We start from the raw sequence: 72,089 nt of genomic DNA, 5'->3' as shown, positions 1-72,089 counted from the left end.
AATATAATTTTACCTCTCTGTTGAGAGCCAGGGGAATTATTTGATTATTTGTACTCCCCTGGCTCCCAACAGACAATACTAACTTAAATAAATAGCAGAAAATGTACATGACAACAATCAATGTCATATAACATATAAATATAACAAGTCACAGCAAAGATATAAAATCAATTATTCATCAATTGTTAAAAATTCCAGATAAAAACTGTTTATTTTGAGTAGCAGACATAAACTAAAAGTACATCATACTGGATGGCAAAGAGGAAAGACAAGAGAGAGAACGAGAGAGAGAGAGAGAAAGGGAGAGAGAAAGGGAGAAAGGGAAAGGGAAAGAGAGAGAGAGAGAGTAGAAGAGAGGAACAGTTCAGTGTGAGATGATGCATATACAATTTCATGCAAAACATTGCTTTGTAATAGACATTATTTATATTGCACATGTGCTTAGTACTGTTACATTTATGAAACACTGCTATGCATGCCAAGAAATACAAATACAACTGTATGCTAGTACATGTACAGTACATATAGATGGTAGTACAGTTGAAAGAAGAAAATTGATGCCAGATAGAAGAGGCTAGAAGAGAGACAAGAAGGAAAGAAGAAGAAGAAGAAGAAAGAAAAGTGGAGAAAAGGAAAGAGAGGGAAGAAAGGAAAAGGAGGAAAAGTGAAGTGTGAGATATTGAAAATATTGTTAAAATAAATTGAATTGAATTGATGAGTCCACATGTCACTTACACACTACCAACCACCCAACCATAACAGCAGGGAAGACCCCCTCCCCCTTGACCTTATACAAGCTGACCCATCTTCACCCCCTGTACTTCCAGGATATGAAGAGAGAGAGAGAGACAGACAGACAGAAAGAGAGAGAGAGAGAGAGAGAGAGAGCAGAAGAAGACAGTATAACTACACCCGGGTATGATGTATAAAGTAAAGGAAGCAGGCGAAATATCTGATAGCTTCCCTTTAAGTAACGGTGTAAGACAAGGATGTGTGTAATTGGCCCCTACGCTGTTTTCCATCTTCCTCTCAGCGATGCTGGAGGAGGCCTTTGCGCACTATGAGGAGGGTGTATCATCACGTCAAGGCGCCGACCTCTTCAATGACGCACTCTTCAAAGCTAAGACGAAGTGTACACATATTCTCGTGAGGAAACTCCTCTATGTAGATGACATTGCTCTTGCTGCTCATACGCAGATGCGCAGTTACATCATGGTATAGATGTATTTTCATCATCATTGTTTCAAGCTTAGTTCGATGGCATTTAATGTCAGACGACAAAGGATAGTACAGTCAGATTGGTATAGTAACGAGAGAGTGGCTTTTAATACTGATGGGGCCATCTGGCGCCCTCTTTTGATTGAAGCTTTACATGTGTTCTTCTAAAATCTCAGAAACAATATTGACACATCCTCCCCTCTTTGAGCTTTGTGCCGGAGAATGTCTCAATTTTGGAGGTCAATATCAACCTGGTACCAAAACAGATAAAAGATTAAAGAATATCAAAAGATTGGTTTATGAGATCTTTTACAATCATATAACTGCACAAAATAATATTTCAAAGCAAAAAATATCAGAGTCCTTTTGAGTTCTTGTGAGTCTTCATAGTGTCAGAAGATTTGGGATTGTGTTTAGAGTCCAGTTTCTTCAAATTTTAAAAAAAGTTCAAATGTCCAGAGTTAGATGAAGTGATGTCATTCACGTATCTCGCGAATGTTCTCTTTTTAAGTGTTCAAAATGTTACGAAATCTTTCATCTTATGCGGTTCTCGACGTTGTCTGTTTGAACGTCTCAGCGAGCTTGTGTTGTTCTCGTCAAGCGTCTCAGATGTACCATCACCGCGAAACTTCACAGGACTTGTAGTGGTAGATTGACGCTGCTCTGTAGTCCTCACCTTGGGTTGGTTGTTGTCCTGGCATTCCCAGTTAAACATGTTGGGAATAGGATCAAGTGTATCTGACGTGGATGAGGTCGCTCTGAGATGTTCTCTGTTTCTACGAAGTGTTTGACCATCACAGCGAACTTCATATGATCGATCGTCTATTTTCTTCAGGATCACCGCTTTCTTCCATTTCTTTCTATGGTTGAATGGTTTCACACGTACAGTTGCTCCAAGTGGAAGATCCTTGAGCTTCCTTGTATTTCTGTTGAAATACATCTCCTGTCGTCTCTGGTTTGAATTGAGTTTCTCGACATCAGGTCCTGAGTCACGATCAGGCATCAACAACTGAGTTGTGGTGGGTAGGAGTGTACGTGTTCGTCTACCCATGAACCTTTGCGCAGGACTGGTCTGGGTACCTTGAGTTGGTGTATTACGAACGTTGAGTAAGGCTAGATCAACGTTATCTCCAGTGTCCTTGCATTTGGTAAGCAGTCTTTTGGCAGTCTTAACAGCAGACTCTGCCTTGCCATTTGCCTTGCTGTTGTGAGGTGAGATGGTGTTATGCTTGATTCCCATCTCTTTGGCAAACTCAGCAAAGTCCCTTGAAGAGAAAGGAGGTCCATTGTCTGAGACAATGATCTCTGGCACTCCATAGCGTCCGATGTGACGTTTCAGTCGCTTGATAACTGCGGGGGCAGTCGTCCTCTGTAGCTTTTCTATCTCAAAGAAATTGGAGTAGTAACAGACCATAATGAGATAGTTCTCGTTATCATGATGGAAGAGATCGATTCCAATTCTTGACCATGGCCTGTCAGAGATAGGATGAGACATCAAAGGTTGGGCAGGTTGAGAGACTGAGTTTTCTTGACAGGTCTCGCATGTCTGGATCCACTCCTTTATCTCCTTGTTCATACCTGGCCAATAGACATATTCACGGGCTCTTCTCAAAGTTCCTTCGACTCCATTGTGGCCAATGTGTAACTCCTCCTTGATCTGTCGCCTCATCTGCTTAGGGATTACCAGCCGTTCTCCCTTGAAAATCAGATCATCAGTCACCGAAAGTTCATCTCTGAAACTGAAGTATGGAGTCAGTGACAAAGGAAGCTTTGTCTTGTTGTCTGGCCACCCATCAAGTATGGTGTCTTTGAGCTGGGAGAGAGTTGGATCTTGGGTAGTCTGTCTCTTTATCTCAGCTATCTTGTCATCAGGGAGAGACAAGAGTTTGACAGCATTCACCACCTCTAGATCATGCTGTCCGCTCTCATACGGAAGAGAAGCACGGCTTAGTGCATCAGCCAAGATGTTGTCCTTCCCTTGAAGGTATTTCACTTCAACATCATACGCCATGGCGCGTAGTAACATTCCTTGTAGGCGTTTGGGAGCTTTGTCCAGGGCCTTCTTCACAATGCACTCCAGTGGTTTGTGGTCACTATATACTGTTGTCTTACGACCAAAAGTGAACTGATTCCACTTTTCCAGTGCAAAGACTATTGCTAGCATCTCCTTCTCAATGACAGAGTATCTGGTCTCAGGATCACTCAGCATCCTACTGGCATATGCTATTGGTTGACCATCCTGTAGCATCACAGCACCTAACCCTGTAGCACTGGCATCAGTTTGGATTTGAAGTGGCTTGCTTTGGTTGTAGAACGCCAACACAGGAGCTTGTATCAGCATCTCTTTCAGCAACCTAAAGGCTTTGTCATGGTTGGAGTCCCAAGTCCACGCAGAGTTGTTGTGGGTTAAGTCATTGAGAGGCTTCATGACATCAGATAGTTTGGGCAGATACCTGGCCAAATAATTGACCATGCCACGTAAGCGATGGATGTCATCCTTGCAGGTTGGAGAACTCATGTTCAGGATTGCATCGATCTTGGATGGATCAGCTTTCAGTCCAGAGTTGGATACTATGTGGCCTAGGAACGAGATTTCCTTCAGTCGAAATTGGCATTTCTCCTTGTTCAACACTATGCCAACAGTTTGACATTTCTGTAGAAGACTCTGTAGTCGGGTATCATGCTCAGCATCACTGTTACCCCAGATTATGATGTCATCTGCCACACATCGTACCCCTTGAAGACCATCCAGTGCTAGATGAAGTCTCTTTTGGAAGATTTCGCTGCTAACCTTCAAGCCAAATGGTAGACGTTTCCATTTATACCTTCCCCATGGTGTTGCAAAGGTAGTTAGCAGACTTGAGTCGTCGTCAAGAACACAGTGCAAATATCCATCTTTGAGATCACAGATGGAGAAGACCGTTGCATTGGACAGTTGAGGCAGGATATCATCGAGAACAGGCAGAGGATAATGTTCTCTTTTCAGCACGAGATTGAGTGGTCTAGGGTCTAAGCACACACGCACTTTACCAGATTTCTTCTGTACAACAGCCATCTGGCTTACCCAGTCAGTTGGAGAACTTACTTCCTCAATCAGGTCTCTTGTCTGCAGTGCATCAAGTTCATCCTTCACAATACTTCTCAAGGATTCTGGTATCACTCTAGCAGGACGAACACTAGGGGTAGCATCATCCATAACAGTCAGATGAACATCGTTCCCCGGCAGAGTACCAGTCACAGAGGATGAGAAGACCACAGGATACTCTTTGTGAAGATTCTCAGGAGCTAGGTTGCAGACATTCTCAGGAAATATGTTGTGGACTATTTCCATAGATTCGTAGTGAACAGTGATAAGCTGCATCTTCTCAGAAGCTGTTTTGCTTAGCAGTGGAGTCAGATCCTCCTTAACTATGACATAGTCAATCCTGTACTTTTTTCCAGTAGCTGGATTCCTTGTCACGACTTTGCACTTTCCCACAGCACGTAGTAGCGGAGAGTGGTTCCACATCCGGAGATGGATGCATTCATTTCTCACTACATCTTCTTCAGACAGAAACTTCTGTGGGAGAACACTCACTGTTGCTCCAGAGTCCAACTGGAACTGTACTCTTCGACCATTTAGTAGCATGTTGCAAAAAATTGGTCCATCTTCAGGACTTACTGTATTTATCTGTACAACACTGATACTTTCAGTGGAGGAGTACTCATCATCTTCGAGTTGGTGAACACTCTTGGAAGTACACACTGCAGATCCCTTGAAGTGATTGGGCTTATGGCACACATTGCACTTTTGACCCCATGCAGGGCAGCATTCCTTTTTCATTTCGTGTGATTTATTACAGAACTTGCACTTTTTGAGCTCTTTCGGCTTCTGCTTTACAAACTTCTGCTTTCCACTTCCAGTTTTAGCATGTTTAGGGAAAGGTTTTCGATTCACCCTGTTGATTTCCTCACTTTTCAACGCCTTCATGTGAGTAGATGTCGCTTCAACTGCTTTACAAACATCAATGGCAGTAGAGAGGTCAAGATCAGATTTGGAGATGAGTAGTTCTCGCATACGATCATCACGTACTCCCAGTAGAACACGATCAACGAGCAATTTGTCATTCATGCAGTCACAGAATCCACACGTCTTACTCATTGTACGCAGAGCTGTCACATACTGTTCAATAGATTCACCATCTTCCTGACTGCGTTGATTGAACTTGAATCTTTCAAAGAATTCTCTGCTCTCACCAAGGAAATGTTTATCAAACTTATCCAGTATCACAGAGCATTTCACACTTTCAGCGGCATTAGCAAACTTCATGCCGTTGTAGACACGCAGACAATCTTGTCCCACACTGTGCAGTAGTAGTGCAGTTTGGTACCGATCTGGTTGTTTGGAGAGGTTTGTGAGAATAGTGTAGTTGTCCCATTGCTGTCTCCAGATTTTCCACCCTTCAACTAGACCTACATTTCCCGCAGCCGCATGGAAATGACCAGGGGGTTGGACAGAAGGCTTTACGAAATGGGCCCCTTGCAAATCACCCTCAGTACCCTCAGGAGACACAGTGTCAGGCATGTTGTACACCACAGCAAACAATGCCTTAAGCTGAGGCAAACCGAAATCAAGACTTGGACAACTGCTGCATGTCAGCGAGCTGAATGGAGAACAGCTGTAAAGAGAAAGTGAAGGTGGTCACTGTCGCTTCGCGACAGACAGCACTATTATGATGTGTGATATATATAAAATAAGGAATGAAATTAAATCTTTAAGGGAAATAACAGAGGATAATTAAGATATTTTTGAAATACATGATAAAATATTACATCTGGAATCTTCCGTTGATAATTATAGACACTGTTGGTCATAAAGGTGGAATAATTTTGTTAACCCCGATTTATGGAAAATTTTAACAATGATTTATTCCTACTAGATCTAGATAATAGTATACATTCTCAGATTTGATTGAATAATAATGTTTGAGTGTTTGTTTTGCGTGACTGCTAAAGCATGTGTATGTTACTATGCTAATCTATTTGTGGTCTGGCGATTTTTGGGTCTGGACACAGGATGGCGTTTTTCTATGCGTTTCACATTTTCACTTGACAGCCCAAGAGGGGGGGGGGGGGGGGTAACCCCCTAACCCCTGTTGATCCGCCACTGAGTAGGGAACCAAAATGAGCCTTTTGTCCTTGTCAAGAGTCAGAGTGGTCCTTAGAATTTGAAGTCCTGATCAAAATAAATAATAATAATAATAGGCATTTGTATAGCGCCGTCTATCTAGACAATATGCTATTCCGAGGCGCACAAGAAAAATAGAAAGAATGAGAAAGTTTGGACGAGAAAGTTCGGATGAGTGTCATAAACGTGAGCGAGGACTTCTTTTATCCTACCTGACACTTATTCATGAAAAGCTAATTACTCGATGACTGACATTGCATGGTCAGGGTTGGCTTAAAGTGATTCTATGTTGAATGCCTATATTTGCACTTGGCAATATTGTGGATTGCAATCTGATGAAAGGTTGAAAGACGTTAAAAGAATATTGCATTTTCCACTTTCCCTTCGTTATGAGGGCAGACAAGAATGTTATTAACAGTGACAGACAGGCGCAAACGCAGGGGGGGGGGGGGTCAAACCCCCCTCAATTTTGTAGGGTGTATTTTGGAGGATATCCCCCCTCCCTCAACTTTTTTAAAATTAAATAAAAAATAATCATAACTAAAACCCAATTGTGGTAATAGGTGATCTAAAAAAGTTGACCTTAATACCCCCCCCCCCAACCCCATTTTAAAACACCCCTTTCGAATAAATCCTGCATACGCGCCTGGTGACCGGTTTCCTGTTTGTACGGTCTGATCTTAATGAGGCAGAAAGTAATCATTCAATTTGATCGATCCAGAAGGACTATCAAGTTTGAGCTTTTTCATCATAGCGGTTGTACCGAAATTTTCAACGCTACTGACTTCAAAGCATTATGACACAGTGTTTAGATGGAGGCTTGCAGTCAGTACGCAATGTGTTTTAACCAATGTCGAGCAAACTGAGCATAGACAGAGTCAACTACGAGAGTCTATACATGCATGGAAGTAAATCCATTTAGTTCTTTCAGTAAGGTTTCTGTGGACCCACTGATGTCCATATTGATACTTTGGTAGATCTTGTCAAAAAGAAGCCTTATATCAACAATCAATCATGTCTGCGACAGAATCTGCAGCCGGTACTGAATCATGGGACCATATTCATCCGATCCCTGCAGCCTGGTTTCTTGTTGTATGCACAGTACTTTCTATTTCTTGCAACACCATCAACCTTACCGTTATACCTAGGCTGAATGATTTGGCAGATACTTCGAAAGTCTTTTATATCGCTCTCGCCATCTTTAATCTTATGGTCACGTTTATACATATCCTTATGATCAAACCTTCTATATCGGGTTACTGGATTTATGGTGAATTAGCTTGTAAAGCGATTGGAACCTGTGCGGGATTCGTGCTAGCCTTTTCATCAGCAACGGTGACACTGCTCAACATCGACAGGTTTATCTTAATAATCCGACCCCTTCGATATCCGTCAATTGTTACTCTACGACGTTGTGTTGCTGTCTTGGTAGCGACGTGTTGCAGCATGGTCATCATTGGCCTTCTCGAATTCGAATTCGCAGGACACTCCTTTGACATCGTTCGCTTTCGAGAATTTGGGGTGTGCATCATGGACTCAACCGATAAAGACTTCTTACCAATAGCCATTTTTAATTATACCATCTCGTTCTGGGCTCAAGCGGTTATCATCACGGTACTCTACTTGATCGTAATTCGAACTGCCTGGAAACACACCAACGATATGGCTCGACGTGAAGAAGCTGTATTCCAGATCCGAAAGTTCTACAATCGTATCAACCCGTCTGTATCTACGATTTCGTGTAAAGATCAGGTTATGGAAAACGATTACCAAATAGCAAAGCATACATTAGCAGCAAGGAAAAAGAAATTGAAATCGATAACTTTTGTAATTGCAATTACCGGTTCATATTTCATATGCTGGATTCCTTATACGATTTCGGAAATCGTGGAACCGATTTTCGGTCATCCAGTTTCACGTCAAGCTCAAGTGACTTTTGTATATATATTATCGTGTACAACCTGGTCCAACTCTGTGGTCTATTTCATCATCATTAAACAGTACAGACAAGAGGTTTTTAAAATGATGAACAGTTTGGTCATGAAATTAAGATAGAAGAGGAATTAAACCACTGAAAGGAAGAAACGCAATGTTCTAAAAACACCATTCGTATCATGGAGATTTTGCCAGCCTTCGGTAGTCTATATCACGATGTCAGGTTGTATCAATACCCAAGAGTGGACTTCACTTTACTGGAAGGCCTTACGTAATGTGCTTACCCTCCAGAAACATCTTCCACTCACTTCACAAGAACAACCCCAACCATCATCATGAATTCCGAATCAAAAAGACATGAGAAAGCTTTCCCAATCCCTTGCAGCAATTTCCCGATGGGACACCGACTCTCTCTGCGGCGAGATTTATGCTCAAACAACTAGTAGGCCTACTGCGTAGCAATTTAAAGAAGCCCTGTGAACTATGCGAACTATGACATGGAAACGGACGAGTATAAATTGTCTTTAAGGAACGCCTTCTGTGGATAATGGTTGGTCGATAATGATGATGTTCCTGGTGCGACGTTTATTCCTGTGACAATTGCTAGGGGAATTTTCGTCAAAGGTTTAATAGGATTAGGGTTAGGATTAAAATTCCATTTTAAAGAGCCATCTATTTCGTAATACATGTACAATTCTTCTCTTTGTGCTTTAGATGAGATGATGACTAGTAAATTAAACATTTTTGATTTAGTACTTATGAACTATTATATACCTCTCTTCAAAAATATAGCCATCTGAATAGTCGAAATTGGAGTCGTGAATTTAGCCATGCCCGCGTACCGGTCAATAGTTTTTTTAAAAGATACCCGTTGCCCCGGGTAAAGGCCGCATGAATAAATTTGGCTGAGAACCCCATTGGTTTACGTGTACAAAATTTCTTTGTGCGAGCGCGGAGACCACATACTGTGCAGTGTGTGTGCGATTCCCGAATGATCGTAACATTCAGCCTTTTTAAGGCAACTTTTCAGCGAAGATTTACAGACAGTGTCTCAGATTTTCTGTGATGTTTTAACCAGTCTTTACTCAAGAAAAGGATAAGGTAAGAATTCTTCGTAGATTTTGTTGTGAAGTCCGAATATAAAAGATATTCATCGATAGGGTGACAATACCTCGTATCTCAAAAATCAGGAATTTTCAGGAGAGCGAAAAAACATTTCATATGCAACAAAAGCATATAGGTGAAATAAAGACAAGGGGAAAGAGATGTCCGAACGGATGTGACAGACATAATATTGTGCCATTATTACACACCGTTGATTATTCCTTGGAAAAGAAAAATCCTCTATTGGAGGTATTATGATTCGAAACCTAAGACCTTTCGATTTTAAGTCGAACGCTCTACCAACTGAGCTATACCCCCTCGACATAATCATGAGGTTTATGAATCCATAATATTCCGAGGAGGATCGAAGGGTATTTTAAACGAGAACATTTTGCAATATCCTGTGTTTTTATGGTGACGCGATAGACAGTTCAGTAACAATTATCAGTTTGGGGGTTGAGGTTTACAAAGATGGCTAAGTCGGTTAGGGTGAGGACACTGGAGTGTGGCGATATGAGAAAAGGGAGATATTTATGACGTGTGGATTTATGATAGAGAGAGGGCGGAGAGAGAACGATAGGAGAGGAGAGAGAGGGAGAAGAAGGATAAGAGAGAGAGAGAGAGAGAGGAAGGGAGATAGAGAGGGAGATAGAGAGAGATGGATTTGGGGCGGTAGTGAAGGGATGGTGTAAAGGGGTTAGGAGGGTCATGGAGAAATATGGACGTTTGGAAAGGGAAATTTGCATTTCATTTTTCGAGAAATACTGGTGTCCCCACTCGTTTCAGTGCCGCCTCAAAGGTGAACACACGCCACGCCACAGCCTACCTAAATGAAACTTATCCTTACATCTACATTGAGTCAACGATAATACGGTTTTACTCTCTCTCTCTCTCCCCCTCTCTCTAATGAAAAAAGAAAGAAATATCCTTATATCCGGAGAAAGAAAAATGGACGAGATTGAAGAGGATTGACATGAAGAAAAAATCCCCTTGGAGGTACCGAGGATCGAACCCGGGACCAGTTCTGATTATAAGTCAGTTGCTCTGCCACTGAGCTACACCCCCATGAACATATTTTCGAAATCACTGAAGGGTTATACATGTTACAAACTACTCTACATATAGTGGTGGAATTTCTGATTATTATTGCAACCCCCCAAAAAAATATGCTAGGAAAATAAATTACGCATGCGTAAATAATTTTGGTTCTGCGGTGACACAATTTCTTATAATTTCACGGTTATGAATGTCTATAGCTTTAAAAAAAAACACCGAGCACGACATATATAATAGAATAAAACAAAGATTTGATTGAAAATGGTTCTTTTTTTGTTGTTTCCATTTAAATGTTCATCTAATTCCTAATGCATGTGTATAATACTTCTCTATATGCACTTTGATGAGACGATTTGACTGGTAAATTATAAATGTTTGAATTAGTACTTCTAAAATTATGAACTACCAATGGCCTGAGATACGACAAAGATTTATACGACAGGTAAGGGCAGTTCAAAGTGATAAACTAATGGAACTAATTTTAAAAGCAAAGGAACACAATAGACTGCATAGAAGAGAGAGAGAGAGAGAGAGAGAGATAGATAGAATTTGAATCCTTCCTTCCGATTTGGGTTTGAAGGCTCAAGCATCTAAGCTATACATCAAGTTTATCAATTCAAATTATTGCTATAGGAGAGACTAAGTTTATTCCATATACCAGAATATTTCGCAAGTTCCCGTTTTCCCATGTTCATCCGCTGATGTGGTAGTGCAATGTGGAAGTCGTCTGGCTTATGTAAGGCACATATTTGCGTCGTACAATTGAAATAAGAGGGACGATTGCAGTATGCAAGTATTTCAGTATCAACACTGGTACTTCTGGTAGCATATTAAAGAATATTAAAGACAACCTTCTTGTTTTGTAGCGTGGGGGGGGGGGGGGGGGGGGGAGGGTGTAGGATTACCTAAGCATTTGTATACATATATTTTCTTACTAAATTACAGAGCACTTGCAACTTTCTTTTATTATCAAGGGGTCTATAAAACATAAGCCATGCTTTTTTAATAGACTCCGCCACTATGTTTTACCATTGTGCCAATTAATTAAAACAATTGTATAATCATTTGTAAAATGTTTTGTCAATATTATGTTATCGAATTTGTATATATTTCATATTCATTTGATTGTGTTATATCATGTAGAAATAAAAAGAAATTTTGAAACCTTGAAACCTTGAATAAAAGGTAGCACGAAGATGATAACAACAAAAGGAACTGTGAACGGGTCGATCTTTTTATCCGAAAATATTGCTCTATTATTATGAATAAATGCAAAGATAACATCTCATTAGCTTAAAGATACTATGTCCCTTTTGCAGCCAACATCAAATTCTGTAGAACTTTGCAGGAATTATGAATATGTCATGTATGTCCTATCTGTGAAATTTAAACGTTAGCAGTGTCCTAATATTCAAATTATGCAAGGAAACGCGTTTACTTGCTAGACTTCACTGTCAACACTATTGAGTGAGTGACTGACTTGTTTTCATCTTTGGTAATAACATACATAAACTGAGCTGTAAAGGGTACATAAGCATTTGTCTACATCAATAACCCACTTCTTGTAATAACCGAAAATACACTGATGGAATCTTTGGGCAGCACCATTCGGTACAAACTTACTGGCTCTATAGCTCCTAAGTCGATTCGACAACTAAAAGTCGTTATTTTCCCACTTAAATTTTTTTTCAAGCCCCCCTTTTTTTATAGGGAAGTTCTAAATTAGTATTGTCTTTCAAATGCCGTTGGAATTTAACCTTTTTATTTTTTTGGCCTGCAAATGGGACATAGTACCTTTAATTGTAATACTCATGCCAAAAAAGTATAAGGAAATGAATAATCAAAAAGACTTTTTGAGTTCATGACTAGTCGAATAGTTGGATGTTAGTCTATTTTTATTTTACATCAGTGTGTGTGTGTGTGTGTGGGTTTGGATGTGCGCGTGTGAGTTGACGGGGTTTATGTGCGTGTGTGGAAGGGTGGAAGGGGCGGACGCGTGCTTGTGGATTATTCATACATCAAAGTGAAATATATAATTAATATTATGTAGAATGGAATGAAGATCAAGGAAAAAAAAGTGTGTATATTTTATCCCAGAGTAAAGGAAAGTGAATAAATATTCAAACCATGATTTGGAGAACGGTTCTTCAGGAATATAAATTGTTTGATTTATTAATTAAAAAAGAAATAGGCAATTGTAATTGCTAACCCAGAAAGATATAAAAACTATGATACCTTAACTTTTAAGGAACCTATAATCTATAAAATCTAAGCTTTATTGATATCACGTTCATTCCTACATTCAAAGTAGTATGATAATCTTTTAATAGGTCCAATATTGCTTAGCATGAACGTATTCGACAGGCTTAATATTTTATCTCATCACATTATGTTGTGTGACATATTAAATAAGGAATTAAATGAAAATTTTCAAGGAAAAAAAAAAGACGATAATTAAACTATTTTTGAAATTCATGATAAAACATTTTCTTGTCAAGAATCAGAGTGGTCCTTAGAATTCGAAGTCGTGTTCAAAAAAACATGCGAGCAAGGATTTCTTTTCTTCTACCTGACACCTATTCCTGAAAAGCTAATTAGTTTATAACTTTTAGGGGACTTACGAGGCGTGACTCGATAAGTGACATTGCATGATAAAGACCATCATCATTGGATTAAAGTGATTCTATGTTGATGCCTATATTTGCACTTGGCAATATTGTGGATTGCAATCTGATGGAAGGTTGAAAGACGTTAAAAGAATATTGCATGTTCCACTTTCCCTTTGTTATGAGGGCAGACAAGAATGCTATGAACAGTGACAGACAGGCGCGTACGCAGGGGGGGGGGGGGGAGGGGTCAACCCCCCTCAATTTTGTTGGGTGTATTTTTGGAGGATCCCCCCCCCCCTCAATTTTTTTTTAAATCAAATAAAAAAATTAATAAAAAAAAAACAATTGTGGTAATAGGTTATCTCAAAGAGTTGACCTTACCCCCCTTCCATTTTTAACCACCCCCCCCTTCGAATAAATCCTGCGTACGCGCCTGGTGACAGGTATCCCATTTTATACGCGGTCTGATATTTATGAGGCAGAAAGTAATCATTAAAACTGATCGATCCAGAATGACTATCATATTTGAGCTTTTTTTTATCATAGCGGTTGTACCGAAATTTTCACCGCTACTGACTTCAAAGCAATATGACACAGGGTCTAGATGGAGGCTTGCAGTCAGTACGCAATGTGTTTTAACCAATGTCGAGCAAACTGAGCATAGACAGAGTCAACTAAAAAATCCATTTAGTTCTTTAAGTAAGGTTTCTGTGGACCCTCTGATGTCCATATTGATGCATACTTTGGTAGATCTTGACAACAAGAAGACTTAAATAATCAACCAATCATGAACATGTCTGCGACAGAATCTGCAGCCGGTACCGAATCCTGGGAACATATTCATCCGATCCCAGCAGCTTGGTTTCTTGTTGTATGCACGGTACTTTCTATTTCTTGCAACACCATCAACCTTATCGTTATACCTAGGCTGAATGATTTGGCAGATACTTCGAAAGTCTTTTATATCGCTCTCGCCATCTTTGATCTTATGGGCACGTTTATGCTAATCTTTATGATCGAACCTTCTCTATCAGGGTACTGGTTTTATGGTGAAGTAGCTTGTAAAGCGATTGGATTCTTAGCGGTAATGGCGCAAGCCTTTTCATCAGCAACGGTGACACTGCTCAACATCGACAGGTTTATCCTAATTATCCGACCCCTTCGATATCCGTCCATTGTAACTCGACGACGTTGTGTTGCTGTGTTAGTATCGACGTGTTGCAGCTTCGTCATCATTGGTTTTTTCGAGTTCGAATTCGCAGGAGACTCCTTTGATATCGTCCGCTTTCAAGAATTCGGGATGTGCCTCATGGACTCAACTGATAAAGATTTCTTACCAATAACCATTTTTAATTATACCATCTCGTTCTGGGCTCAAGCGGTTATCATCACGGTACTCTACTTGATCGTAGTCCGAACTGCCTGGGGACACACGAAGGATATGGCTCGACGTGAAGAAGCTGTTTTCCGGATCCGAAAGTTCTCCAATCGTATCAACCCGTCTTTGCCTACAATTTCGCGTCAAGATCAAGTTAAGAAAAACGATTACCAAATAGCAATGCGGGCATTAGCAGCAAGGAAAAAGAAAATTCTCAAATCGATAACTTTTGTCATTGCAATTACCGGTTCATATTTCATTTGCTGGATTCCCTATACGATTTCGGAAATCGCAGAACCGATGTTTGGTCATCCGGTTTCACTTCAAGTTAAAGTGACTTTCTTATATATATTAGTGTGTACAACCTGGTCCAACTCTGTGGTCTATTTTATCATCATTAAACAGTACAGACAAGAGGTTTTTAAACTGCTGAAAAATTTGGTCTTGAAATTCAAATAAAAGAGGGGTTAAACCACTGAAAGGAAGAAACCTGATGTTCTTAAACATCATTCGTGGCATGGGAAATTTCACAGCCTTCGGCCGTCTATATTCAACGATGTCAGGTTTCTTGATACCCGAGAGTGGACGTCACTTTACTAGAAGGCTTTACGTAATGTGTGTACCCTCTAGCCACTTCACAAGAAGAAACCGTAACACAAACCTTCATCATGAATTCCGAATCCAAAAGACTAAGAAGTCCCGTGTATGCGAACTTATGACATAGAAACAGACGATTAATGGTGATGTTCCAGGGGAGACCCGACATTTGATCCTGTGACATAAAAAAATAAATGAAACCAAATCTTCAAGGGGAAAAACATACGAAATTTAGCTTTGTTTAAAAGTCATGACAAACGTGACATCTGGATTCTTCCATTGATAATTATTTAGGTCACAATCATGTGTAATACTACATCGAGCATTAGGATAGAAAGATGGACCTTTTTTTCTTGTCAAGAATCAGAGTGGTCTTTAGAATTTGAAGTCGTGATCAAAATATATGTGAGCAAGGACTTCTTTTCTTCTACCCGACACCTATTTCTGACAAGCTCATTAGGTTTTCAAATTTAGGTGACTCGATGAATGACATTGCGTGACAAAGACCATCATGGTTGGCTTAAAGAGTTTTTGTATTGACTGTATTTGCACTTGGCAGTTATGTGTGGATTGCAATCGGAGGGATGGTTGGAAAGGGTAAAAAGTATATTGCTTTTTACACTTTCCCTTCGATAAAAGGGCAAGCAGCAATGCAATTAACAGTGACAGGTAATCAAAAGTAGCCTGTCAGATTTGTGAGTTTACTATAAATATATTTCCCCCAAAATATCCCATTTCATTCACGGCCTGATCTTAATGAGACAGAAAGTAATCATCAAAACTGATCAATCCCGAATGACTTATCAAACTTGAGCTATGTAAAGCATAACCGTTATACCGATGTTTTCAACGCCTGGATTCAAAGCATTGTGCACAGGTCTAGATCAAGGCTTGTAGTAACTACGCAACGGGTCTTTACCAATCTCGAGCAAACTAAGCATAGAGATAAAACCCAGCAACGTGAGTCCATGCATGGAAGTCAATCCATTTAGTTCTTTAAGTGAGGTTTCCTCGTAGCCAAGTGCTGTCTGTCTGTGGACCCTCTGATATCCTGATTGATGTAGACTTTGGCAGATCTTGACAAAAAAGAAGCCTTATATCAACCATCAATCATGTCTGCGACAGAATCTGCAGCCGGTACCCAATCTTGGGAACATATTCATCCGATCCCTGCAGCCTGGTTTCTTGTTGTATGCACGGTACTTTCTATTTCTTGCAACACCATCAACCTTATCGTTATACCTAGGCTGAATGATTTGGCAGACACTTCGAAAGTCTTTTATATCGCCCTCGCCATCTTTGATCTGATTTTCACGTTCATACTAATCCTTATGATCAAACCTTCTCTATCGGGGTACTGGTTTTATGGCGAAGTAGCTTGTAAAGCGATTGGATCCCTTGTGGGAATCGTGCCGTCCTTTTCGGCAGCAACAGTGACACTACTCAACATCGACAGGTTTATCCTAATAATCCGACCCCTTCGATATCCGTCCATTGTAACTCGACGACGTTGTGTTGCAGTCGTTGTATCGATGTGTTGCAGTTTCGTTATTGTTGGCCTTCTCGAGATGGAATTCGCAGGAGGCTCTTTTGACATCGTCCGTTTTCGACAATTCGGGATATGCATCATGGACTCAACCGATAAAGACTTCTTACCAATAACCATTTTAAATTACACCATCTCGATCTGGGCTCAAGCGGTTATCATCACAGTACTCTACTTGATCGTAATCCGAACTGCCTGGAGACACACCAACGATATTGCTCGACAGGAAGAATCTGTATTCCGGATCCGAAAGTTCTACAATCGTATCAACCCGTCTTTGCCTACAATTTTGTGCAAAGATCAGGTTATGAAAACCGATTACCAAATAGCAATGCGGGCATTAGCAGCAAGGAAAAAGAAATTTCTCAAATCGGTAACTTTTGTCATTTCAATTACCGGTTCATATTTCATATGCTGGATTCCCTATACGATTTCGGAAATCGTGGAACCGATTTTCGGTCGTCCAGTTTCACGTCAAGCTCAAGTAACTATCTTATATATATTAGTGTGTACAACCTGGTCCAACTCTGTGGTCTATTTTACCGTCATTAAACAGTACAAACAAGAGGTATTTAAAATGATGAACAATTTGGTCATGAAAATCGCATGGAAGAGGGGTTAAACCACTGAAAGGAAGAAACTTATGTTCTAAAAAAATATAGTTCGTGGCATGGGGAATTTGACAGCCTTCGACAGTCTACATTTAACGATGTCAGGTTTTATCGATACCCGAGAGTGGACTTCACTTTACTGGAAGGCCTTACGTAATGTGCACACCGTCCAGAAACAACCCACAAGGAAAACCATCATCATGAATTCCGAATCCAAAAGACATAAGAAAGCTTTCCCAATCTCTCGCAGCAATTTCCCGATGGGACACCGACTATCTCTGAGGCGAGATTTATGCACATCACAACTAGTAGGCCTAGAAGTCCCGGCAACTTAAAGAAGTTTCGTGTACCCCAACTATACACGGAGACAGAAGAGTAGATATTAGGGACTTTTCGATGTGCACGACGAGAACGTGGACTGCAACGTGTGACATCCTTTGAAGGCACTGCCAGTGCCTTAAATGGACGTCACACATGACTGACAATGCCTTAAAAGGAAGTCACACGTCCACGTCCACGCAAATCGAAAAGTCCCTAATATCTTTAAGGAATGCCCTCTGTGGATAATGATTGGTGGTTTACAATGACGATGTTCCAGGAATTTCCATCAAAGGTTTAGGGTATCGGTTAAGATTGCAATTTTGTTTTAGGTTAGGGTTAGGATCAGTGTTAGGTATATTGTTACATGTAGGTCTAAGTTCAGAGATCGGTATGTGATCGGATGTGACGCGGAGCAATTGTCGTAGGACAAGTGTCTTCGGTTGTAACCGTTGTAGGTAAATTAAAAGAGGTGGATTTATTTATACACCCACAACAAAAAGTGAGTCATTTGACACATTTAAGCATAATTTTCGTGAGTCAGGTGTAAATTGACTCATTCGTAACAACCAATGAGTCTCTATTGTCTCATTTATATTTCACCAGTGTGTCAATCATGAGCTGACGCATTTGCAAAGTGCTTCGACTGACTCACATGGTGGTAAAAAATGAGTCAAGATCGAGATAAGAGCATTTTAGAAGAAAAAAGTGAGTCAACTTGAAAGTGAGGCTGTATGCATGCGCGCGCATGCTTTCGTGACGTCATCCAAAATGCGCATTCTCGAGCCATATTTGAATTCCCGATCGACGACGCGACGTCGCCATCTTATATTTTGGATTCAGAAGAGTTTTGACTGCAGCTAGTGAAAAATTGGTACGCATAATTATTCATATGGTTTTAAACGATGATTTTTATGACTGGATTCGTGGGCTGAATCTTCTGATTATTATACAAATGATGCATGCGTTCATTTTACGATATCCGCACTCGAGTTGATGAGGCTGTGTGTAACTTAACTATCACTATGAACATGACTGACAATGAGAGCGGACAAAATATACAGTTCCTCAGGTAGACAAAGGAACATCCCTTACTGCTGTAAAAATGTGTAGAACAGGTGTCACATGCATATTCACCTTTTTACATAATAGCTGTGAAGGGATGTTCCTTTGTCTACCTGAGGAACTGTATATTTTGTCCGCTCTCATTGTCAGTCATGTTCATAGTGTATAGATTCTACTGTATCGCACGAAGCCGTGTCGAATGAAAACATGCATGATCTTGCATCATTGTTTTATACAACGAAACTCCTAGATCCTTGTTATTTGATGTAAAACGAATTAATTCAAGATTGTTTCGTGACAGTATGGGTGACAAATAAATCTCAAGTTAAGGCTTAATTTAGTGCGTACAAAGTAGATTTTTCAGATTCGGGTAGCGGGACCACCGATTACATCGCTAAAATGTGATATTTTAGGATATATTTTCCATTGCAAATGTGGACAGTGACTCTGGCATGGTATGGTATGTGTGTGATAGGCCTAGGGAGTAGGGGGTCTATGTCATGATGCACCCACAACAAAAAGTGAGTCACCCTTACTCAAATTGATGAGTCACTGGTTTGTCCGTACAGCGAAACACTTGAAGGATCATGTGAGTCACTATGACTCGATACAAATGTGTCTCTTAGATAAATAAGACTCATTCGTATCGAGTCATAGTGACTCACATGATCCTTCAAGTGTTTCGCTGTACGGACAAACCAGTGACTCATCAATTTGAGTAAGAGTGACTCACTTTTTGTTGTGGGTGTACGTACCTGGGGAACCATCTTGAAGCTGCAAATTAATGATGATTCGTGATAGACAATCAGCAGTTTCGGAGAACTGTGTGTTGATTCATTCGTTGGACAAGTTCACTTTATCTACAGTTCTTTCTCTATACCTAGATGTAGAAGTACCTAGTTATGACGAAATTAATGGTATCAGTCATGAGCGCTTGTATACGGCATATCGGCTTTATTCATGCAGTTCAATATCAGCTAGGTTTGAGGAAGATATTATGTAGTAGTAGTAATGTTCAGATGTCGTTATTCATACGTATCTATTCTGTGTGTTAATAAAGTAAGATTGAAGAGAAGCTAAATTGAAATGGGCTGGACATAATGTAATAAATAATGCAATCATAAATCATGTCCATTGTGGTTCGACCTTTATGCGAATAGCAGTGTTGAATTTCATCTCTCTGCTCGGTATACAAATGAAGTAAAGATGAATAAAAATATTTTACATTATTGAAGCGATCCACGGCGAGACGGCCCGGTGGCCAAAACCGCCCCGCCTAGTACCGACTCAGAAAATGTTAAAGTATAGCTTTAGTTCTTGAAGTGTAGAAAACGAAGATAAATCAAAGTCACTGAAACAAATTCTTGATTGGAGTTGAAGATTTATTAAAATAAACGAAGAATTAATAAATCACGAAGTTCATGTTTTGGGGCTGGGCAACCCAATCGAAACAAATTAGCAACTCATGTCGATCGTAACGGAAAAGAGGTCCCGCTCTAGAGACGCAACTCGGTTTTTATACCCCCGAACTGACACGCCTCGCGCACCCAAAAATTGAGGCGTGTCACACAGACGCATTGCGTAATATCAATCCACCCATAATTAGTTTCCGTATTAAAAGGTCCTATATTTCTTGGCGAATTTACCCCCAGGATATAAGGCGCTCCGGATGATCCGCATCTCTATTCCTCACATACTTCTTTCACGCACCCACCTGTGTGTCTTACATTCTAATCTCTCAAACAAGAGATGCAAATCACCCGGAGACCCAACAACCCTGGAATATAACAAGGGATAAATGTTGCTATGTCCGTCCACACTAGCGAGCCCACATGCTTCTGGCTATTACACACCTGTAATCCTCACTTCCCCTCTCATACTATTTCGATAGTGTGAACAGACCCGGCAACAAGGAAAAACCCTTCCAATTGTAATACAAATCTATTTCCCAAATTTGCCTGATTAAATTTAAGTCAACTGTGGCGACACGCCCAGCGACACCTAATCCAATCGGCCAAGCCGAAAAAGTAGAGCCAAAATTAAGAGCGCAACGTCTCGGAACAGGTGTTAAAAATAGCATACAAGGAATTTGCCTTGTATATGTACGTCAATGAACCTTTGAGGAAAACGTAAACACGAGAATATCCATATCATTACATTATTAATCGAGGAAGTGATTGCTTTTATTATTGCAGAAATAAATAAAATTGAAAATCATTGCTTTTGATTCATTCTAATTTGAGACGTACAATATACACACATACATCACGAACATGATCGCAAACACTTTCAAACAACAGTGGCGTAGCTATGGGGGGCTCGGGATGCAGGTGCCCTACCCTAATCGAATGGCAAAAAAGGAAGAAGAAGAAGAAGAAGAAGAAGAAGAAGAAGAAGAAGAAGAAGAAGAAGAAAAAAGAGGTGAGAGCGAGGGGAGATTGCTAAAAAATGCACTTCAAAGACTAATCGGGATGACATTTAAAATCTTTGTTGTTAGGGGTGCATTAAATGACTATTTTCATTTCAAAGACTTTATTTTCTGCAATCAAACAAATCAGTTATACAACAAATATGGATAATTATATAAAACATAAGGTATGCAAACAATATACAAAATATAGAAACAAATGTATAATACATTAGTAAGAGTAAACTTATACGTTGGGCCATTGCGTGTATAAAGAAAGAAAGCAGAAGGTCGCCGTTATAAGCAAAAGCTTGAGTAGACGGTCAACCGAGCTAAAATAAAAATGAGATGTAAAATATTGGCAAATTAACAAGAAGAGGGGGCCATGATACTCAAATGATATATATTACAATTAAATGTGAATATAGACAGTTGTATTCAATATAAATAATTATAGAATTAGCATATGAATCTCATATTTATATATGGCTACTAATTATACGTTAATGACAGAGATAAGAGAGAAACTAAACGAAAACAAGGGTGCAAGTGGTGCGTGTGTGTGCAAGTGCAAGTGTCCTCAAGCGCCAAAATGTTGAATCATCGGTATTACTATGTAACGTCAGACCAAATTTTAATGTAGTTTCTAAAGTTTTAGAAAAAACGCTTTTTTAAATCGTTATACATTATATTGTGAAGTAATGTTTTTTTTTTTTAGTGTAGCTTTAAATGAATAGAGAGATGTACACTGTTTAATATGTCTAGGGAGTGCATTCCAAATGTCTGGACCGTGATATCTTATGTACTTATCCGCTAACAAAGTTTTAGGATTGTGTAAATGAAAATCAGTACAATTACGCGTCGGATATGAGTGAACATGGGAATTAGGAATAAATACGTCATGAAAAAGAGGAGGTGAGTTTTGTGTGTATTTAAACATACAGATTGCTGTTTGATATAAGTGCAAATCACTCACTTTTAAAATGTTTAATCTATAAAATAACGGATTTGTATGAGCTAAGTAATTAGAATGAGTACAAATCCTAAGTGCTCTTTTTTGCAAGAGAAAAATTATATTAATCTTAGTTATACTACAGTTCCCCCAAACTACATTACAGTATGTAAATTAAGGTAACACTAATGCATTATATAATGTATAAAGTATTTTCTCGGGTACAAGATCCCTCATTTTACCAATTACCCCAACTGCCCTTGAAATTGATGTTGTAAATATTATTTACATGATTATTCCAAGTAAGCTTTGAATCCAAAGTTATACCTAAAAATTGTGTCGATTTCCTTTGAACTATAGAAATATTATCAATAACAATGTTTATAACATGATCAAAGTGTGTTTGGGAAGCACAAAAATTTATAAAACATGTTTTATCTAAATTAAGGGACAATTTATTGCATTTAAACCATGTTGAGATTTTAACTAATTCATTATTGAGAGTATAAATTAGAGTATTCAAGCATTTATGAGAATAAAATATGTTGGTGTCATCTGCGAAAAGCAGATGACACTATCTAAAAATGTTGTGATCCGATCTGCGTCCTTGTTGTAGTGTAAAGGAGAAAAGTAGAAAAAACATTTGATAGGAGTGAAATATAGAAGACAAATATTTGTGCTCGCTTGCTTCGCTCACTCGCAATTTTTGGGATATGGATAAAACATCCTCACGACCCTCACACGAAATGTGCCCGTTCGTCTTTGTTTACGAAGGATGGAAAACAAATCCTCTTTGATGAATTTTGGATTTGGGTGATGCGGAACTTTTAAACTCCTATATATGGGTGCCGTGACTAAGAAAAAAGGAAAGAAAAGAAAAACGCTGATCTAAAGACCGCCCTCCCCCATGACCGTTTAAAGGATGTCTTATTAAGTATTCCTGAGCGTCGCCTCTTGAAATGTGAGAACTTGACAGCGACATCATTTTTTATAATATAAATATGAACAAGATATAAATCGGCATTACGTTAGTGAGATCACTTTTCCCGATCGTTTTTTTTTAAACATGTATTTTAAACATAGTCTATTTAATTCATATACTTTAATTTAATTTACTTATAATTATAATCTTTTTGAAGATTAGTTTTATGATATCAATACAAATCTTTACGGGATCTTTACAGGATCCTTATGTTCTGACACGTATTTCGGACGTCGGTGGGCGTACCGCGTACCAACTGGACCAAACTGGCTACGCGCATAAAATACAAAAATGCTTTGAAGATAAATTAACTTTACGGAGTCATTACTCCGTATTTGCTCGGGTGATGCATTTTTTAAAACAAATAACTTTCATTGGAGACATCAGCTAAACATATTGTTTCTTGAACACTGCCATGATAGCAATGGCGCAAATTTCATTCACATGCAGTAAAACCTGCTTTAGCGACCACCTGTATTGAACGATCACCTGTCTACAATGACAATCATTTCTCGTTGACACATGAAGTAAAGAAACTTGTACAGTTGTACTTAAAGACCACCTTCCTATAAAGACCAATTTTCTTGTCTCACTTCAGCGGTCTTTCCATACATGTTTCACCGAGTACATGTACTATATAACCATCTCCTCGACCACATAGATTTAACGAGTGTCTCAAGGCAATTTTTATCCTTACATTACATGACTTTAATTAGACATACTTCCTTTCATTTTATAATTTCTCTTGATACTTTGAATGTTTGCTGAAGAATAACATTAATAATAATTCCTTCATTAGTTTCCTGCAAAGTTCATCGCGTCACTAAATGATGACAAATTGGAATAATGCGAAGGAAAATATCAAGAAAGATATCAAGGAAAATATTTCTTATCACAATGATAAATATGTGTTGACGTACAACGAAGAGTCAAGACTAAATATAGCATTCAACAAAAACGATTATTAAAAGACTATTATCTTAGAGATCAGCAATTCAATATACATCGCCATTACACATTCATGTTAACTCAATCTTTATCGCAATAGTTTGTTGTACTTTGATCATAAACTTATCAGGAATGACATACACCTTTTAAATATCATAAATAACGACTCAAATACATCTTGGTAGCGATAATATAAAATGTTGTCAATCATTGATAGGCTTGGTCGAATCAGGGAAGCTGTGTTGGTGAATACTTAAACACTTCGACAACCAGGGTGCTTTCAGTTGATATAAATGCCACGGAAGGGCACAATGGCGTCAATCGCAAGTTCACTATTGCTTTGCTGTATTTTAGTCATCCTTTATGTAGCAGATGTTCAGTCTGGTAAGTCATTTCACTCCTTTGAATATCTAAGATTCATTAACATTACCTCTAGATTGTTTTGTTTATATATCAAAGATATTGTCACATATTTCTAGACTTCTATTGAAGATAACAATGAGCAGTTGGGAAACGTAGACGGTGTTGTCCATACAAATTGATTGCCTATCCCTTTCTTGCTTTCTTCTATTTATAATGTATATTATGTATTTGTGTATTCGGGCGTACCCATTACAAGCCCTGCTTATCGGGTTTCGCGCCTTCTTCCTTGTAATACAAGTTCCTTAATTATATTACTGTTCCTGCGTATAAATTGTATTGTTTGACAAGATGTTAAATATGTTGTCGAATTGAATGGAAGAAAATAAATGTTCATTTGAATTGAATTGAATTGAATAATGTCACGTTTTGGAATTATCAAAATGTAAATAAATTGTCTCGGTCGTACTGAAAATTTCATGTACATATGGGTTTATTATGGGTACACATAAACGTTTTACTTGGAAATTTGGTCCAAATTCTTAGCTCTTTCTCGTCATATCCCGGATGTGAGGCCAGTTAAAGAGCATTTCCCTTTCAAAGGAAATTTCTACTATGATATTCTTCCAAAATAAAATAAACAGTGTGAGAATGTTCATGATTTTTCCGACTGTATCAAAACTCAATCTTCACTTGAATAGTTTCATTCAGCTTATTACATAGTGGCGTATCTGGAATTTATCCATATATTATCCACTTCTATAATTATCGGGGAGAAAAATTAATGAAATCCACGAATTATATTCGAGAAATTTAGTAATGCAATAGAAGTCAGAATTTCGTTTGTATATTGAACCTTTTAAAGCATTTTATCTTTTACTTTTCTCAACAATTGAACCGAATCATGGTGAAATTGATATGCGAGGCAGCAATGCATCAAGCGTAAGATTTAAAGACCGTCAATACTACTCTGCCATAAGGGACCACACAGCGAGGTCACTGACAGGTGGCTATCTCATTAACTCAGCTCTCAACTAACATGAGAAAAAGAGGATCATGGGGTATCAACACGCACCGATGGGGATGTTTTCTATATAGAGGGAGCAAGTAGCTACAAGTAGAACAGGGGGCTTTAAAAACGTTCTAATGAGGCAATGTTTTAGATGATTTTTTTTTTGTTTAAGTTCCAAATCAGTACAAATTATGTAATCATGATCTTGTCGGTCATGTGGAAGTGCAATTAATATAAATAAGAGCCCTTTATCAAGAGCATGCTTTTTAGCTATACAAAATTCGAATGATTCCATTGTTTGACGATCCTTGCTGAATGCCGCAGATTTACATCTTGAAAGTTAGTGGACTTCATTCATTGGTATTTATGTGTATGTCACTAACTTTTCAAGACGTTTCATTAAAAAAGCTTTTCTGTGGTACGAAGAAATAACATTCAATGTCCAGTATAAGGTTAACGCATCAAATACTTTAACAGGCAAATATTGCTATTCTATTCTGTTTTTTAGTATTGAAAATTGGGATGCGGTATATCACTATGCCCCTCGAAATCACGTTATAGTTTCAACCGTGCCCCTCGAATCAGTCAATATTTATTTACTAGTATCAATAGTAAACATTACCTTTAGCTCGAAATTAGTATAAATTGATAACGCTATGATCAAAGGAAGGTCTTTAGAAAATGGTCAATTGAAATTAGGAAACTCAATATTCTTAGTTCTTTCTATATGCGAGATGCAGTTGAAATTATTTGTTTATTTCATGTATTGTCATGTTTGTAGTCCCAGGGCCCCGTTTCATGAAACTTCTTATCACTAACTAGTTACAGTAATTGTTATAAGCTACTGAAATCGTGGCATTTGATTGGCTGAAAGGTACTTTGTCGTAGTTCACTAACTGACACTATTTTGGTTCTCAAATGCATAGAAAATTTATTTTGAAATACAACAATTAATAAATCCCTCGGACCAAATTTACTCCGTTTGATGAACAGTTTTTTTCTTCCTCCTAGCGATGTATCGAAGGTAAGCTTACAGCCATTGGGGGGATACTGGAGTTAATGAGTGGAACCTGCTTTATCAGATGGAAAAATTGCGAACGAACTGGGTTAATGACTCAGGGAGGAAGGAGAAGGGGTCGTGTGGGCCGGGGTCGTATCGTGTTATTCTAATGTTCCTCCCCTCCCTTGTTTCTATTCCCTGTCTCTCTTTTCCTCTTTCTTTACATGGAGGGTGAGGGGAGGGGGAGAGGGGAGCATAGTGGTAACGACGGCTAATTCCACCTTTCTGACCGTATTCATGATTTTAGAAGGACGAACAAACACAGGTGCCTTGGTGTTAAGTATGTTTGAAAGACACTGTTGTCCGTAAACTTGGATTAAATTATTTTTCTTACCTATTTACATGAAATCTTAGTGACAATATGATTTATTCTTGATAGTTCAAGTTTATATTTTCTCAGAGCTTTATAGATCAATTTCTATGACTCCTTAGATTGATCAATAAAGTTCAGAGAAGATAATTATACACTTTATTTATATCAAAAATAAATCATGTCACAAGCATGATGATAATTTCATGAACAGAAGTAAGACATATTTATTCCAACTTTAGGGACAGCAGTGTGTTTAAATATGCGTTGGTGTGTTGTGTATGAGTGTGTGTGTGGGGGGGGGGAGGGGGTTGAAGCGGATTGGTTTATATGAGGTTTACTTCGCCTACTATGTTGAATTTTCGATATATTTCCAAATTTCTCAAATGTGGAACAGCTGGAGAGGGCTTCGTTCGTCTCCAAGATGGAATGTCAAATGCCGAGGGACGAGTTGAAATCTACCACGACGGCGAGTGGGGAACAATCTGTGACGACTTTTGGGACGTCGCGGACGCAACTGTGGTCTGCAGATGGTTAGGCTACGTGCGAGCCAGCAAGGCCAAATCAGCAGCCTTCTTTGGCCCTGGTCAAAGCTCTGAGCCAATCTGGTTGAGTAACGTCAATTGCACGGGGGAGGAAGATGAATTATCTGCGTGTGCCAGCAGTGATTGGGGAGACACCCAATGCTCTCACCAAGAGGATGCATCAGTCTTATGTACTAATCTTTCAGGTACTTTCTATTTGTTTTTGTCTTTTCAAAAATGTTAACACTAAAGCCCCTTTCACAACGGATCTGGGTATAGTTGCGTAGTGTCGCGTACCGACTACGCCGAAGTTAGGCTGCGTATTCATGAAAAAAATGATGCTTCGGTGTAGTCCCTGCGTAGATTATGCGTAGGCTGGCGTACGGTGGCGTATGGTTACGTACCCTGTGTGTAGGCACCGCGTACCTACGGCGTATGCAATTGGCATAGGGTTACGAAAGCTTAAGGGGCTTCCACACCGGGCATACTATTGCGTAGGCATGGCGTACAGTAGCGTAGTGTTGCGTAGACCTGTGTACTTTCTGCGTATAGTGTCTACGCCGAAGGTACGCGAAAGCGTCCATCTCGCGTACCCAATTGCACCCCTCAGCGTTACGTAGGCCGGCGTAGGGTTGCGTACGCTCGGCGTAGTCGGTACGCAACACTACGCAACTCTACACAAGGCCCGGTGTGAAAGCCCCTTAAGGCCCGGTGCTTAAGAGGCGTTATTTAAATTGGCACCATTCAAAGGATTTAGTTAGGCATAGGCCTATATAAATACACAGAACCGATCCAGGCGCAATCTATATCTAGCCACATACCCAACCCTTGGTGTAGGGGCCGATGGCCAATAGTGCACGGTTTCGGATTCGTCTGAAAATCCAAACATCGAAAATGGGCGTAACTATAATTTATGATATGATTTTCCTTCAGCGTAGTGAGATCATCTAAAGGTTTTGTTTAAATACCATATGAACGCACCTTCCCGAGTTTCGAACCCGGGGGGGGGGGGGGGTGTTTTATAAAGCTGTTCGTAAAGTTACGCATGACTTTACAAACGACTTGTATATGAAAAGCCAAATGGGACGCTCAATCATTATTGATTATTATTTATTAAGTTGAACTGTGCAGATGTAGATTAACATTTTTATTATAACAACCATTTTTAATGCAAAGTAAATTTTTTGCCATAATTTATTTGAGGTTATTGGAAATATCAGAAAAAACTTTGGGCATCCTACCTGGCACATCATATACAAGTCGTTCGTAAAGTCATGCGTAACTTTACGAACTCTTTATGAAACACCCCCAGGTCGCAAAGACTTTCCAGAAGTCACCTGAATTGCAATGTCAAAACCGTGATGCATTTGCCTGTAAGAAACATATGTTTAGATTACGTAATATATCATTGTCAAGTTTGCGTATTTTAGGAGGTGATGCATAATCATATATTGTAAGTGGATATTTGAAAGCCTTTGCGATCGTGCTTTCGGTACAACAGGATTACCATAAGTATGTTTTGTTTTTAATTTAATTTTCATTCTAAATGTTTAGAAGATGAAGGTGAGTTGCTTTTAAAGGACGGACAGGATGATAACTGCGGCAGGGTGGAGATCTTTCACTATGTCGAATCCTATAACGGCGTATGGTATTTAAAGTATGGTATTTCAAAGTCTTTGCGATCGTGATTTTGGTACAACAGGATTTATTTTATTGTTATTCTAAAAAAATAGAATATGAAGGTGAGTTGCGTTTGATGGACGGACAGAGTGATAACTACGGCAGGGTGGAGATCTTTCACTACAACGAATCCCATAACGGCGTGTGGGGGTCGATTTGCAAAGACGGCTGGGGGTACGACGAAGCCAGAGTTGTTTGCACCCAGCTGGGCTTCCCTTATGTTGCATCACCCTTCCGGATCCCTTACTTTGGACCAGGCAATGGACCGATCCATCTGACAAACGTGGCATGCACTGGAATTGAAACATTTTTACCGGACTGTCCACAACTTCACTGGGGCAAGAACAACTGCAGTCATGCTGATGTTGTTGGTGTTGAGTGTTCCTACCCCCAGCCAACACCCGTCGCGCCCGAAGGTAAGGACGAACTCAGTGCGTGTGAGTGTGTGTGTTTATGAGTGAGAATGACAGTTCTATTGGGATCGTTTCACATTAATGCGAGGTGAAAAGGGGGCTTTTATGAGAATGGGGAAATGGCTCTTATTACAAATAAAAAGAGGCACATGTTAAAATAAACGGGGCTCTTATCAAGGACGAAAAGGGGTTACCATGAAAAGGGGAAGAGACGCTTATAAGAAGGGAAAAGAGCATTTATCAGAAAGAAAAAGGGGTACGTGTACTGGGGCACTTTTCTTATGTAATAGGAAGGGGCACTGTGCTCTCCCGCCTGCCCCTCCCCCGAAAGGGCCGCCTCTGGTTAGTATAGGAAATCAACGCATAGCAACTGTCGCAGGAGCAAGTGTCGAACAACCCCATCAAGTAGGCCAATACCACTCCCTAGGAAACGACAGAATAACGAGTATAACGTTTGGTAACGCGGTTAAGTCGTCAATTGGCAACTAGCAAACCGAATCAACACAAACCAACAAGCAATAGGTTCTCATTGTTTTATAGATCAACTTCTATGACTCCTTAGATTGGTCAATAACACTTTATTTATTTCAAGAATAAATCATATCACAATCATGACAATCATTTCATGAAAAGAAGTAAGAAATATTTATTCCAACTTCATGGACAGCATAGCATCTAAACGTACTTTATTGTGTTGTGTGTGTGTGTGTGTGCGTGTGGGTGCGTGTGTGTGTGTGCGTGTGTGTGTGTGTGCCTGTGTGTGTGCGTGTGTGTGTGTGTGTATGGGGGGTTAGGGTTGAAGAATGGACAATACGGATTGGTAGTTATGAGCTGTACTTCACCTACTTTGTTGAATTTTCGATATATTTCACAATTTCTCAAATGTGGAACAGCTGAAGAGGGCTTCGTTCGTCTCAGAGATGGAATGTCAAATGACGAGGGACGAGTTGAAATCTACCATGACGGCGAGTGGGGAACAATCTGTGACGACTTTTGGGACGTCGCGGACGCAACTGTGGTCTGCAGATGGTTAGGCTACATGCGAGCCAGCAAGGCCAAATCAGCAGCCTTCTATGGCCCTGGTCACAACTTTCAGCCGATCTGGATGAGTAGCGTCAATTGCACGGGGGAGGAAGAGGAATTATCTGCGTGTGCCAGCAGTGACTGGGGAGACAACCAATGCTCTCACCGAGAGGATGCATCAGTTGTTTGTACTAATTTGTCAGGTATTTTCTATTTGTTTTTGTATTTCGAGTTTATTTCCAAAAGGATTTACCAGCTTTTGTACAGGCATATATGTACTTAAGTGAACAATGTTCTGATATCACTAACTCAATTTTCATCAAGAGGGGATTTAGCTCCTTTTGGAATTAAGCTCTTCATTTTCAAAAATGTTAACACTAAGGCCTCGTGCCCGTTATTTAAATTCGTACCATTCAAAGGATTTATAGTCAGGCATATATAAATACACAGGACCGATCCAGGCGCAATCTATAGCCACAGACCCAAGCCTTGGAGTAGGGGCCGATGGCCAATAGTGCACGGTTTCGGATTCGTCCGAAAATCCAAACATCGAAAATGGGCGTAACTATAATTTATGATATGATTTTCCTTCAGCGTAGTGAGATCATCTGAAGGTTTTAAAAAAATACCATATGAACGCACCTTCTCGAGTTTCGAACGCGGTCGCAAAGACCTTCCAGAAGTCACCTGAATTGCAATGTCAAAAGCGTGATGTATTTTCCTGTAAGAAACATATGTTTAGATTACGTGATATGTCATTGTCAAGTTTGCGCATTTCAGGATGTGATGCACAATCATGATATTGTTAGCGTAAGTGGATATTTATAAGGCTTTGCGATCGTGCTTTCGGTATATACAACATGATTACCATAAGTATGTTTTGTTTTTTATTTTATTTTTATTCCCAAATGTTTAGAAGATGAAGGTGAGCTGCGTTTGATGGACGGAAAGGATGATAACTACGGTAGGGTGGAGATCTTTCACTACAACGAATCCCATAACGGCGTGTGGGGGTCGATTTGCAAAGACGGATGGGGGTACGACGAAGCCCGAGTTGTTTGCAACCAGCTGGGCTTCCCCTATGTTGCATTACCCTTCCGGATCCCTTACTTTGGACCAGGCAGTGGACCGATCCATCTGACAAACGTGGCATGCACTGGAACTGAAATATATTTACCGTTCTGTCCACAACTTCACTGGGGCAAGAACAACTGTAGTCATGCTGATGTTGTTGGTGTTGAGTGTTCCGACTTCCAGTACGGCCCGACAACATTTCCCGCGCCCATAGCCGGTAACGACGAACTCAGTGTTTGTTTATGACAGAGAGAGAGAGAGAGATAGAGAGAGAGAGCGAGAGAGAGAGAGAGAGTGTGTGTTCTGTTGGGATTGATCTACATTGCTGCAAGCTTCTTCATTTATCGGAGGTGAAAGGGGGCTTTATGAGAATGGGACGTGGGTCTTATGAAAAAAGTGGTGCACATGTTAAAGTAAACGGGGCACTTATCCAAAAATGAAAAGGGGTAATTATGAAAAGGGGAATGGACACTTATAAGAAGGAAAAAAGCATTTATTAGAAAGGAAAAGGGGCACGTGTAAAAATAAAAGGGGCACTTATCAGAGATGAAAAGCGGAAGGGGCACTTCTTACAAAGTTAAAGGGGCACTTTTCCTATGTAAAAGGGAGGAGCATTGTGCTCCCCCGCCTGCCTCCTCCCCCGGGAGGGCCGCCTCTGGTTAGTATAGGAAATCAACGCAGAGCAACTGTCGCAGGAGCAAGTGTCGAACAACCCCTTCAAGTAGGCCAATACCACTCCCTAGGAAACGACAGATTAACGAGTATAACGTTTGGTCACGCGGTTAAGTCGTCAAACGGCAACTAACAAACCGAAACAACACAAACCAACAAGCAATAGGTTATATCAATCTTCTGAAAATTTCGTTCTAGATCGTAAAACCCCCCGTAGTGTAATAATTTCCTTTCATTTTTTATTTCCTTTGTGATAAAGCTGAGCACTGGTCATGCGATTACATTGTGAAGGAAACTGTCTGAAAGCAAGACTGTGAAAATGGTTGAAAAGAAAGTGCAAACGAATAGTGTGAACTTTTGGGATATTCCAAATGACTCATAAACAATTTACCCAAGTTTGCTGAAACTGTCATAAAGTTCACACATTTGTTTTTGGTCAGATTTGTAATATAGGAGCCTTGAAAGAGCAATCCTAATCAGGGTACACTATTCTTCCAAATTGACATAAAATATTTTGAGAAGAATTGGAGAGCTCAAAGACTTTTCAGTCTTACAACACTCTCAACCTTTTCTTTGACATTTTTTATTATCATACAGAACATACTACAGCCTTAGCTGGCTGGTTGATTGCGATCATCGTGATTTCCTGTCTTGGTTTCTGCGGAATGATCGTCGTCTTTGGTGCTGTTCTGTATTTCGCCAAGCAAGGATCTTCAAACGTCACTTCATCCCAAGGCCAAGGGTATCCCACCGCTGCCACCTTCTCTCCAGGGCAGCCGCCAATGGAGCTCCCACCATCATACACCAACGCGGTTGCATCCAGTTTCCCTGCAGAAAAGGATCAGAGTTGTATCACAACCTTAGATGAATTAAAACAAAAGGAGTGATTTTTTCTTTAGGTGGGAAATGAGATAAATAGGAATGTGGAGAACATTACAAAATCATGGAAGATTGCGAATGACTGTAATTCATTTTTAAATCATTCGACCGAGGTCAAATTTTACCTATCTCCCCTCCTTTCTCTTCATCTTTGATGGGAGGGGGGGGGGGTGTGGTCAGAGGGAATGGCACGTTAATCCATGCCCCCTCATAGCTCCATTAGTTATAGGGTGGATGTAGTAACCACATTCGTATTTTCAAATATTTCTTAAGCCTTCCATATTAAATTTGTTTTATATTTTACATGTTTGTCTCATCTTAATCATTAAAGTTGTGTATGTAGATATTCTATGGTCTAAGAATTATTGCTTATGTCAGAGTGTACTATAACATGAGGCGGAAAACAAATAAACAATACAGCCATTTTCTTGTCAACCTCGTTGCAAGAAATAGCTTTTCAATAAATTGAGGCACATACTCTAATAATAATAACAATAGAAATGTCCATTTATATAGGTTATAGATACAAATTATAATTTGAAGTATCACATTACATTACTGCAGGACCATTATGTAAAACAGCCTGCGAGCTGATTAATGTTATCCTGTTAAAAGATGTTTTTAATAAATAAATAAATAAATAAAAATTATCAACCTAGCTGTAGCTGAGCTGCAATGATAAGGCGCTCAAGCATTCAATGATGCTTTCAATCTTTAAAACATTGTGAGAGGAAGGTCGCCATCTACTGTCGAACATCGTATTGGCGGTACAATAGGCCAGTTTCGTAATGTATTCAGAGACCTTTAAATCGCATTACGTAATCGGAGGGTTGGTCAAACAAGAGACTCGCGGTGCATAGCAGCCGACATTGTGTGTGCCTACAATACATGTTTTGACTATTGTCGAGGTGTGGTAAGAGAGAAGAAAAAGGGGGCAGTTTCAAACTTGAATAATATCCTTGAGATATGATTTTGTTCTTCATACATTTGATCTTTAAAATCGTTAAGTTTTAGGCGGCAATAATGGGAAAACATTGATGTTACGGAACGTGCAATAGCTTGCAGCCAGACCAGTTCGGCCTAGTCCTCCCTGCTCACTTAAATTCATAGTTTGTTACAGAAATCGCGTAAATGGTCAATTTGGGTCGAAATGGCCCAAATGACCAAGTGGTACATCATTTCAATGAAATTATATGTTCTGATATCAGCGCACATTTTTATACGGAATTTGCATGTCAAAACCCACTCATTAATTGATTCCGATTGGCCCGATTTTGGGTTAAACATTTTGATTCGCAGTGCTTAAAATATTATAAACTTCTAGATATATCACGCATATTGTTGTATGTACATACTACTCAAATAAATCCTTATGATCACCTCTTGAGAAGATGAATGTTTGATACAAAATAAATGAAGCTTTGTTCTGATTTTTATGCTTTCATTGAACTCTATAATAAAGGTCGTTTTGTATTCCATTTAAGCGGTTACTTGAGAAAGTTTCTGAGCACAAAGTCATGCATTATGTTGAGAAGGCCTGTACATGAGGCATCCATAACGATATCTCACTCAATACAAAAATTCCCATAATCTAAACACACACACACACACACACACCCACACGCGCGCGCGCTCACACAGTCGGTCTGTACACGCATACATACAAACGACGCGCGCCCACAAACGGGCACACATAATAATGATGATTTGAGTTTATTCATCCACAATGTGGAAATATGCTTTCCACCAGCATTACAATAATACGAGAAACAGAGTACAATAATATGAACAAATTAATCAAACAATTTCAGAACAGAAAAGATCTCGTCATTTCACATGAATAATACAAAATTGTTTAAGCCATCCAAAATTGTTAAACTTGATTAGATGATTAAAAATATCTTTGAAATAGCTTTATGATAACAGTTTATAAATTCAATTAATTATGATCATTATTGCTATTATTATTATTATTATTATTATTATTATTATTATTATTATTATCTCTTAACGAATTGGTTGAACATGTGGATAGAGTTTGGTACGAAGGATTGGCGGAAGCGTGCTCGGTTTGTGCGTGGGACGTTTAATCGAATTCCAGAACGGTTGAAAGAATATACCTCCATACAAACACGATGCTCTTACGTGTACCTCTAGCATAACTTTTGATTTTAGAAATTGTTTCATCAAAATTAATACACTGTCGCTCATAAAGTTGGAATATTTTTGTTTTACCCCAATGTATAAAATTATTTTAAAAATGATTTAAAAATAATAGATCTAGATAATAGTATACATTCTCAGATTTTATTGAATAATAATTTGACAATGTGTGTTTTGCGTGACTACTAAAGCATGTGTATGCTATACTGCTTAGCAACTGGGGGACCTACGACCTTAAGTCATAATGACAGTAATGAGGATTAATGCCCCACAAAAGGGCACTAATAAAGCACATCGACACGGCTTTGATCCTGGGGCCTCAAAGTCACGAGGCCATTGTTTGTCACTGAACGATGACTGTATGCAGTGGGGGCTAGGGTAGGGGGAAGTTTCCATAAATTTAAAAAAAACAGAAAATGCAATAAATTTTCAATAATTTATTGCATTTTACCCCGGTTCCCAACATAAAAAAATCCTATGTGTGCCCATGCCTTGAGCCATAATGCATGGCCGTCCAGAGGATTTGAAATCCCTGCGTTTGGATCAGCTGAATATTCACTCCTAGTTTGCATTAAAGCAGCAGTGAAAAGAATAATGCTTGCCCAATATACTGCTTAAAGATAAACTTGAGTTCTGGTAAAAAAAAGAAAATTAATTCTTACAGAATCAAACGAAAGTTACACTGTTCAAGATTACAAATAAATGACATGTGCCAAACAATGTTGGAAGAGAATGTATACTGGCTGAGTAATGAGCATAGAAAGACAAGGAAATCAAGATAGTACTAGCCCCGACACCATGTGTGTTGTCCCATATATAGCTTTCTCTGTACAGTGCTTGTTACTTTACCAAGACTCGGTCAAATTTATTATGATTTTGATGACTCCAGAACCTTGCAGTGCACACCAATACTTATATGCTACATGATCTACATGTTTCTGATCCTTTCCACACCTTTTCTTTCACAATGCAATCGCATTACCAGTACTAAAGTTTATCTTTAAAGAGAAGGTTGAGTTCTGGGGAGAGGTGAAAAATATTGGCGGTGAGCGTACCAAGCGGGCCCGCTTTAGAAACTCGTTTGTCCCCGATTCCATCCACATGTTCAATAGTAAAGTAATAAGATGAAAGGTTTCCTGAAGGTAAAGGGGAGAGGGGGGGGGGGGGGCGATACCGTTGATGTATTTTGGTACAAAGTATACTTTAACATTTAAAATGATTAATATTATTCATACATGAATATTTAAATTGAATATAAAGTTGTCAATGAGACCATATGATCATAATATAGTTAAAATTTAAAAGTATGATTTATTGTTCTAAAAAATTTTGTGTTGAGTTTATAAAGGTCAAGCTTAATTTATTGATATGACCCACTCACTGATTAATGAGCAATGTGTAACTTAAAATGTGTTCAATTGACCTATGCTTTATATATTTTTCAGTGTACAGTGCTTGTTACTTTACCAAGATTGGGCTAATTTTTTTTATCATTATGATGACTCCAGAAACTTGCAGTACACACCAATACTTAATTTGTTACATGGTCAACCTTTTCTGATCGATTCAACACCGTTTCTCTTACAATGCAATCACATGACCAGAACTCAACTTTGTCTTTGAGCACTAATGTTTATGTTTGCATAGCAACGATATGTGTAATCATCTAAAGCTCGATCTCACTTCACCCCCTTTCTCTCTCTCTCTCTCTCTCTCTTCCACTCTTCCAATCACTCTCTATAGTCTCAACCTATAGGCCTACATGTATTATTCTTCTCTTCTCTTTTCTTTACTTCTACATCAATAGGAACCCCCTCATTGATATCATTTTTTGTTTTTACAGTACTTAATCGTAATTTCTTTTTAAAATAAACGTTTAATTCATTCATAATGTGTTTTAATGTACACCGATGTTATTATGTATTCAGAAATTAATAAATAAAGCTATGACATGACATGACACTTCAACCGAACCCAATACACCAGTTTACAGTTGTATCAGTGCGCATGCGCAGACAGTTGACCTCGGGTCATTGGCCCCGGAACAGGGCCAAATTGGCCCTGTTCCGGGGCCAATAACCTCTGACCTCTGGTATTTATGCGTAAATTAAGATTGCGCCCATGCAAATGATGATATGCGCGCACAACGCAGCGCGCAGGCAGTGATATCATCATAATTTGCATGGGCGCAATCTTAATTTACGCATAATTACATGACCTCTAGGTCATTGGCCTTGTTTAAAATGGCGCACACAACTGTAAACTGGTGTATCAGACAAAATAAGCGCTAGATGTATGCAAGTTTGCTGATCAAAAATCCAAGGCTTCATCCAGAATATTTGACCTATATTTCGTGCACTCACTTATAACCCAGTCACACCAAAGGACCGACAACAGATCGAACACAATTTACATTGCCCTTTGATGGTAACGAATCGGTCGGTTAGGAGTCGATGTGAAGTCGGCTTGGCAGTGTGACTGAGTTTTCAACGTATACTACTGCATTAACATTTGGTCGACGTGCAGACAACATAATGACGTCATCCGACCACGTGATCTGCTATTGCTTCCGAGATACACAAACACAGATTGTGCGGTTATTGGCATAACAAGTACTTTTGTGTTGATTAAAAAGCCAGAAGTAGTTCTATAACCTGGACTACCTGTATGATATCGAATGTGATTTATTCCCAGAGTGTTCTCTGCACTCTTTTTGATAGAACTTAATTAAAAACATAAAACAACATAGAACTGATTGATCCCCTCACCATTGGCTAAAAACCTCATTATATCACTGGATAAAGATAAAGACATACCCTCTGCGAAGATGAATATTTAAACATTTACTGTCATGCAATAGCATCACAAAGATATTTGTTTATAGACAAAACACCCCCCACCCCCACACACAAAAAGAGGAAATTATACTGACATATTCTGTAATTTCTGTTACATCTGAGCATTTTAATGCTTTTGAGCTCTATTTGAACACACTAAGATAACAACGTTGAAGGTACAGGAAGTATTCCCCCATCTTTCCCTCTTCAACAAGTAAGTGTGTCTAAAAAAGTAGACTAAAACGTCCTTGCCCCCGCTGTATTTTATGATAAGTTAATATTCTCATGACCCAGACGTTATATAGCATTGTAATACAAATATCACGTTGTTCGTTAATAAAAGGAATGTTTAGATACATCGCACTGTCTGCTAATATCTGTAAATAATATTAAATTGTATCATATGAAATTATGAAGAGTTTTGGTCGAGAGTAACGATATCAAAATCACGTCCAATATTTGGGTACGTCAAAGCTGTCTGGAAACACAGACTATCTTCGATCATCGACAACGTGTCCTCAGATGACTTTTCTGGCCTACGTGCAAAACTTCACAAAATGTGATCACATCACGTGATCCGTGTTTTCTTCGGAAATACGCGTCCTGTGTTGTTATGGTCACTCTTCAACTCGGTGCATGCACCCTTGGTGGGTGGTACAATACTCAATTTCGATAATGAATGGTTGTGGAATTATTGAAATGATTTGAAATTTGAATGGAACATTCTTGAATTGCTGGCAAAACACAAACAAAAGAAAATTGTTGAGACGTGATTGCCCTCCCGGGGAAGTTTCTGTAGAAGCGTGTATAAATTTTAATGGCCATGTTCGTAATGTAAGCACATATTGTATGCATACATATGCCTTTGTGAAGTGCCTCAATACGAAAAAGTATCAGAATTCAAACAGTTGTTGCTACGGTAGGCCTATCCCTACCTCACTACGCAATTTGCACAGGTGAAGAAAATAATTCGCAAAGGCATATGCATAAATTTTGTTAAATTACGAAAATGGCTTTGGATGTCCACGAACATACACCGGTGTTGGATTTCGAGAAACTGGCCCCTGGTAAGCTTGCAGATAGTCTACGATATATATACCCAGTGGCGGATCCAGGGGGGGGGGGGCCCGGGGGGCCCGGGCCCCCCCCCTCGCGCCCAAGGGGGGTGCAAATTGAAAAATTTTTGAGGATCAAAAAAAAAAAATGTGCTCACTACCCCCCCCCCCCCCCCCCCCCCCCCCCCCCCCCCCCCCCCCCCCACTGAGCGAATTTTTGGCCGGCGCGTTTTTCAAATTTTCGGGAGCAAAATAAAAAAAAAATTTGGGCCCCCTCCCCTAAGAAATCCTGGATCCGCGCCTGTATATACCTACCGTAGGCTATGCTAATTATTTTTTGGGGCTTTAATACAACATGTGTAGGCCTATATGCATATCATGTTGATCAAGAATTTTAATAACATGCTGGAAAGGTAATGTAAACTAATAAAATAACCTCTTGCCAATCAATCACCGAATTACACCAATCATGCAAACCACTGCTAAAACTCACTCAGATCCTCTCTCCTAAAGTCTCCAAAAATATATTAACCGAGACCTAAATCAACACACCTCACTCAGAGTAAGTCCAGTGCCAGTCTGCCTGTGTTTTATTACAAAGTATCTAGCATGCTGTTCATGTGCTTCATGCAAAGTATATTCAAATCAAATACATATCATCAACCAATAGCAAAATGGGATTTAAGAATAAAACTGAATATTCATAAGGAAAAGGAGAAGAGAACCAATGATAAGTAAGAAGTGGAAATATGCAAATGAGAAGAGAACATACCACCTGTTCTTACTTGAAGCGTTGGTATGTGGAGAAGAATGGTGGAGATGAATGGATGAAATGAATATGCAAATGATTTGAAATGAATATGTATGGTGTAGAAGAGACTAGAGAAACAAATAGTAATTGTGACAAATAAAAGTAGGGAATGAGTCTAATTTTAACTCTTACAGTAACTACAATGTATTCGAAAATCATGAGATAATCACGATCGGCCGCTACACAACTAATGGCAAGGCAATACCCCGTCTCGCCCTTTGTTTGGATGCTCAAAGAACGGAATACAATATGACCTTCTATTCTTGGTCTTGTTGATTGACCTCAAGTGACTGCCTGTTACTCTTGTAGGCCTACCTATCATTTTGTCTTTAAGAAGTTAAAGGGACCCAATGTATATGGATATTAGCAGCCGATAACGTCGTCAATTAATCAGCACGTATTTCCGATTAAGCTAGGCAAATTTGTCTTTTGCAACGTCGTAGAATTATGTAAGCCTACATATGCGGCAATCACTATATAGCAACTTCAACATAGCTTAAAAGAAAAATGAACTAAAGTAACTTAAAAAAAACTTCACCATGAAAAACAATATTATTGTCATCACATTAGTAACAATTATGGGCAAGTGTTGGAAAGATTTACATATTTATAAATGAAAATTTCCGACATCTGTTTATTTCTGTCAAGTAATAAATGTTTTATTTCATTCTGAACGACCTTGGTCCCCGTCCCTGACCTTGCTTGTTTTCGTTTCACGAGCTACCAGCATGGTGATCAACGTGACTTGCCCATGCTTTGCACTCGATACCCAAACATAAATTAACGCACACGCAAACACACGCGCGCTCCGATCCGCATTCGAGAAGTACCTAGAAAATTATTCTGGCCCGGTGTCTGGATTTGGCTAGACGTGTTGTTGGCAGACCGTCTTTGTGAAAGCATTTGAAGCGAAGCTTTGGCGAGGGAAACATGGAAATTGGAGGTAAGTGAATGTTTTGAAATCATTTGTAACTGTAATCACCTGAAATTATTCTACCATGGAATGTGTGAGCATAATCACGACGAGCGTTTTTCAGGAAATCTTATCTGTTTTTTTTCCTTCTTTACTATGCACAGATCGCCTACTGCAGTGGTCCACTGTACGTTCACCGTGTACGTTCTGCTGTGAGCTGTAACAATAAAGCGATCAGCTGTTCGAGGCCGCCACGCTAGCGCCATTCAAGACGCTTGTTTTTCTGCCACTTTGATGTAGAGAGGACTTAATTGTTTCGTAATGCCGGGCGTTTTGATACCATCTGAAGCGATGGCTAAAGCAGGGAATGAATTCGACAATGACGGCTTGGATAAAAAGAATGGTTTCGACAGCTCAAATGCTGTTGATATTAAAGGAAATGGCATTGCAGACCAGCACTATATGAAACCGGATTGCTTACCCTTGCAGAAGCTTGATGGAGATTTATACGATTACGAGCATGTATCTACCCCTAGCTGTTCGCCTCCATCATCTTCGCCTCTTGATGCGGATATCGGCTCAAATGAAGGTATTGAGGATTGGATAAACTCTGGAACCCCAACCAATGGTTCCTCCATGAAGTATTTTACACCTATAAGTCCTATTGTATCTGAGCCAGACGAGGCTGGGGCATGTTCATCCTCGGACAATGGGCACATGATGTGTCCTCAAGCACACCCAGGTTTGGATTGGGATGAACTGTTCGCTCTGACGGATTACATGGGAGTTGCAAACAAAAATCCATACCTCGGTAATAATAATAACAATTGTGTTTCTCTTTTGCCAAACCCCAGAAGTTTGACATCGCCCCCCAAATGTGAAAGCGTGGGCAGTTCTTGTAACGATGTGTTTGACGTGTTTGTAAACCCAGCAGCTTACAGTGCAAGTGATGAAAGTGAAGAAAGGTTATCAAGTGTTGACTCAGAGTCGACGATCAGTGAAACGGACAGTGATGCATCCAGTTCAAGACCTAGGAAATCGAGTATGCGAAAGAGGCCTAGGACCCCACCAGGAAATCCGTCAAGAAAGTCTGTCAGGTTCGCTGATGCTCTTGGACTAGATCTTGAGACCGTTCGCCATATCCTTGAAATGGACCCGTGTCCGTCACCTCCAATGACAGTTTTAGCCTTCGAATCACCATGCCAAACCATCTCCAAGTCCGTCCACATGTGCTTCGAGCAGCCTGGAGGTCATCCAGACTTCCTTCAGAGACTCTGCCAGCAGAACATCTGCCTAGAGAATGCGATGATATCTGAAATGACAGTCATTGGAACCATCAAGGTACGCAACCTGGACTTCTGTAAGGAAGTCCGTGTCCGTTACTCCTGGGACAACTGGACAACACATGCGAACATCATGGCAAGATATGTTGCAGGTTCCTGTGATGGACCAACTGATCGGTTTAGCTTTGGTTTCACCATACCACGGAGATATGTTGGAGTCGGTGACAAAGTATTCTTTGCAGTGTTCTACAAGGTTGCCGGCCGAGAATACTGGGATAACAACAATGGACTGGACTACATGCTTCTCATCGAAGAAAAGGTCAAAACAAAAGCAAAAAGCAGGTGAAGGGTATGTGTCGTAAGTAAATATTTTGATAGATTATTAATAGATATGAAAGTTGTTAATATTATAAGAGGATTATATATTATATTATTGCACTGAAATAGATCACGTCATGACCACTTGAAATTGAAATGTAACAGTGCAATCTTTGAGAAAGTTTATCACAATTTCATGCATTAAAAGTACTATGTCCCATTTGCAGGCCAAAAAATGGAAAGGTTAAATTCCAACGGCATTTGAAAGATAATACTAATTTAGAACTTCCCTAAAGAAGGTGGGGCTTGAAAATGTCTTCGAGTGGGAAAATTACGACTATTAGTTGTCAAATCGACTTAGGAGCTATAGAGCCCATAAGTAATAGTCTTGATTTTCAGACCATTGTACCTAATGGTCATACGTTTTATGCTGCGCAAAGGATCAATCAGTTTAATTTTGACCATCGCAAGAAGTGGGTTATTGATGTAGACAAATGCTCATGTACCCTTTACAGCTCATTTTATTTATGTTATTACCAAAGAAGAAAAAAGCCAGTCAGTCACTCAATTGTGTCTGACAGTGCAGTCTTGCAAGTAAACGGGTTTCCTTGCATAATTTGAATATTAGGACACTGCTAACGTTTAAATTTCACAGATAGGACAAACATGACATATTCATAATTCCTGCAAAGTTCTACAGAATTTGAGGTTGGCTGCAAAAGGGACATAGTACCTTTAATGTTGACATTTTATTGTATGAATGGCGACATATTCACTATAACATCATTAAAAAAACAAAGATTATATTGTACTGTTGTACATAAACAAAAGCAATCTTTTCAGGAAAAAAGGGCTTTTATTCTCACTAGTCACTACAGTATATCCAGATGTAGTTAATAAGTAACAACCATATTTTCATCGTTTAAAGAGGAATATTTCATAATTCAGTATAGAATCACAGAAAACCCCAAAACAATATAGTTTATTGCCTTTGGGGGGAAACATGGTTGCATACTAGTGAACATTTTTGATTTGTAATAGCCATATTGCTTACCCTTGCCATTTTATATGATCATTGGGGCTACCAGTCTGAATGAATTTGTTATTCAACTTGAGCGCATTTATGTCAAAGCCCCTTCTTGTGTGTTTCTGAAGACGAGAAACTCTTTGAACAAAGTTAGAAGGTATGCTTGCAGTATACACAAGGAACACTGTTATGACTGCATACTGGAAAGCTGGGACACTTACAACAACAAAACGATAAGAGAGAGAGAGAGATATGGAGGTGCTTACCATTGTCCTGTTGGTCGCTCTAGTTCTTCTTTTATCTCAGAATGAATTTGGACAATGGCAGTTTCTCGGTCAATGCCATACTATTTTTATCGAGTTGGACCCTTTGATAATGTTAGATCGAGAGGTGTCTTCTTGCACTTCCACTTAGGACAACTCGTACATAATGCTTTGAAAGCTAAACAAACCACTCTAGTGAAAGATATTTCTATTTTTGTGCAACTAAAAATTTACAAGATCTCTGTGTTTTATTTCCTACATTCTCTTGATGACTGAGACTCTGCCATGTCCCCCTAAAATTGAAAATGTTTTTTTCTTCAAATGTTCTTCAAGAAATAACTTGAAGTTTATTGCAAATAAAGTCTACACTTGTCTTCTTCACATTGTGCAAAGTTCAGTCTGAGGATATTTGAAACCTTTGAGTCAAAAGTATGATTCTTTATTTATCATTCTTTTACACCCAGCCATAAAACAGAATCTTAACTTTATAAGTTGTGAGTCATATTTAACTGATGGAAATTAATGTCCTTATCTGTAAAGCAAACGGTCAGTGACCTTTCAATATTTACATTAATATATTAAGTAGCATATTATTGACAGAGATAAGAAACAGATTGTATATCACCATCAGAAAATGTTCGGTTCCCGCTCTATCAGTAAGAATCGTTCTGAAACCAGGGAATCTGTCCTTTCGTGAAAATCTGTCCTTTCGTGTGAATCTCTTGAGACATGCACGAGTTGTATCAGCATTAGGAGAGTATAGGTAGTTAGAAATACATATATTGGTCTACATGGCCTCCATAATTCAAACGGTGAACTATATTATCTTCATTGAGAAGGTGATTACTCGTCAAGTCATCTGGAAGCTAGACTAATGTTCTGTTAAAGGTCGGGTGATATCCAAATATAAGTTGATTCCTGTCGATGTGCAGGGCCGCATACAACTCATATTTGGTTATTCAAACGTCTAAATATATAGAGGACATATTTTTGAAATATTTTTTTGGTCCCTAAAAAATCGAAACGACTCAGCCAGCCGCTGAATAAGCGGGTGGGGGGGGGGGGGGGGGGGTAAGATATATATTTTTGGTCCCTAAAAAATCGCAACGACTCAGCCAGCCAGTACAAGTACAAGTACCGGAATGTGGTATTTTTGGGCACAAAGTGCGCAAGAAATAAATGTTTGGCAGATTTATCAATGTCTTCACAATATTTTAAGGATGAACAACATACATGTACATGTATCCTTGAAATGATAGCCATGAAATACTGATCGTCTTATTGTTCGTGAAGATCTACATTTCAGTCACAGTCATTGATATTGAAACGGGTCACATAAATAGAGAATAGTATCTCAATACATGCAGGTATTGTTTTTTTTAATTCAAAACATGTCTGTGTATACTAAATTGTTTCATAACACAAACAGCGTACTATTGTATAAGTCGTAAATTAGTGGTTAAATTAGGGGTTAGTTTATCTATTGTTTGTGGTAATCCAGGTCATTAAAATATGTGCGATTTGTATACATGTGTTTATTCGGTGAGTTTCAAGTTGACTAAAATCCATATGAATATACCTCGCTCTTTTTTAAACAACTATGATTAATCACGGTTCTAACCCATCGGATTTAGGAACATTTACCTCATATGCATCTATTAGTATAATATGTATTATGACTTGCGCAGTTATGCTTTCTGTTTTATAGTACATACATGTAGGCACAAACCATGTAAAGCTGCATTTGTAGATCTATGTATATGAAGTCGTTAGTGTTTTCTAGATTTATGTAATGTACTTAAATTATTTTTCTTATCACAATTGGTTTCACATTCTTTTTATATACTAGTTTTCGATAACTTATCCCTTCTCAGATTATTATTTTTATCATCGTTATTTTCCATATTATTATTATCATTAGAATTATTATTACTGATATTATTATCAGGATTATCATTGTTGTTCTGAATACTTGTGATTGTTTTGCTGGTTTATCTTTTATTCATTTTGTATTCAACTGTCGTTGAGTTACATGTAAGTTCGTCAGTGTGGCTTAATATTATTTATCAATGCAAAAGTATACATGTTTGATCATCAAATGGTCTGTTCACGCTGCTTTTAAGCAAGATTGATACTGTTTTGATATTGAATATTTTCTGCCTCTTTAAAAGAAAAAAAGGATACCTGTACATGTACATATGCTTTTATAGTATTGTGTAAGGATTCTCATATTGTTGTTCATATTATATATATACAAATGTGAAAGATTTAACATATCAACAGCAGTGCGTGGTAATAAGGAATATACATAAACAACAGTGCTTAATTTCTAGAGGAGGATAAAGAAAGCACGATAATGAATTAGAATATATATACCATTTTCGTAATATAACCAAATCTTATGCATACTTCTTCATGAAGTGCCTCGATACGTATTATTTCATTCATCTGTTACGGATAATTGTATTTCAATTGTCGGAACGCGAACTGCATGTTGTTGCCAGGTAGGACAAACAGTATGGCTTGCCTTACCTAACAACACATAACATATGCATTTTGAATTCTGATTATTGCAAATTATTCATTACAGGTGAATGAAATACTTGTATCGAGGCACTTCACAAAGACGTATGCATTAAATTTGGTTACATTACGGAAATGGTAAATTAGAATTAGCCATAATGTACGCCTTTTCGGTTTCAATCTATTCTACCCTCATGGCTGTCGCGATTGGGTTTTCTATTTCATTAATCAAGTTCATACACAAGGTCGTATAAAGCCTGTACTGTGACAGAAGCTATCAGCAAATTGTATTCGTGGTTTTAGAAATGGCAATAGCCTGTGCATAAAACTAAAATTAACAGGGTAAAGTATGTTTTCCATGTTAAATTTTTACATTTTGAATGTAAGTAATTTGTTTATAATTATGTGTACACCATTTTTCTTGAAAAGAGATCTGAATGATCTCGTTACAAACGTAGATCTTCTGATATTGTGTTATTTTCATGATGCTGAATTGTGCAGAATAAGCATAAATATATCTTGTTTTATTATGTCGTCATAGTTTTGTCATACTTTTAAAACATGGGTTCAAATGTATCAATATATCCCATGCAGTATCAAGAGGAGATTTGGCGCGTTACAAATTTATGGTATTTTGAATTTCGCCTCTGAAAAATTATTTTCCAAATTTAATACCAAGTAAGTTTAGATTTGTTTGTTTAGTTTTGATGAAATCTTCCGTTTGTTCAAAAAAAATTAGAAACGGAAAATTTGATTCTGGGGAAGAGGCGTCAGACCACCTTTCGAAATGTGTCCGTATGGATTGTTATCCCCCAAATAAAAGAAGTTACAATTATTGAGTTGTTAATCTGAAAACAATTGTATTTGTGGGGGAAGAAAATGGGGCGGGGGGGGGGTGAATATTTTATGCACATGGTTGATAAAGGTGTATAATGTAGAGGTGTAGAGGTGTTGTGGTCGAGTGGATACGTCGCCGGACTGTCGATCACAAGGTCCGCGGTTCGAGTCCCGCCGCCTCACTAATGTCCTTTGGCAAGACATTGATCTACATTTGCCACACTCCACCCAGGTGAAGTAAATGGGTACCTGGTAGGAATTTATTCCTTGAAATGCTAGAGCGCCGTATGGCAGCTGTGCTAAAGCCAGGGTAATAATCGGGAGCGCCAGGAGGGTCAAATCTGACTGACATGAGCGCTATACAAGAACCCACTATTATTATTATTATTATTATTATTAATACTGTATTTTCAAAAAAGGCGCATACTAAATGATAGATGGTGAATAATACCAAGCAAAGAAAAAAAAAAACGTTGCCACACTGCCAACTGTGCCGTATAAAGTGTTAAAAATTGAGCAATATGACAGATATTTAATAGCGCATGGTGTGCTGTAAAACTTATATATTTGATAAGAAATATTGTGTTGTTTCTGTAAATTGATGGCTTCTCTTCCAATTTCTGCCGTACTTTGATCTAGACAACTTTCCTGCTTCTTTCCAAGCAACTTTTCTCTATTCTATCGAGTATGGTAACATGTTAATGTTCTTTGTGTAATCGCTCGAACATCAAACGTGATAACAATATAAAACTTATTTGTGTGAAATATCGTGCCCTTTGGAAAAGTGTTTCGTGACTTTGTGTATCCTGTCAATGGAATATATTCTGTTGTACACTGCTTGGAACAAGTGTTGTGTGTAAAAGTGATCGGGAAGTGAATTATAGTGGATTATTTGTGTAATTGTGGTCAATATTATGATAAATTTTGATAATGATAATGTAATAAGGTAATTGTGTAAGTGCTTGAGTTATATAAAAGTGCTCACGGTGAAAAGGATCAGCTGTGAATAAATTTTACATCGAGAAATGATTTGTGTGTTTTGGATTGCGTCTGTTGGTAAAATATTCTGCTAAGATATCCCAGTTAACTGACACTTCCCTGGATATCCTGCAACCGACAAAACCTCAATGACATAGATACAACACTCAGTAGAAATACAATTAGACTGTCGCTATATTTATGTATAATACATTATCGTAAAAAGTACTTTCATATATTATGCCAAAAAGTATTTATCAAAATGACAGGCTTAGGCTGTTATTTCATTATCATAATAATTTATGAGAAATGAAATATGAATCAATGTTTACATTTGAAGTGATATATAATTATTTATATAACTGGAATTTCAATGTTCTATATTCTCGAATAATATGTGTTAAAGCTATGAATCCTGCTATACATGTAGATTGAACAGATCTCTATTAAAGTATTTTGAAATTGACACTGTATACTTCTCATCGATTTGTAGTCTGTTTGGGATGTGGCGTTTATGTGATTGCAACAAAAATTGGATTAAACCCCATTTTAATTAAATATGTCGATGACGGGGCAAAAATTAAAAAGAATCAAAAATGAAATGTGCTCCAGGATACGAATAAGCTAGTTCATATATGCAGTCTACGCATGAGCAGACACATTTCATTTGTACTAAATTTGTAAAACTTAGATATGAATAGGATAGGTTTTTATGAAAGGTATACACCAGCATGCATTACATGATACACTGGTGTGTTATTCTCAAAAGGGGGGAAATTATTCATGAAGAAGACATTTCCATCACTTTGGGGCACGTTGGGGCACTTTGGGTGTGAGTTTCCAAAACAAAGCACACAATGGCACCTCCTTATGTTTAAATTCAAAAATCTGTGGAATTATGCCGTCATTTTGTGCCATATTGCTAACTACGAACTTGTATCTTTGCACGAATAGAGTCTTCCAATGTAGCAGGATAGGGACAGCCAAAGTGACAAAACGAAATTAAGCCGGAGGTCCCGAGCAAATTAACACATGGTTCCAGGTATGCATAATGTATGTTGTGAATTTTCAGTGAATGTGAGTGACTTCTGGTAATTTGTCATAAGGTGTGTATATTTTGCTGATTTTCAGCAAGACAGTGAATGAAAAATGACACTGACATATACATTTTTTTTCTTCACAAACTAATATAAGCATAACAAAACGTTCAAGAATGTCGTTGGGTCAAAATTTGGGTAACAAGAGAAGTACAACAAAACAACAATGGGTAAAACACAGTTGGGATGCTCTTCTTAACTTTTTTACAAAATATATTTTTGCACTTGTAAACATTCAAAAATAAAAGGGGTGATTGGGTCATAATTAGGTTAATAACAAAAGTAACAACAGAATAAACAAGACATGTGAAAAGAGGTGGTTGTTATTCCAAACAAACATAACATTGGACAAAAACATTTATAAACATTTAAACGGCTCAAAATATGGACAATTACAACACAGGTATCATGTTCTTTGATTATGCTGTCTTTCCAACACCCCTTTATTTTTCTCTCTCCCCCTTTTCACCTGTCGATGGTGGGCAACATTACTGACCAGAAGTACAGAACCCATCAACCATAACTACCATTGATGCCTGATTTGGGGATACAGATTCCTATACTTTGATGTTGAATCATTTGTTTAATTTTTTAAATTTTGTATATCTTCCTATTTATTTTCATCTCATTCTCTCTTCCTTTCTCCTTATTTTCCCAGTAATTACCTTCATCAAAGGTAAGTCCATGGTTATAGAGCTATGTAGAGCTATGTTCTTGTTTACCTCTATTAAAGCCCCATCGCACTAGTTTGGCCAGGAGGGATTAGACCTCCCTGCATGGTCACTGACAGGTGGTTATCTTACTGATCAATAAGCTCTCAATTAACAAAAGAAAAAGATGATCATGGTGGACCAATGGTCACCGATTAGACATTGTTTGCTATATAGAGGGCGGAAGTTGCTATAAGTAGTGCAGTGGGGCTATAATTGGACCATGCAATACAGTCACACTGAGGTACCTCCGCACTCCCTGAAAGACACGCTCAATGTCATGCTTTTTTTCAACCCGCTGATGGGCAGACACGGATGAGCAAAGATAGTCTTTACCTTTCAGTCGTTATTTAGATGTGTGGATAGTAGGATTCATTCATACATGTACAATTTCACTCTGGACACATTGCCAGAGTTTGAAGTTTTTTTTTTTGGGGGGGGGGGGGGCACATACATGTATCGATCGAGGTAAAAAAAAAAGGGGTCTAAAAAAGTTCAACCGATCTTGGAAATTTTTGGGGGGCACGTGCCCTCCTTGGCTACGTGACTGACACATTGAACCCTAAATTAAGGGATATACTGAAAAATCGCAATTAATATTATCGGGATAAACATTTTAATGGACGGATGTCGTGATGATCTTTTTTTTTAAAGTTTCAGTTGTAGGGAGGTGGGGGGGGGGGGGGTGCGATGAGCTGTGACTCAGCGTTTTTTTTTTTTTAACACTACTTGGGACAACTGTCATAACTAATGACTGGCTGAAATACAGGCCGATCAACCGTAATCTATCAACAAACAATAGGACAATGAAAATTGCCTTGTAATATCTTTTTATGGGATTTGACCATGAAGTATGTTTTGTATTGTTGTATAGTCTTTGTCGAAGCGTTCAAGTAATGCACAGTCATCTTTACAGATGTAAATGCAAGTTATTCAAATGATGTAAAAAAATTGTTACATTATCATAATGAAAGTTACTCTAACCATGGACCTACTACTTCGTAGGTCCATGCTCTAACATTGCCCTTTTTCTGAATACGAAATATATTCCTGTGGTTAATTGACATTAATTGCTCGTTCTCTCTTTTTATTAATTAAAGACTATTATAAAATGAACTACCCTACTCACAAGCATAGCTTTGTAGGCCCCTCTGTATTTACTCTTCCTCTTTTTTGTTAGTTCAGTCTTTTATTCAAAATAAAAGAATTCGAACATTGTTGATATGAGGGACTCACTTTCTGTTTTGTCTCTGTTAATATAATCCATGTTTATCTGTACCATTCACTTTGTGAAATCATAAATATATGTGAAATATAAAACAAGCTGAAACTGAAACTAAATGTAAGCCTATTGAACCTCAATTCATATTTGTAACAAAACTGCCGTTGATGAGCTGAATAGCATTTTTCTGGCTTGCACAAAGATTTTCTAATTTAAAGAAAAATGTACCCAATTAGGCCTATGCATCGTTTCCGTGGATAGCTTTCATTCATACATACAATTACTTAAACAGATTCAATTCGTAGGAAGAAGATATCATGAATTCGAACCTAGAGAAAAGTAACTGCGAATGCGATACTCATCTTGCTTAAAGTGGGGGTAGGCCTAGGTGCAATCCCTGCTACAACCACCGCTGTCACTGTCGAAAAATACTAGTAAAAAAAACGTTAAAAACGTTTAAAAAAATGATCACAAGTCGTAGAAGTTTAGAACATCAGTTGTTCATCTGAGGGTTCCCCTGTGACGTAGTAGTCTCTTCTGGGCACTCACCCCAATACTATGCAAATCGACACAGTTATGCGAACAATGTTCTACGTCATTGTGTATTACATTACAAGAACCTTCCCGAGCTAACGAGAGACGACAAGAAGGGTATGTGGGAAGCACACACGCGCACTATATACGTACGATGTGCGTATATCAAAATTACCGGCGCCGCACGTAAACCGGCCAGAATCAAAATGCATTGAGCTGTAAATGCTGTTGCCTTCTACTAGATACAGTGTAGTGCACATTGCATGGGAACTGATGCCGCTCTGTTTATTATGTCTGCCGGTATCGTCGTTCACTGCACTGTGAACGTACGTATTATACCCGGATTACTATTGATTTGAAGGCTACGTGATGTGTACACTGGGATATGATTAGCTTTGATTTTGGAATACATACGCAACAAAATGTCGACAGGATCTCCAAAGAAAGCCAGCAAAACGCTCGCAGAGAAGGGACAGCATTTGGACCCAATCAACGTGTCGGAAACAGTGAGTAGTAATGCCGGTAGCTGCCCCAGTGAATGCAGGCAAACGTATTGCAGTACATTTACATGTAGTACTAGTAGTGAAGGCCTCGAGGAACAAGATTTAAAAAGTGCAGTTACAGAACAATCACCTACTTCAAATCACAGAGGGAATTCTCAAGCAGACGGAAATGAAGGGGCTGCGTGTTCTGATATAGACTCGAAATACGTTGATGAGGATGTAGACGCAGTATTAACAAATCATACTGATACTGTTCCCCATGGCCATGGCAACTTCAAACTCGGCGCCGATAGCGTTGATCTTGATGATGCCGCTTTCAGTGCTTTCAATGTGACTGTTACCCCAGATGGATTTTTATCACCAGCGTCACCGACGTCGCCCACCAGTCCTGATCCCGACGGAGTACGATCACCGCTGAAATCCTCAATGCGTGACCCTAAACGACCTCGAACGCCCCCAGGCACGCCTTCCCGGAAGTCAGTTCACTTTGCGGACGCCCTAGGGTTGGACTTGGAGACTGTCAAGACCATACTGCGAACGGAGTCACCACCTGACCTGCATGTCCATGTGGACGAGGAGAAACAAACAATATGTGCCAAGGTTCTGTCGTTGTGCTTCCAACAACCCGGTGGGAAGCCAGATTTCTTGTCCCGCCTCAATTCCTTGAATGTTTGCCTTGAGAACGTGGTTGTCCATGAATTCACCCTCATCGGCACCATCAAGGTGAAAAACTTAGGCTACAACAAAGAAGTGCGAATTCGCCAATCGTCAGACAATTGGAGTTCTTACATTGACACTATGGCTATGTACGTCCAGGGTTCTTTTGATGGGCCTACGGATCGGTTTTCTTTTGGACTCTCTGGACCTAGGAGTATGGCTCCAGGAGCAATACTCAGTTTTGCTATCTATTACAAGGTAGCAGGACAAATATTTTGGGATAGCAATGGAGGACAGAACTACTCCCTTGTGTGTGAGGAAGTCAAGAAACTATGATATGTGTGTGTGATAGTCGATGTACCAAAACATAACGTCTTCAACCAGCTGAAGGCTACATCCTGATGCATATCAAGCCATGGTAATGGCAATGGTCGAGCAGGTACAGGTCATGTAGATGGACCTGGGTGAAAAAGTCAGAGCTCATATCATTAGGGAGTCGTACTCGTACAAAGACCCCAATTCCGAAGATGAATAAACTGCTATTCAACAAACATGTAGTTTTTTTTTGTTGTTGAAGTGAAATAATGTACAAGCATTGCATTCAGAGTGATTAACCCTTCGATCAGTATACGAGAAATGTACTGTAACTATGCCAGCTAGCTGGTCTTTTGCATGACGATTGCTCTCAATCTTAGTCTACAAAGCATAACTCTACAGATCATAGTTTAGATTATTAATAAATTCAAATTAAGTAGCTTGACTCTTGTAGAACATCTGAATTTACACTTATTTGTCGTATTTATTCAAAACAGATTAAACGTGTGTTATATTTTGGCTGGTGTAAGTGGCTAACTAACATAATGTGTACATCATGTATTATATTAACTTCATATCTGCTATGCAAAACTAAACATCTTTGTTCATGATTGTGGCAATTGAACAATAAGCTATCTGAACTGTTTTTTTTTGCTATTCGAACTTCGCGATTTAGCTCCTTTCTAAAGTTGTCTCTTTCTTGTCAAACTTGCATACAATACACGTTTACTAGAGTTATAATAAATGTAATGAAATACTGAGGGTGCTATTGAATATTTTGCTGTGATGAATATTAGAAAATGGAATTGTAAATGATAGCCTGCAATATTATCATACACCATGTCAAATCTTTTTTAAAGATACCATTTATATACAGCAGTTAGTGTAAAGGTATTTATCAATGATCAGTATTGTATTCGGTGTGTTTTACATGTACATGTACTCTACATTATCTTACTTATCTAGGGGCAAGAGTGCGAAGTCAAAATATCGGCCGATTTTCCATATCTACTCAATTGAATAATCCTAGATAACAAATCATTGATAAGTACTAAGTACTAGTATTTGAAGTCGCTCTATTAGCATTTCAAAACACATGGCAGCAGGAATTTCCCTCGTAATGTCATGTGTGTAGCATGTTAAGAAGTAGCAAAGGACAGCTGAAACTATCAGCATAACAACAAATGAAAAAGAAAAAATTATAACAAAACACATTGTGGCTTAGGGCGATTCGTTCCCTAAACTCTTTCGAAAGACTTCTGTCATGAATAAGACCTACCATTATGTGGAGGAGAACCAATGAGTTTTGATGCAAACATTTTTAAAGAACTTGATATGATAGCCCTCTCAATCAACTGATAGTTTTACCTGTGACAATGACGCCATGTTCGTGTATAGAATGAGCTATGCATATTTGAGTAGTATATGCCTTGCATCTTCTTAGGAATCTTTATTCCATCTTTCTGAAATAATTCATAGTTGCAAGTCAGGATGAGGATACATGTATGTTGGGTATTATTATTATATACCGGTAAAAAAAAAATCCAAAGATGTTGAGAGAACTTTTTGTAATTTGTTTACTTTTGCCCATCCCCCAAAAGACACATTTATGCCGGTCAGTTACTGTCTTGTTAAATCGCTAAAACAAAATATTAGATATTGTTGAGAAAGTTGCAGCTCCAGTGTGATTTTAAAGCCCGATATTTTCGCTGGCCATAGCTATTTCATTATCATATTTTCATTTATATAAAAACGTACCCTTGTTTCGGTTTATACGTTGCACCCTAATTAGATGTATTAACATTAGGCCTACACGTACATGCTTTCATTTTCCCAGTGCAAGATATTGTTAGTTGATCATTCAGTATATTGTTAAACCATGTATCAGTTGAAATAGAGATTAAAGTGATTTATATATATATTTTGTTCTATACATTTCAAATTTATTTATAACTTTGAGTAGCATTATTTTGCGTTCTAATATTTTTTAAAGATGACTAGATACTCACTGAATATTATTGTTTGTAGAAGTTATTGCTGCTGTGTTCTAGTCAATATATCAGTGCACTGAGAGAATTTATTATTCCAATTTCACATTTCAATCACCTTTGCCCGCTTCATAGTACTAACAGATTGTATTTATTGTAATATTTTATAGAGATTTATGAGGTAATTGACTTGAAGATTGGCAAATATGTATTGAAGTTGTTTCTATTCACTCAAAGTTAGTTTTGATATGAATCATACGTGCTCAAATCCATATAAAAACATATATATTTATGACACTGAGATTTTGGAGTTATAAAAAACGCAAAATAGTGTCTAAACTCGGCAGAATATTTGTAGATATAATTATAGTGAAAGTGCTATTTTTCTACATACAATGATGAAGTAGATTCTAATAAAACGATTGGTTGAGAGGGGACATGTGACCAGGCATCTAATTTGTATCGCACGTAATCGGTCATTGGCACTTTCTAATGACCTCATAGTTTTTCGCGTGCACTGAACAGTATGACACAACATTTGAAATAATGTAATTTATAACCAATGTTGATGATAACATAGGAAAGCAACCTACTCAAATATAGAAGTTGTAGAAACTATGAATATTTTATTATATTATTTCAATTTGAAGAGTTTGAATTGATATGAAAAGGAATGTATTTCGAATAAAGAAAACAAAACTATAAGAATCAATTTCTTTGTACGGACTTGTCTACGAAATGACTATTTTGATATCCTAATTCTAAATGAGAATTTGTGTGAGTGTATTTATTGATATTTTTAAACTGTACTTATTCAAATGAGTTCTAACCTCCATGCATACTTTTGTTTTTCAAGTTGTGCTAATTTGGTGCCACTCGTGTTGGTGTCTATTCCATGCATTTCGTGTATAGAATAAAAAAGTATAATTATTGTAAAGTGTGAATCACAAAAAGGAAACCCATGTTCAACCCTAGATATCTTTATAATCCGTTTTAGCTTCATAGGTATTAAGCCAAACAAAAAGATAACATGCACCCATATCCTTTAATTTAACAGCTTGGTCAATAAAATCTGGCCATAGACACTTTTGAAGAGGCATATATTTGACTGATTCATGTCATAATTATGTGCATTTTCCTAAGTTTTGAATGAAATGAAGGTCAACATTAATTTATCTGAATAGTTCTCAATTTGCATGAATTCATCCAAACTTAAATTAGTGAAAGTACCTTTCTCCTGAACACCACTTTTCTCAAACTTGGGTAAAGGCGATTGGACATGTTTTGTATGAATTATACATGTATTTGTTTGAATGGTCAATGCATACCCAAACATGAACGTATTATGGTGAGTAGCCTATTATTAAAAAAGGCACCATTCGCGCTCGGACCATTTCAGCAAGTTAACTTGGTATCAGAGATGATAATGGGGGGCTTGAATATACTGTGTAGGTTCCATTTTTTAAATATTTTTTTTACTCACAATGCACTCTATGCTGAGGTGTGAAAGTGCACTCGTCCCGTACCAAAGGCGACTTGCGCATCGACTTGGTTTCGAACCCGGAACCTCCCGGTTACGACTACGAGACCATTGCTCTAAAATGTACTTCTGTGCCATCTCCCCCTCTTCCAAGTTACAGTTGGTTTAAAATGCTCTAATGAGAGTGGATTCCACTCGTTTTATGTGTGGATTTCCACTCCATAATGACGTGATCCCTCTCGTTATGGCTCTCCTTTAGTCTAAGAGTGGATTTTCAAATCCTGAGCCTTTAGAGATTATGGTTACCAAGCAATCAAACTTTGTTGTGATGATGTTATTGTTACTTATTAACCAGAATAAAGCAATTTTCTTTTAGGTGAATAGTTACATGTATTGATGCGAAGTATCTTGGAGATGTATCGTTGTTACTGAAGTGTTACTAATATTGCACTTCAGTCGAATAGAAGGAAATGCACCAACTAAGATTTTGTTTTGAACCATGTCTTGTGGTATTGTGTGTGTGTGTGTTACTGTAAAGCCGGATTAAGCTTTGTCCTTAATTGAAGAAAATAAAATAAGTAAAGAAATTTTACCAGCTCTTTAAAGGGACTAGTTGACTTGCTAACAAGTAATTGTTTAAAATCTGTCCTCCAAAAAATGTCGTGGAAAGCAAGAACATAATTATATGGGCACTGTTTAAATTTCGTTGAATTCGGATGATAACTGTAGTTCTTTCAAATTTATCGTATTACCGCGTTAGTTAAATATTTTCACATTTTCAATATTAAACGTTGTTCGGTTTTCAGGGAAGTTTCCACACATCATTCACAGCCATCTCACAATGTAAAATAATGCATTGAAAACTGAAAAGTCTAGTTTTTCATCCTGAATGATGATATTCACTTTAATCTCATGGATTATAGTAAATAGCATGATTGTAAACTTATATGAAGTCTGTTCAGCATTATATTGTAATATGAAGTACTTTCAAAGACAAATATATGATAATGAACATGGTAGGGGTAGCTGATTTTCCTAAAATGTGCCAATAACCTTGAAATAACGCAAGTCCGCCTGCCGACATAATGCAATACAATACAATGTAAACAATGGTAGCTGTAATAAAATTTCTTCCTAAAAATGCTGACATCATTCGACTATTAAGTGGGGGAAAAAAAACTTTTGTCTTCATGACTCGGCGAAATATTTGACAATGTGGCGTTATTTTCTATGAATAAAAGTGAAAAGAGAAATCAATGTAACTTACCGGTTCAATGACTGTTTTGTACTTGGTGTTACCACAAAAAAACATACTTGTGAAGTTGTGATTGAATAACTTTAAAGTAGCGTGCCGTTTACAAGTTATCATCCTCTTTTCTTTGCTTTCTTTACCCTACACCACCATCATGTTCTTCTTCACTTCTCTTTATCTCCTTTATATATAAAATGAGTTAGGGAGATCAAATAATGAGAAATAGGCTTTTTAAAGTTATTTTAATTTTTTTTAACAATCTACTCATTCAAGTTTAGTTCATTAATTTGAGGTTATTTGATATGAATGTTTTTATATACTGTATTTTACATTTGTAAAACATTGCCCAATTCGGCCTTGTAGGCCGCGATGCATTGTTGTTCTTTTATTCTCAATAAAACCATTATCTATCTATCTATCTATCTATCTATAGTTTGCATACTGGTTGCAAAATGCATTGAAGATTGGCAGGTGTGGTAAACATAAAATGGATTGTCTTGATATTAATTAGTTACTACTACACTAACATATCTTAATTTGTGAGGAGTAAATAATTATCCAATTCGCTTGTTTTATTGTTTGTATTATTATTATTATTATTTTTTTTTTTTTTTTAATAATTTCCTGTTCAGTTGTACATGTAAGTGCAAACAATAACCATGATAATAACCCTGGATGAATCACAACTTGAACCATTCATGACTCTTAGAATCAACCTTGTCACGGGATTTTTGTTTAAAAACTTTCACTTTTTTTTTTATTATGCTTCAATTTTTGTATTGTTACAAATCATGTTTATTGTCAGGGTGGATTTCCCCTGTAACGAAACGCCCCTCTGTGTATGGTGTGCGAGAGTAAGTATACATGAAACCGCATCAACCAAAAGATGGAACACTTTCCATTACGAAAAAAGTGGACTTATGACTGAGCAAATACTGGTTTAGTTAGCTGATTATAGCATTTTGGTTATCAATCCAAATACACATTTTTTCTTTTAAATGGCGTTTTGATTAATCTTTCATTTTGAAGAAGGCCAATGTAATAACTGCTTGATCTCCTCTGGTCACTTTCAAAGTCAGTCATGTTTATATATAGAAACGACTCTCTTCTTTTCCAATGCATTTTGAATATATTTCCTCATATTCACATATACGTGTATACTGTATAGGTGGTCTTTGGTCTGCCATACGATATATCATAATTCGTTATGTGTACACGAGTTGTTCTATGCCAGGCGTGTGCGCTACGGGAAAATGGCGCCTGTTATGAAAGGTGGAGGCCCGAGGGTATATTATTATTGAGCCTTAACGTTCTTACGTCTTTAAATAGCCTGCTCCATATCAGCTAATTTTAAAGATACTCAATAGGCTAAAGGTTAAGAGATAGTGGTGAATTTTCTTATTTTTTTAAACATTCCTATGTAGAAGAATATAACAGCAATATTAAATGGAATTGTCTGCTCTTGATCAAATTGCTCATATTACAAATATTACTTATAACATGACTAAAAGCTTTGGACCAAATATTCATGCCATAGTTATAATTGTGTAGTCCCATAAATCAAAATCTGTGTCCAGTACTTTTTGTCGCGATTGTGTCCATTTGTATAAAGTTGGATGCTTTCCACTACCTCATTTACACATATCGCACGATACATATCTAAAAATGACTTTAAGACGATTATGTTTTCTTCATAGTTTTTATTTCATACATGTAACTGAATCCAATAGTTGCATAGCAGTGAAGTGAAACTGCGAAGTCATTGACTTAAGGAATATTTCCTGTGTAAAACTTGCTAATAAACATTGTATAAAGATGACTGCGCAATTATACTGAATTCACGAGAACGAAAGTAAATAGTGGTCATATTTTGCACAATAGAAAATGTGTGGACTTTCCCTTATTTCCTTTACAAATACTTATAATACGTATAACGAACTGTATTGAACTCTGGAATGTATAAGTACTAATATTCTAAAGTATTTAATCTGCTAAGATTTAAGCCCGACGCTGGGATTAGGCTTTTGACCAACATCGGGTTTAACAAAGAATGTTGGTCAGAGGTTTAAAAAAGGGATCCGGTAACTTTGTCTCAGATTCTGAAACGTAATCCTGGATTTAGCTCATGCTGCAATGATAATTATAAACCTTTAGGTCAGTAAGGAACCCCATGAATTTCACAGGCCGGTCGCCTGTCTGGTTATCAAGATATTTATGATTGGAATTACAAATTTTGAAAACCGTTTGCCAAACGGTTTTCATACCAACAGTCTATAGGGGAAAACGAGTATGGTAAAACCGGTCACTCACAGATTTTTACTTTTTGAGGCACTTCTTGATCATTTTGAGGCGCAATTTTTTTAGGGCCTCAATATTACACCATTTCACAGACACTGATAACACGTAGGGCCGCGCATCTCAGATTTAACATTGTTAAACGATCTTCGATTTGTTGAACGTGATTTTAGACCTAGGACCTAGGGCTGGGTTTTACTACAAATAGGCCATAAAAAAATCTAATGCCCAAGTCTTTGTTAAGTGCAAAATGCATATATATTTCGTGTTGTTAGGTAGGGCAAGCCATAATGTTTTTCCTACCTGGCAATAACTAATGTATATGCAATTCGCATTCTGACTATTGAAATACAATTGGTAACAGATGAATGAATTATTTCGTTTCGAGGCACTTCACAAATACGTGTGCATTAGATGTGGTTACATTACACAAAATTGTCTTTAATAGAGTACAGACCCCTGGGTTCATTGTTCTTTACATTATGCTCTTTTTTTTAAATGGTGATTTTCTTAATTTTGTTTTCTTATCTATTACAAAGACCCAATATGAAATAGAGTTTATGTATTTGATTAGCCACAACAAAATACATCAGTTAGTTACATTATTGAGAAATGGTGAAAACATTTTCGCCTCTAGAATATGACAGCCAGCCAGTGGTGTATATATACTACCCATCTATGCATTTGAATTTTAATCCTCTATATATAATAGGAGATGGTGTGAACGAGATGGCTCTTGGTGTGATGTAAGGCGGTAATGCCTTCACATGCCAGCAGTACCTCCCAATACATGATTGTACGACAAAGGACGGGTCCATGATTTTGTTAAAGCGGAGAGTGGAGGGGTGGGGGCAAAAATAAAAAAATATTAAGTTATTTGGCAATTGTGTTTAATAGTTAAGGTATGTCTAGTTGATTTCGGGGGCACGGACCAGTTAGGCATCCCTTGATTTGCTTCTGATATTATGGTTATATTTCTCTGCATCCGGTAAGATCATGAGGCAGGTGGGGGGGGGGGGGGGCGAAATAACCACGGCATTCCCTATATTTAGAGAAAATAACAATTTAAAAAGTGCTCTTAAAGACCATTTAGGCGGCTCAGGGCGAGTCGTGAAATCAATTTTGATTTAGATCCCCCTCCCCCCCCCCCCAAAAAAAAAAACAGCCTTGAAAGGGCCGAGGATCCGTTGGGATTCCAGAGTCTCAGTGTGTTTTGATTTTCTAATTTTCTTAAGCTGCGGCGGTGAATTAAAATAAAATGATGTTGCAAGTGTATTACGCGTCACATCTCTATATCTTAAAACACAAAGCTAAGTTAATACGCGTAAATTCATTTACACATTCACAAAAACCGTGGCGTTTTTGTTTATATTTATTTTTTAATAATTTGTTTGTATTGGTTTACCGCGTCATATCTTAACCAGCTTAATTATTACTAACACATGTTGCAGTTTGTTAGCCATTTATTGCACAATAACTCAACCAACCGCCAGAATAACATGCCTTAAATCACAGCAAGCTCTTATGACCAACTGAAATACCTCAACCGACCCCCAACAGTTCAGCCTTTGACTTGATGAAAATGTACCCCACGCAGTACGTGACCAGACAGACAACGATCATGTAACATATAGTCTTTCTATCTGCAATTATCAAGTAGACACCAGTTTGGGAAACTGTCTGGCCCATGGACCTAACATGCCAAAGGAATAACAAATGTAGAAGATTAAATGGGTAAAGATACACATTTATATACATATTTTTATCTCAATATTATAAACGTTTTTTACAAACTGAGATGACATTACGTTTTTAGGGCTGCGAATGGTGAAGAGACGAAAGTTGGTTGCGTCGTTTGCTGAAATATAGGCCCTGATTACAGCTGCTTATTGTTTAGTTGTCGAATTAGAATCTGTGTAGGATCCTGTATAGGGTATTTGGCGTGGCTACAAAGAGGGAGTTTTTTCGTGCCCGCCAGTCTTTTGGCGAAAAATAAAGAAGAAGGAGGAGGGAGAATGATAGAGACAGAAAGAAAGTGAGATGGGGTCAGCGTAAAAAGATTGCCTTCCATGCCCTATACCATTGATATCCTTGTCATTCTCGAATGTCTTCCAACGTGTAAGTCTGGCGTATGTCCCCTGCCCCCAACCCTCCCCACCCTCCACATGACACTAGACACCAGTGCTCCTCAAAGGCTAGATCCATTGTCGCTTATAATGTGTCCTCGTAAAACTGTATGTCACGATCGTAAAGTCTTTCCCCAAAAATCAACTGAACGGGAATGTCAATATTCGTATGTGTATGATGGGGTGACCAAAGTTCGCGGAGATATTTTAAAATATTGGGAAATGTGATATTCAATCCATGATTTCTCGTATACTTCACACATTTATTTAGTTCAATTATTAATAATTGGACGGCAATTTTTACTTCTATTGATGCTACTATCGGAAAATTTATCGTCAAAGAATTCCGGAGATATTGTGATTTCAAAATTCATTGTTGGGTCAGCATGAAACTTACGATAAAGTCATTAAAACAACATTAAAACAATTTGCGCCCGGGAGTTTATAGCAATTTTTTTTTTTAACCTATCCATCAAATACAAGATCATAGCAGAATGTGCATGGCTAAATATCACCCAATCGGTTGGTATTACTTTTAATTTACAATTTTGATGCATGATTCTTTGCAATCGTCTTGTATTCTGATTTTTTTTAATGCACCTTTGATTCTTTTTCATCCTGATTCCTTTTTATTCGGTTGGTGCTGTAAAGACCAGACGTCACTGCCATGGTCAATGAAATGCATCTCAGCTTGAGGAGGCAATTCACCTTTCCAAAAGTCGTTACATTTCGGTAAATAAAAGTCAAACGTGCCTTATCGCAATCTGTGTTGATATAACATATTGCCTCGCCATTTTAATGCATAGTCCTCGGTGCGGGACAATTATATAGTGGGTAGACAGAAAGAGAAAGTAGTGGAAAGAGAAAGGATGTAAGAGGAGCTATAGGCGACAAGGAGAAGAGGGAGTATGAGGACAAATGACAATGAAGAGGGGGTTGAGAGGGGGAAAAGTTGCGCTGGGTTAACCGGAAATAAGACAACAATAAATGAATAAAGATTCGTAAACTTCACGAGAGAAAGAGAAAAAGGAGAGATTGGGAATGGGATGAGGATAAAAAGAAGATTATTTTTAATTTATTGATTGGGTATTTCTGCTCTTCTGGCAAGTGTAAAATGGCACCGTCTTATTTGTTGAGAAATCCAAGGGATTATTTAAAGTGTTGAGAAGAAGAAAAAAAATGCCCATGGAGATCTTTTTTTCTTTTTCTTTTTTTTTTTTTTTTTTTTTTTTTTTGGGGGGGGGGGGGGGGGGCGGCGGCTAATGACTTTCAAGATATAATAAGTCGTCACACCATCGTGCACTACCATGCTGTGCCAATCGCATTCTCAGACAGAAACGAAAGCCACATTGATTAACCTGTTTTCGCCTTGGTTGCATTCTAAATGTCAATCTTAAATGCCTCGCTTACTCAAGCTCATTAACACCCGACATGGAAGGGGAAGGATAACACACGTATGCTTAGTCAAAACTTGATCATAGGCCCGACTACATAGATCGTATTCCGAATGGATAGAACTAGATCCGGGTTCAGTGGCATAGCGTGAGTCGACCCAGTGAGAGGGTAGTTGTACGATGGGGGGGGGGGGGGGGGGGGGGGGGGTGGAATCTGTCATACTCTTAAAATTAAATGCAATTTTACTGATTAGGGGAAGGATGCGAGAGGTGACCCAGGGCCCCATTTCACAAATCTTGTCATCAGTGTCAAATGACAGTTTTTGTTGTAAGCTAGTGAAATCCTTGTTTCTGATTGGTTGTCAGCAGATTTGTTACTGATTTTTGTCATTTGTCATTTAAAAAAGGCTTTGTAAAACGGGTCCTAGTTGTCTTATTTTCTCATCCTTTTCCCCTTCTCCCTTTCACTTCTCCTCCCCTTCTCGATATTTTCTTTCTTCCCGTGCTGTGGGCACATGTCCGGGATCAACATTATGTAGTATCGTAGAAAATTTCATGCCCTCTTCTTATTTTTATGATATCCTAGAAACCTTGGCCCGTATTCAATAAACTTCTTAAGCATGAAATTTAAGTACTTTTTCTTAAATTTTGGCTAAGAAAAAAAATCTTAGCCAAAAAACGTATTCTATAACAGCATTAGGGAATAAGAAATTCTCTATCTAAATGAAAACATTCGCTTGTCATTGCTAATGCTTCAAACTTAACATGATTACTCATTCTTGTCAAGAGCATTCAGGTTTAAAACGATTTCTGAAGCATTAGGGTAGCCAAACGTCAATGAGAATAACTACTTCATGGCTATACATGGTAGCTATGGCTTCAACTATTTGTCTGCTATGAGAGCCCGTCATTCTTGTTTCTTTCCGGCATACATTTCTATAATGCAGTACATATCATTTGAATTGAATAATTCTAAAGGGCTTAATTACACGATCGGAACAAAAAAAAATGAAAGAAATGTTCAGGAGATCCCTCCATTCCACAATGTTTCTTAGCCATTACATGTTTTCATCTTTAAATGCATGAAAAGAATCATTTCTATTTTAAAACAAAAATGTAAATGGTCCTTGGTCATTCTAATTTGGCTTCACCCAACCACTCCCTAAGGCCTAAACAAAAATGCTGTATTGCCCTTTGCAACCGACCCAAAATACTTAAAATCTACGGTCGGCTTTTACACACAACACAAAATTTAAACCGTTTTTTAAGAATTTTTTTAAAAATGAATGATAAAATATGAATTAAAGCTTTAGAGGAGAAGAAAAATAAGTTTTAAAAAAATTATAAAATTATTTCCGACCGACCGACTCATGTTTTGGCACCTAAAGGGCAATACAACATTTGTTTTAAAGGCCTAATTACAACCAGGAAATAGATTTAGCCCACTACACTATTCTTACAGTAACTAAGATTAGTTTTTAAAATCAATCTCTTTCTAAAAAGAATGCATTATTTTAATGCATTCTTTTATTGCATTCATTTTAATGGGTTCACATGAATCAGGTCAGACCCAGTTATACATTTCCTCCAATCCGGGAGGTATGCTTATAGCTCGTCTCGTCACGTGACGTAGCGTGCCGGTCGTCTGTCTATGTTTACAAGTGCATGTATCATGTCTAGCACTTGGCCAAAAAAACTTGGCAGTTTGCCAAGCATTCATATAATTTGGGGACCCATACCTCATAACTTCTCCTGGTTGATATTAAAAATATTTCTCTCCAGTGAAGGATATTCATGCTTTCGATTTCACTTGAATACTGAGGAGGGTAGTAGAGGGGATCAAGCATTATCTTTAAGGGGTTGGGGTAGGGAGAGGGGCATCCTCCTTTCCTGTTATCCTCCTATCCCTCTCTTTCCTTTCTCTTTTTCTAGTTTTTTAAACTTCTTTTCTTAAAAGCCACTCACCAATCCGATTGGGAAAGCGAGGGGGTTATGTGCTCCCGTGCCCCCTATAGCTGCGCTACTGTTCTTCACTGTTCTTCAATGGCGTTAACTTTCAGTAGCGTTTGTCAGTATATGGTTGGAGAAATGCGTCTAGTCATAATGTGCATTCAAAGACTTGTATACTTGTACGAGATTCATTCATATAATCTAGGTCAATATAGGTCAATTAACGGCCTGTGGGAGATCGAACACCGATTTTCTATTATGACTTTTTGATTGTGCTGGACAAAGATTTGAACGGTTTCTTTTGTGAAAGCGTTATAATGAGTAAACAACAAAGAAAAGAGTATCCATTTTAGTCACGTAGGCCACGTATTGGGTTTATAGTCTTCTTTTTAGGGTTACATAGGACACTCACTGCTTGCCATGAACTTACAAACTGCATGAACACCGGCATGGACATTTAAATCAGGAAATGGCCTAGGTGACTGATGAAAGAAATCTTGAGACATTCTCTGCCGCTGATGGCGCAAATTATACAACATAACCATACAATTTGCGGTGTAAAGGGGCGAAAAGGATGATGAAGAGCCATTTCTAATTAATCCTGTAAGTCAAATTTTGATCCACAATTATTAATGAAAGATAGGGTTTTATTCTAATGATTATATTTATGTACAAAACAACATGACACTATAACTTAATACATGTACAATCAGCAGGCAAACTAACATTATCACATTATACACATAGGCCGATCATCTAAATGCGTGCATGTTGGCTATTATCTCCAACAGTTTTCCCCCATATCTTTACCAAAGTCACTTTACTCCGTCAACAAAACAAAAGTCATGATTTATGCAGAAGAATTACAATGATTTACGGTGATAGTTTCCTGATTATACAAATAAAATAAACGGGCATCGAGGGGATTCTGTGCGTTAACGAGATCCTTAGCCCTCGTAGAATTGATTTGTTGCTCAACTCTGAATCTTAAGTGGAATTTGGAGCAAGAATTCCCACCCTAGGTTTGAATCACAAATTGCTTCAGAATTTTTGGCCTCCCGGCAGAACTTAGCAACGAGTCCCAGTTGTCATGCTTATGACGCCATTGATGTTATTCGTGAATTTTGATCCGGTAATATCATGACGTGACTGTATACCCAGCCTACCTAAGACATCCTCATCGAATGCTATACATGTCTTCAAGGGTTGTCTACCGTTATACGTCCCTCTATCTCCCTCTTTTCTTCTCTTTACGTTATTTTGTTCTTTTCTCTCTCTCTCTCTCTCTCTGTCACACTGTAGTGCGAGTAGTCACATTCGACACTCGAGTAGTCAAAGAAGAAGAAGAAGAAGAAGAAGGAAAAACAGGCATACACTGTACAGAACTACGTAACGCCACACAGGTGTTTGTAATAAGTATTTCTGCTACAATGATTTATTAGTTGTGACATGTGACAATGTTTAACTCACTTTCACATTTCACCAGCGATGTCCCACTTAAGTGTTATTCTCTTCTGTATACACGTTAGTTAAAGGTATTACAAAGTTTTGGTATGGGGTCATGAATTTTGTTCAAATTAACATATTGGAAGCATATGCGTTCCTTCAATATTAATTGATCGTTGTCCCGGTTGAAATTGAGTCTAAAGTTATGAAATTATAAATAATAAACTCTTTATGTTGTATAGCTCCCTCTCAAGGTCAAGATATTAATTTAGTTATGAAACAATGGTTCTTGACTAAAATCGACCGATTAGCTATTCCCATTTGGAAATTATATATCACAACTACATATTCTGAGATTTTCATGGTCGCAGCTACCATTGTACTGCCGTAGGCGCTATTTGAAATTTATCAAAATTTACCGGGAGCACCGGTAAATTTTTATATTCAGTTTTTCTCGAAAACAGAAGTGTTTTAGGGACTAATTTTTTTAGTGCTTATAATACATCCACAGGGGCATCCAAATATATAAAAATTGTAAAGATTTACTATCCACCCAATTTTCAAAATTTCCCAAAACTTTGTATTACCTTTAAACCAGTGGCTTGGATAAAGCTTCAAATGTGCACCATTATTATGAGACACCTAAAAACGTATATGTTCTTGGCTGGCTCGTAACACCTGATATACCAAACAATAACAGACATATCGGGTATACACGATGTCAATTATTAAGCAAGTTCGAACTAAGTGCCACCTAATACTTGAGATCATTGTTGAAACTTGAACACAGAACTTAGTTTGTTAGTTTCTCATCATGATGCGTCGCTCGAAATGAGTACACCCTTTTAGGCGGAACTGGAACGATTGGGGGGGGGGGGGACGTGCCTCCTTTGCCTACGTAACTACACCATAACACATGAAATGTCGCTGTATGTTTCATCGACTTTAGTAACATGATTTAAGAACTTCAAAAGCTAAGTAATACTATAATAGGCTTTCAGACAGCACGTACTCTTAATGATAACAAAATGACTCGTAAAGCTACACATTTTATTTTTAAGACACTTGTGTAAGTAAACAGAGACGCTGTGCAAATATCACCTTCCAAATAATCGACATTTAATGCTCATAGCATGTCACGTATTTACTTTTGATCTAATATACTTCACAGAGGTGCTGAAACCTATTCAATCACATTTCCTACCTAATCACTTACCCAAGAACTATTCTCCAATCACGGCATAAATCTTTGTTTTGCATTAGCTGAGAGAAAGAAGACAAATGGATGTAGAACAAGAACAAAAAAGTTGATTGTAGAGCAAGTATCTCTGTTCTGTTGTTTCCCAATTAGGTAAAACAATCATGACAATGATAAAGTAACACGTTTATATAACAACGAAATCAGGTAAGAGAGGTTGTAATATTTCAAGGAAGATGCCTTTTCCATTTTCAACAGTTTTAAGTGAGAAAAAGATAAATGTAACCGTAATAATTAAAGACCTTCAGCACAACTGTACGTCTCATTTTTAAGTTAAGAGTCCATAACAGACGTCTAAATTCGGTGCAAAATGATGTTCTTCACTGTCTTAAAAAAAATTGTCAGAGAGGAATAGAAAAAACGGGGAATGTAAAACGTTAAAAAAAGGGTGGAAAAAGACGTAGATGAAGAAGAGGAAATCACCTGGAAGTAGCAGATGAGACTGCTCTGTAAAGAAGTCAATAGTCCAAACCAAACACTCTGCAGTAAGTACCAATAACAAACCAAGGAGCGGAGAATAGGTAAACAAGTCTTCCTTCCGCTGAACGTCAAGATGACCTTTCCTTATTCGACAAATATTGACACAAGACAAAGCACACTTATATAGTCAGGTAGTCATCGAAATAGGTTTTGGTTGGTTTAAAATAAACGTTTATTTCTAGCGGGATAGCTAGGTAAGCAGTCATCAGATTTGTGTCATCCTTTTGGCGTTTCAGTGCTTCCGTTATACCCTTAAGATGGAGGGCTCCGCCAAACCGACTTCAAACTGACCAAAACAGACAAAATCTGCTCATTCTAAGTAATATTTTATTTGTTTCAATCGGTAGAGCAGTGGTCTCGCAATCCGGTGACCCGGGTTCGAAACCAAGGCGATGCGCTAGTGCCCTTTGGTAAGGCATTAAACCTCACTACCAGGTCTCTCGGAGAGAACCTAAAGCCGTCGGCCGTCTGGTTGCTTACCTACAAGCATTTATGTTTTCTTAGCAGTCAGGTAAAATAACCATCACATCACAACTTTGTTTTTCACTCTGGTGTTGGGGTCGTCTGTGACCTAGGTGCAATATTTTCTCTTTTTCATTTCCTATTTGAATTAAGTAGGCCTAATCGTGCACTGTTTAATTTTGGATTGTGAAAGTGTTCTTTCTTTTTTAGCCATTTGAAAACAGAAACCCGTATTATCTAATTTCGTTTTCAAAGATGCTCTTAAAATTCCAATTTGTAGAGGGTAAACGAAGAGACCTAGCACTTGTAAATGTTTATGATGAGCATAATTTTTTAGACACTGGCAATTAATGATCATATTTCGGAGAATTTAATTTTTTCTGAAATAAGAAATGTTAAGTAAGAATTGGAAGCAAATTAAATGACACACCGCACACACGCGCACCCCAAAACCAAGCATACAGACACACAGACAGAGACTAGACTTTTCAAAGAGGCATGCCCCTGCCCACCTTACACGAATTATTTGGAACTAACAATAGACGTCCATGAAAAAAAAAGCAATAAATAAATCACAAGATGCAAGATAAATGTAAAAAACATGTCAGTAATTCCTTTTTATTACGCTCTGTCACGGCATGTGATCATTCATTTATCGTAAATAACATTCGGGCTTTCGGGAGAGTCACTGACGTCATAATGAAAGACGTATAGAATCATTTGACAAAAAAGTCATTGACATTTGCTAGAGGGGCAGAAAGGTGCTCCTCAAATTTTGATTCAAAATCCATTGAGCCAAGTTTCGTTTTTCAAGTTTTATTTATTTTCCATTTTGTCAAATTAATTTGTTCGAATTTCAAAAAGCAAAAGCTGGATGCATGTATCCAGAGTAGAGAAGCATGTATCTTCAGAAACACAACGTAGCATCGCAATTCAACACGTGACGTCAACGTTAATTATATTCATTGTTTTGTTTTTAAGCCGAAATTTCCGTTCATGACAAAGAATAACAACAAATCAGACAGAATAACAGATTACCAGTGCAACGCCAGCGGCATAACGGCGACGTTGATATACGCCCCTGCTGCCACAAGTGGAACATATTATGCAAAACATGGTAAAGACAAAAAACAAGGAACAGACAGAACTACCAGTAAGGAGGGAAGAAAGAGAGAAAGAAAGTAAGAAAGAAAGGGGAAAAAAAAGAATGAAGGGATTTTGATGAAACCGTTATGAATCTATATTCAAATGATTATGGGTAAGAAATTAAACATAAAGGAAATCTAAACCAAAATGTTACATTAAAAAATATGGGATATTCGAAGGGCGAGTTCCATCTGTCCGCCGAGCATAATATACTCAATAAACTGTCGTAATTTCAAATCTAATAAAAAATATAATTATTAATCTTATCAAGTATTGAAATAAAAATAATCGGGTAAATTTTGCCATGGAGAACTCCATATACGAACAAGGGTAAGGGCAGTGAGCAAAAGCAGCTTGAGTACAAGTCTTTCAACCCCCAAATCTTATCGAGTAATATAACTTGGTACGGACACATCCTCAAACAGAGAAGGGCAAGGATGTTCTCCAATGTCTAGCCATAAGCGGTGGGGGAATCGTGTGATGTGTAAACAGACATCAGGGAGACCTTTGGGTAGACGGATATTAAAGTCGCGTTAAAAGACATTGGTATTTGCTAAGGAAAGGAAGGGGTGAGGCGGGGGGGGGGGGGGGGGGGGGGGGTGGGTGGATGAAGGTCATCGAGGGACAGGGACGAGACAAGGATATTTGGTTTATCTCCCGATCGTAGATCTGGCAGTATATTCTTTAAGGGTGTGAGAGGCCAATTTCGTCAATTTTTTTTTCCTTTTTTTTTCTCGATTTTTTTAAAAGAAAAATTTCCGAGCATTAAAACTCGGAAAACAACATGGCTGTGGTGATTATTGTATACCTTATAGCCTATTCGATAACAAAAAAGTATTCTTGAGGCATCTTCGATTCTGAAGATCACTTTCACATGTTTTCGCTCTCTCATAATGGAGAGCTGTATTCATGTCCCGTGCAAACTTATCGTGATTAATCCTTGAGTGGGCGTGTACCAAATGTGTTTGTCCTTTATAGAGGGACATTCACACCGCATACCCTCGATACGGGTCCTATCCGAAGAGTGGTGCTCAATCACAAATTTCACGAAGCTGAAGCATGCGACATGTGACGAATTTTCGAAGACAGGGTCGACCACCTCCCTGTTCAGGGACCGATTGCATTGCTGCAAAGCACACCTATGTGGATTGCATTTTGATTGCCTGCACCGTGCCGATCGGCGGTTTCGAAAAGCACACGATTCATGCGCGCTATCTGGCATCGCAGCAGTAGCACATTATGGAGTGTGATTGAAAGCAATTACGTTAGATTAATGTATTCGTCCGGTCTTCTATCTGACTTGCTCAGACATTCGTATTCAAATTTCTCCCTCCATCTTCAACGTTCCTATTTTACTGCGTGACATTTCATTTCTTCCTCTAAATGTACACGCTTTGCTTCTGCTACTCACTGAGCACTTTGCGGTCTCTGTGTCTCTTCCACTCAATCAATCTTCTCACATGCTATCCTGTTTTATTAAATTATCTACTCTAATGCTTTTGCTCTTATTTGTCTGTGCCTTCGTTCAATTTTCCTCTAATGTACACGTTCTCACAATTCCTGTTTTATACCCCAAGCTAAAACAACATCTTCACTATCCTTTTACCTGAAGAACAAACACAGTTTACCACAACTCGGGAGAATAGAAAGCATCATCCACTTTTGATGGGAAAGCGTTTTCTATCTCCAACTCTTGATTAGAAACATTAACAGTCATACAAACATTTAACATGCTATATTCAAGTACCTCTCGGGTTAGCCGCCTTCGGATAAATGTGGCAATAACACCGCATACAGCCGAAGCAAATCGACGTTGATGTATTTAGTCTGTACACTTGAGCCACCGTGATAATGTGATTAGATTAA

At 38.2% G+C, this 72,089-nt stretch overlaps 5 protein-coding genes and 2 non-coding genes across 7 annotated transcripts in view; 4 read left to right on the top strand and 3 right to left on the bottom strand.

Moving 5' to 3' along the window:
• LOC115920397 (rhodopsin, GQ-coupled-like) overlaps positions 1 to 1,221 on the top strand; it is a 12,850-nt gene extending 11,629 nt beyond the window's left edge. The window contains exon 2 of the mRNA XM_030976136.1: positions 1,034 to 1,221. Within this exon, the coding sequence (XP_030831996.1) occupies positions 1,034 to 1,221 (188 nt within the window). The remainder of the gene's footprint in view (positions 1 to 1,033) is intronic.
• Positions 1,222 to 1,732: 511 nt separating this feature from the next.
• Positions 1,733 to 5,782, bottom strand: LOC100887894 (uncharacterized protein K02A2.6-like). Its single transcript, XM_003729677.2, has one exon. The coding sequence runs from the start codon at positions 5,780 to 5,782 to the stop codon at positions 1,733 to 1,735; it is 4,050 nt and encodes a 1,349-aa protein (XP_003729725.2).
• A 3,886-nt stretch (positions 5,783 to 9,668) lies between these two features.
• TRNAL-UAA lies at positions 9,669 to 9,742 on the bottom strand. Its single transcript has one exon. It is a non-coding gene; the product is annotated as a tRNA-Leu (tRNA).
• A 673-nt stretch (positions 9,743 to 10,415) lies between these two features.
• TRNAI-UAU lies at positions 10,416 to 10,489 on the bottom strand. Its single transcript has one exon. It is a non-coding gene; the product is annotated as a tRNA-Ile (tRNA).
• Positions 10,490 to 27,106: 16,617 nt separating this feature from the next.
• LOC757131 (neurotrypsin) lies at positions 27,107 to 34,511 on the top strand. The gene is made up of 5 exons (XM_030975097.1): positions 27,107 to 27,365; positions 28,893 to 29,255; positions 30,146 to 30,478; positions 31,192 to 31,566; positions 32,619 to 34,511. Exons 2-5 carry the CDS (start codon positions 28,916 to 28,918, stop codon positions 32,906 to 32,908), a joined length of 1,338 nt encoding a protein of 445 aa, XP_030830957.1. The 5' UTR covers positions 27,107 to 27,365; positions 28,893 to 28,915; the 3' UTR covers positions 32,909 to 34,511.
• A 6,105-nt stretch (positions 34,512 to 40,616) lies between these two features.
• LOC578235 (glycogen-binding subunit 76A) lies at positions 40,617 to 42,552 on the top strand. Its single transcript, XM_003729150.3, has 2 exons — positions 40,617 to 40,709; positions 40,844 to 42,552. Exon 2 carries the CDS (start codon positions 41,001 to 41,003, stop codon positions 42,306 to 42,308), a length of 1,308 nt encoding a protein of 435 aa, XP_003729198.1. The 5' UTR covers positions 40,617 to 40,709; positions 40,844 to 41,000; the 3' UTR covers positions 42,309 to 42,552.
• Positions 42,553 to 51,662: 9,110 nt separating this feature from the next.
• Positions 51,663 to 54,132, top strand: LOC757161 (glycogen-binding subunit 76A). Its single transcript, XM_003729151.3, has one exon. It carries the CDS (start codon positions 51,894 to 51,896, stop codon positions 52,965 to 52,967), a length of 1,074 nt encoding a protein of 357 aa, XP_003729199.2. The 5' UTR covers positions 51,663 to 51,893; the 3' UTR covers positions 52,968 to 54,132.
• Positions 54,133 to 72,089: the final 17,957 nt, after the last annotated feature.

The sequence above is a fragment of the Strongylocentrotus purpuratus genome, unplaced genomic scaffold (genome assembly GCF_000002235.5).
Source record: "Strongylocentrotus purpuratus isolate Spur 01 unplaced genomic scaffold, Spur_5.0 spur5_scaffold_8, whole genome shotgun sequence".
Classification (NCBI taxonomy): Eukaryota; Metazoa; Echinodermata; class Echinoidea; order Camarodonta; family Strongylocentrotidae; genus Strongylocentrotus; species Strongylocentrotus purpuratus.
The sequence above is the reverse complement of the archived record's forward strand: the minus strand, read 5'-3'. Positions and strand labels throughout refer to the sequence as shown.

Coding starts and splice junctions, on each gene's coding strand:
- LOC100887894 (XM_003729677.2), bottom strand. CDS start 5,782: ATGCCTGACACTGTGTCTCCTGAGGGTACTGAGGGTGATTTGCAAGGG.
- LOC757131 (XM_030975097.1), top strand. CDS start 28,916: ATGGACGGACAGAGTGATAACTACGGCAGGGTGGAGATCTTTCACTAC. Junction 29,256..30,145: donor AACACCCGTCGCGCCCGAAG/GTAAGGACGAAC, acceptor AATGTGGAACAG/CTGAAGAGGGCTTCGTTCGT. Junction 31,567..32,618: donor ATTTCCCGCGCCCATAGCCG/GTAACGACGAAC, acceptor ATTATCATACAG/AACATACTACAGCCTTAGCT.
- LOC578235 (XM_003729150.3), top strand. CDS start 41,001: ATGCCGGGCGTTTTGATACCATCTGAAGCGATGGCTAAAGCAGGGAAT.
- LOC757161 (XM_003729151.3), top strand. CDS start 51,894: ATGTCGACAGGATCTCCAAAGAAAGCCAGCAAAACGCTCGCAGAGAAG.